Genomic DNA, 72089 nt, shown 5'->3' on the forward strand with positions numbered 1-72089 from the left:
AGAAATTCACTCATTAATTTAGATCTTCTTAGTATCTTTACAGTTTTATATTTTCTCCATATTTCACATGATGTTATATTTATTTTTATTTTAATAATTTTGTAGATTATCAATATTTTAAACATAATCTATGTTTTGTTGATAGTGTGAAAACACAATTTCTTTTTGGTATGTTGTTCTTTATACAGCAAACTTGCTGAAGCATCTTAGTCATCTAATAATTGGTCAGTGTAATCTTTTTAGCTTTCCAATGATAGCATCTTCCAATGATAAAATTTTATTTTTTCATTCCAATTATATGCATTATGATTTGTTTTCTTATCTTATTTTAGCACCAGAGACCTTTCACTATTTTAAATATAAGCAGCAGTTAGTATATATCTTTATCCTGACTTTATAGAGGATTATCTAAAGGATTATCATTAGGTTCATTATAGATTCTGATAGATAAGCTTAATAAGTTTAAATTACATTAAAATATTCCTTTCTACTCCTAATTTGTTAGGTATTTTTATAAAATACTGTCAGATTTTATTGACTTTTTTCAGCTGTCATGGTAGTTATATGGTTTTATTCCATGAAGATATTAATGGAAAAATTTACATTAATAAGGATTTTTTTTTGCTTTTAAACAAAACTTTCATTCCAGAAATAAAGTAACTTAGTTTTAATATGTTTCATCATTTACATTTTATAAATTCTGTTCGACAATATTTTATTTTATTTTTTGCATTTGTATTTATTGAGATTGGCCTGTATGTATTTTTTCTCAGATTGTCATTATCTGGTTTTGATACTAAGCTTGTATCAGCTCCACAGAATAAACTTGGATGTACTCTCTGTTTCCTTCTTCTCTGAAAGCGTTTATAAAAAATGGAAATATTTTTAAAAGTTGTCAAACTTTTGAACAGCAACAAAAACATTTAAAAAAAATTTTTTAATCATAATTTTTGCCTTAAACCACATAGGTTTGGCGATTTCCTTTTGGGATGAATTTTCATCTCAAATGTAATTCCCTTAATGATTAAAGTACATTTTTCTATTTCTTCTTGAATCAGTTATTAGGCATAATTTTTCTTTTGATTTATTCATTTCTATTATTTTTTATGTTTATTGGCATGAAATTGTCTATAAATTTCTCTCATCTGTGTTTAAACTTCTGTAATTTGTGACAGTCTCTTCTATTCCTAATATTGTTTTTCTCTTCTATTTGTTTTACAGCCAAGCTTTCCAGAGATATTTATAATCTATTAAACTACTCCAAGTAAAAACTTTTATTTCTCTGATCCTATCTAGTGAATACGTCTTGTTTGTTTTATTTAATTCTCATCTATTTAGTAACTCCTTTTTTTCTACTTGGTTTTGGTTATTTCTTGTTGGTTTTATTGGGACTTCACTCATCATCTTTTGAATATTATTTATTTATTTTTTTTTATACTTTAAGTTTTAGGGTACATGTGCACAATGTGCAGGTTTGTTACATATGTATTCATGTGCTATGTTGGTGTGCTGCACCCATTAACTCGTCATTTAACATTAGCTATATCTCCTAATGCTATCCCTCCCCGCTCCCCCATCCCCACAACAGGCCCCGGTGTGTGATGTTCCCCTTCCTGTGTCCGTGTGTTCTCATTGTACAATTCCCACCTATGAGTGAGAACATGCGGTGTTTGTTTTTTTGTCCTTGCAATAGTTTGCTGAGAATGATGGTTTCCAGCTTCATCCATGTCCCTACAAAGGACATGAACTCATCATTTTTTATGGCTGCAGAGTATTCCATGGTGGATATGTGCCACATTTTCTTAATCCAGTCTGTCATTGTTGGACATTTGGGTTGGTTCCAAGTCTTTGCTATTGTGAATAGTGCCGCATTTTATTTCTAATGTAAATATATAAGGCCATACATTTTGCTTCATGTGCTACTTAGTACTGCTTTAGCTGATTTCTACAAATTTGATATGTAGTTACTTTCATTATTTTTGAGTAATAATTGCATTTTTACCTCCACTGTTTCTTTTTTGTATCACACATGACATAAAAATGGGATTTTTATTTTTCAAATGCTGATATTTTATGTTAACTTTTTGTTTGAAACATTACCGCACTGTAGTCAGAAAATTAGACCTATGTGATTTCAACTTTTTAAAACGTGTAATGGCTTTATGCAAACCTAAGAGAATATATGATCTTGATTGCTTGGATTTAGGGTTCTGTGTTATTCCATCTAAGTCTTCCATAGCCTTATATATTTTGTTCTTCTTAGTCTCTTAACAACTCAGAAATGTATATTGCATCCTCCAAAGATATGATGGTTTATGAAATTTCTCTGGGATGGTTAGTGTTTCTTAACATTTCAAGAAAAATTTTTAATAGCTTACAATTTTTAATAGACTAGTTTTTAGAGCTCTTTCAGGTTTACAGCAAAATTGAAAGGAAGGTACAGAGGTTTCACATATATGCTCTTCCCCTACACATACATAGCATCCCCTATTATCAACATACCCCACCAGACTTATACATTGGTTACAATTGATAAACTTACATGGACACATCATTATCATCCAAAGACCATGGTTTACATTAGAGTTCACTCTTGGTATTACACATTGTATTTGATTGAGCAAATTTATAATGATGTATCTACAACTATAGTATCATATGGCGTGGTTTTATTGCCCAAAAAATCCTCTGTGTTCTGCCCCTTCATCCCTCCCTTCCCCTTAGCCCTTGGCAATCACTGACCTTTTTACCATCTCCATAGTTTTGCCTTTTCCACAATATTATATAGTTGGAATCATAGAGTATATAGCGTTTTCAGATTGGCTTCTTTTACTTAGTAATATACATTTAAGTTTTCTACATTTTTAATGGCTTGTTAGTTGATTTTTTTTAAGCATTGAATAATACTCCATTGTCTGGGTGTACCACAATTTATTAATTCACCTACTGAAGGACATGTTGTTTGCCTGCAAGTTTCAGCAATTACCAAGAAAGTCGCAATAAATACCTGTGTACAGGTTTTTGAGTGGACATATTTTCAACTACTTTGCGTAAATAAAGAGCTAGATTTCTGGATCATGTGGTAAGTGTATTTCTAGTTTTATAAGGAATTGTCTTCCAAAATGTCTGTATAATTTTGCATTTCCACCAGCAATGAACTCAAGTTCTTACTGCTTTTCATCCTCTTAAGCATTAGGTGTTGCCATTCTAATAGCTGTGTAGTGGTATATGCATTTCCATGATGACTAATATCTTTTCCTATGCCTGTTTCCCATCTGTATATCCTATTTGGTGAGGTGTATGTTAAGGTCTTTGGCCCATTTTTCATCAAGTTATTTGTTTTCTTATTCTTGAGCTTTAGGAATTCTTTGTGTATTTTGCATAATAGTCCTTTATCAGCTATATATTTTTTGAAAATATATTTTTCCCATTCCATAGTTTGTCTTTTCATCTCTTGATAGTATTTTTAATAGGACAGAAACTTTTAATTCTAAAGAAGTTTAGCTTATTAATTATTTCTTTCAGGGATCATGCCTTTGGTGTCATATCCAAAAAATGTCACCATACTCAAGGTCATTTATATTTTCTCCTATGTTATCTCCTAGGAGTTTTATAGTTTTACCTTTTACATTTAGATCTGTGATTCATTTTTGTTAAGTTTGGTGAAAGGTGTAGTAATGTCTGTGTCTAGTAGCCTACAATTTTAGAATGATCATAGCTTTCTAGTGAGTTGAAATATATATATATATGTGTATATATATATATATATATATAAGTGTATATATATATATATATGTGTATATATATATATATATATAAGTGTATATATATATATATATATATATAATCACTATTCAATGACCTGCTTTTCCATAGAAATTGTGGGTGTTCTTATTTTACCTGATATTAATATGGCTAACATAATTTTTCTTTGATTAGTATTTTGCAAGTATAATAACATTCTTTAACTTTTAGTCTGTTTTTATGTTACAGGTATTTTACTCTAAAATACTTTTATTGTATTTTTTGATGTAATATTCTATATTTTAGGTGGTAAAATTAAATCCTTTTAAATATTTTTCAAATACATGTACATTTGAATTTATTTCTACCATTTTATTTTATACTTTCTATTTGTTCTTATTTTATTCAACTTGTCTCCATCCTCCTCCTCTTTCTCCTTTATTTCTTTTTTGTTTCTTAATTCTTTTGAATTATTTTTTCTCTACTCTTGTGTCTACCTCTACTTGTTTGGAAGTTATATGGTTTCTTATTTTAATTTTTTTTGTTTCAGTAGCTTCTCTCAAAATTATCCATGTACAATTAACAAAGTTAAAAAACAATCATGGCATACGTTTACCTGTGTAACAAACCTGCACATCCTGCGCATGTACCCCGGAAATTAAAATACAAGTTGAAGAAAAATAAACAAATAAAAATAATCAAACTCTTTAAATTTTGCTTCTGAATAATAGAATAAAATTAGAATTTGTCTTAACAGGCTACATATCCCTTCAATTAACATTTTGGTGCACACAATTTGAATTTCACAGATATTTTCTCACAGTCCTGGAAATATGTTACTCTATTACCTTCTGGCCTCTATTGTTCAATAGACAGCACTATGTTCTGAATGACTGCTGTGGTCTGAATATTTGTGATGATTTCTATTGCAAGCAACACTCCCAAAAGTGTACCCATGAGACCAGACCCCATTAGTGTTCAGCCAGAGCAATATTGGAAAAAAAAAAAGATACAGCTTCATATTAAGGAAGTTCTAGTAATTATGAAGCGATATGTTTGACTTCACTCTCAACTCATAAACACTCCTCATTTTCAGACAGTGTCAGAGAAGGATAACATCTGTTCCTGCATGTTTCTGACAATCAGTTTGCATGATATCTGTGCCCTATTCACATCCCCTTGTTAGATAGCCGCTAAAGATTATAACATGAAGCCTAACAAATCAAAACTATAGCTTAACTCAGAAATTCATGGTATAGTTTTCTTTGAAAAGCAAATACATTTTTAATAAAATATAGGCCAGAATTTCTAAAGGATATACAGGGTCCACAGTAAGAGCTTCTACATCTGAGGCACTGTGATGGCTTCAAAATTCCTGAGAGTAAATTTAGTAAGAACAAATATGAACAGTGTAGGGAATAACAGAGGCTGTGGATGTTTATGGTATGCGAGTTTTTGAGTTGAGGTGTTATGAGAAAAGTGGAAGAATAGTAAGAAAACCGGAGAAAGTGAAGGAAGTGCACATACGCTGAAATTTTATCTGTACATGTAGGTATATAGCAGTAGCATGAATGGAGTTTTCTAGCACAATGCAATGAAAAAACCAAATGTGTTCTAAGAATGGACCTCTAAAGAAGAGTAGCTGTAGCATAGTTGAGGAGGAAGCCAGTCACAATGACATTCCCATAGAGATACAGTCCCTACTGTCATGAACAATGTTCTTTGTGAGCATAACTATATCTGGGTCATTAAAAGTTCTACTAAATAGCCTATTTTGCCCCATAACCCACTGCTCAGAAGCCATCTTCATTGTTCTAGCTTCTCCTGTTACTTAATGAGAAAGTGAATGCAAAAATAATAATTACAAAATCCCATACTTGCATAATACTGACCATCAGTGATAGTACTAAGTGTTTCACAAGCATTATCTTTGAAAATGTGCATACCATCTCTGTGGATTAGGTACAGTATTATCCCCGTTAATATATAATAAAATTGAAAGAGATATTAGGTAACTTCCTCAATGTCTGACAGAACTGGGATTTGAAACTGGACATTTCTACTTTGCTATAAAAATCCTACCTTATCCGGACCCCAAATCTATACTTTACAAATTAGAAAGTTGACACTAGAGTTGTTAAAAGGTATTTCATGAGCTATACTGATAACAAAGTAGCAGAGACCAGGTTAGAAAGTATCTTGAATTCTGACTTTCAACCCTAAATCTGTAATGTAATTGACTAAAAGGTGGTATAAACCAGAAAGTTAAGGATAATTAAAAATAAACTTGTGACAAAATAAAACATAGGCATATCCTGGAAAGAAAGACACAAAAACATTGTGCATCAGGTAGTGGGTGAGTTGCAATCCAGCAGCCTATGCTTTCTCTACTTTACCCCTTACGGATTTTCAGTATATTCAACCTGTCCATGAAGTTATAGCTCTTCAGGAAAGATTAAAAATGGGCCAGCTATGCTTGAAGTCTGAATCACTATTCTGTGTTTATTTACTGGTTAAAGTTTATTATTTTATGAGTACACTATGATAGGTACAGGGTATATATTAAACCATCTATGTCAGTTAAACATTGTATAGCCAAGTGACACAAAATTAACTCTAGACCCACCTCTTTATTTCTTTAAAAATATACAAACACCTAAAAGGTCTCATGTATCTTAAGTTATTTAATGTAAACTTGGAAAGCTCAACAGCTGTAATACATAATATCACCTTAATTTTACTAAAACTGAAATAAATCATTATTATACCTTTCAAAATAAAAAGATACATTTTATTTCCTGTGGGTAAACAAAAGTAGTCATTTATTTTGTTTTTTAAATAATCATAAAACAACCATTTTAGACTAGTCACTCTTTGGTAAGTTTACCTTACCTAGCTAGGAAAGTCAAAATTCTCAAAAGATTTAATACAACTTCTTTTTTTTTTTCTTAATAAAGTACAACAAAATGTTTAATAAGCAAATTCATCTCAGCAAATATGAAACTGCCACAGAGAGTAGGAGAAGGGTAGGGGCCACGGGGCTGGGCGCAGGTCGGGGGAGACTAAAGAGGAAAAATAAACTACGTAAGAAACCCAGGAGGGGACCAGAGAGGACCAGAGCTGAAGGAACAGAGCTGTGGTCCTGGTAAGGGAGAGGGCAGGGCACTGAGGGCCAGACAACAAAATTCAAAATAGTTTGGCCATAAAGTACAAACATGCTATGTTCCTACCATGGGGAAGGGGAGGAAAAAGAGGGTCTAAGGGAGAAGGAGAGGCTGTTTTGGGAGGGGCTGGGGTTCTACCCCGCCCTGCTATGCACAACTTTTAAATAAGTAAATGATGCTAATCATCTGCAAAGGCAATCTGAGGAAAGCCTAGAAAGCAGATGGATAAAAGGCAGCAGGAATCTCTTCTAAAGACTTATTCAGCTGTAAAATATTAATTTCTAAATATATTTTTAAAAATTGATTTGGTGGTATTTTGATTCATTTGATGTATGTACAAAGAACTACATTCAATCTAATACATAAAACATTCTTCATTTGTTAAAAATTACATGAAGCAATGTATTCAATAGGGACACTTGCCCAGCTGCACACTTTGATATAGTTTGGCTATTTCCCCATAATCTCATCTCGAACTGTAGTTCCCATAATCCCCACGTATTGTGGGAGGGACCTGGTGGGAAGTGATCATGTCATGGGGGTGGTTTCTTCCATCCCCAAAAATGTCGAAGTGACTTTAGAACTGGGTAACAGGCAAAGATTGGAATAACTTTATCAAGCTGAGAATGGATGAAGATCAGAGATGTGGCCAGTATCTCCAAAGGTGAAGAGTTAACAGAGGGAGGAATAATGGGGTAAAGGTTGGAGATATCAAAGTGCAAATATAATTTTTATGTTTTACTGAAGCCACCTAAGAGATCTCAGGGTAAAAACATACTCTTTTAAGAGAGTTTTTTTTGTTTCTTTTTCATGAAATAGAAACCACAGGCAGATATATGGGCAATAGAGGCAGCTGCTCACCTTTCTTAAGGCTACGAAAAGAATAAAAGGGCCATCTGTGTCTCCCCTTGCTTCTTCCCAACCTTGGCATAAAAAGGAGAGGTAGTCCTGCAACTCAATCCCTTTTATGGTAAACAAGAAGCAGGTGAGCCTCCCTGTATTTTTGTGAGTTAGGGTGTGCATGTTGGTCTGATTCCCAAGGAAGTAGTAACTCTCTTATCCTCTTTTTTTTCTGCCGAGAAAAGGATTGTGAGTGTATGTGTGCTGTAGGTAGAACTGAGTGTGTATAAGTGGGGGAAAAAAACCTATGTATAAATGGGCATAAGGTAATAAGCTTTGTTATTTCCTTCTCCAGGGGCAAGAAATAGGCCGGAAGTAAATAGAAAAATTATAGCCTTCAAACAGGTCTTCTTTCTTTGGCAGCTAAGAAAGTAAGCACTCATGTAATTCCCAAGATTACTACAATTTTGTTACTGAGACATTCATTGTCTAGTGTTCTATAGACTCATTTTTATTAACAACGAGAAAGAAAAAAAAAATACCCATCTGCTTAGCCCCAAGAACCTTGTCTGGCCTAACCACATATATCTCCCTTTCTTGAGAAAGAAGTGAACATATTGGTTGGTGGCAGTTGTGTATGAGAATTTACTTTTGTGCTCATTTTGGTTTCAATTGTGTTTACACAACAAGCAACAAGTAGGTTGGAGAATCTTGATCTGAACTCAAGTCTATCTTTCTGATACTGGAGTTCATGATCTCACTACTGTACTATGTTTTCATTGAAGGTTGATTAGTTGGTTTGGGGTCAAATAAATAATTAGAGATAAAACAATTGTGATAACAATTACATGATTGTATTTACCAGGTACAATTGGCTCAATAAAATTAATCTGTTTTCTATACCTAGGACTAAAAACTCCTATTATATGTCACATAACTCTATGATTGTTAACGTATTCCTAACAGCTTTTCATTCAGAAATACTTTACTGAGTACATTCTAAAGGCTAGGATCAGTCTTAGTCTACAGTACCAGTGTTACAGAAAAGGGGTCCCAATCCAGATCCCAAGAGAGGGTTCTTGGCTCTCACACAAGAAAGAATTCAGGGCTAGTCCACAGCACAAAGCAAAAGCAAGTTTATTAATAAAGTAAAGGAGGCTGGCCTTTGGTGGCTCACACCTCTAATCCCAGCACTTTGAGAGGCTGAGGAGGGTGGCTCACTTGAGATCAGGAGTTTGAGACCAGCCTGGTCAACATAGTGAAATCCCATCTCTACTAGAAACACAAAAAATTATCTGAGGTTGGTGGCGCTTGCTTGTAATCCCTGTTACTTGGGAGGGTGAGGCAGGAGAATCGCTTGAACCCAGAAGGCAACGTTTGCCATGAGCTGAGATCATACCACTACACTCCAACCTGGATGACAAAAAAAAAAAAAAAAAGAAAAGTTTTTTTAAAAAAAGAAAGTGAAGGAATAAAAGAATGGCTACTCCACAGCCAGAGCAGCCCTGGGGGCTGCTGGTTGCCCATTTTTCATTTTTATATTATTTTTTGATGATATGCTAAACAAGGGGTGGATTATTCATGCCTCACATTTTTAGACCATATAGGGTAACATCCTGACATTGCCACGGCATTTGTAAACTGTCATGGCACTGGTAGGAGCACAGCAGTGAGGATAACCAGAGGTCACTCTCATCACCATCTTGGCTTTGGTGAGTTTTAGCCAGCTTCTTTACTGCAACCTGTTTATCAGCAAGGTCTTTATGAACTGTATCTTGTGCCAACTTCCTATCTCATCCTATAAGTTAGAATGCCTTAACTGTCTGGGAATGCAGCCTGGTAGGTATCAGTCTCATTTCACCTAGCTCTTATTTAAGATGGAGTTGCTCCAATTCACATGCCTCTGACATTTGCCCCCTCCTCTTTATAGGAGAACCCTTTATCCTAAGAGAGCAGAGGGATGAAGATCCATCTTCTGTAACTTTTTCTGTTGAATAAAGGTGATGTTATTCCTGCCTAACCATGAGGGTCTCTTGTGTTTAGAATAGAGTGGAGCTCAGTCAGAAAGTGTTGGTATGGCTAGTGCCATATATAACTCCGAGTTCTGACAAAAGATGATTACTGGAAGATTAATAAGTTTTCAATATAATAAAACATTCAGCAAGCTTGTCCTGAATACCTATGCAAAGACTAAAACAGCAATATATTCCACAACAGTAAGGCAAAATAAGTAAAATTATCCCAAGTAAATTAATTAGGGGGCTTTCCATGAACTGGGCAACTGTTGGAACCAAGCTGATATGGGGTTGCTAAGTGACTCCAGTATATGCCCAGTATAAGAATATTGATCCAGATTTTTACATAACCGATTCCTCTTTTTTTCCTGAGCAGCAGTTAGAGATCACTGGTTTGTTCACAGGAATATGCAGGATTACCATAAGTTGCAGAAACATATTTAAAAACAACTGAGACTAGAATCTAAGAGCAAATGTACCATAGTTCTTGAAACATAATATTTCTCTCTCCAGTTTCCTATTTTTACTAAAGACAAATCATGGTGAGACTGATTTGCCTTATTATATTTTGCCTGATTATTTGTATAAAGTGCAGCAAGAATAATTATTTTTCACATAGGCTTCTCAAAATTGGTTTTGATGAAACCTTGTTCTATAGAAAGAATCTCAGATAAGACATTTTTGAAGTTGAGCCCTGCTATTTGTACCTCAAATACCTAAGAGTTGGGTAAATTCCTCTCCCCTTGGGGCCTCAAGATAACTTGGGGCTCCTGGACCTGTTCAAAAGTGAGATTCTTGGTTAGGCATGGTGGCTCAGGCCTGTAATCCCAGCATTTTGGGAGGCCAAAGTGGGCGGATCACCTGAGGTCAGGAGTTCGAGACCAGCCTGCCCAACATGACGAAACCCCGTCTCTACTAAAAATACAAAAAAATTAGCTGGGCATGATGGTGTATGCTTATAATCCCAGCTACTCGGGAGGCAGGAGAATTGTTTGAATCTGGGAGGCAGAGGTTGCAGTGAGCTGAGATTGTGCCACTGCACTCCAGCCTGGGCAACAAGAGTGAAAATCCATCTCAAAAAAAAAAAAAAAAAAAGTGACATCCTTTAATTACCACAGGTCAGAAACCCTGTACAGGGACTGCATAGGGAAGGTATGAGGCCAGTTCCCTAAAGGGATTTTATTGACTTTACAACTCAAGTTTGATTCCTTTAAGGAAAGCACACCATTCCAGTCGAAGCCTTGATAAAATAATTTCTCTGTGTCTTGCTGAAAAAAAAAAAAAAAACAGATTCTTATTGCACTTATGCAAATAATTATAGTGCCATAAATTAAGATACTCACAAATAGTTTCCAAATTCTGGAGAAATCAGGTAGAGAGAAACAAATATATACCAAATTTTGTTTACAGAAGTACACTTTACTCAATTTCTACAAGCTGTAAATAGCTCAAAGGTTTCCCTGACTCTGAAGAAACAAAACAAAGGATCAGCAATATTTTAAGCAAAAAGAGTTAAAAAGTTTACTTCAGTTTTCTATTGGTTCAGTTAATTCAGTTTACTCTTATTCTGCTTGATATTCATAAACATTTCAGCTTTCCTTGAGTATTGAAAGTTTTCCCCTCTATTCTAATGTCATAATCACCAAAGTTATCAGAAACCTGCATTCAAGAACACCTGCTAGAGTTCTATAGCTGATTATAAACCCACCTTCTAAAAAGGGTTAAAACAACAATTGTTTGTAGATGACAAAATGTCTTAGGACAGCCACTATTAAAGTCACAATGGATAAGGAAATTTGGTTACTTCTGTGGCATATAACAATTTTACATAACAATTATAACTATTAATAATGTACCCTAAGTCATATTAGAATTATAGGAGTTTCCCAATATTATGGAACATATACCAATAATGTATTTATACAAATATAGCCCAAAGAAAGCCAAACATCATTTCATATTTGACAATGCTTCTTGTATGATTTTTACACCAAATAAGCCAAATTTCACCATTCTATTAGTGCATTATTTATGTCAAACTCAATTCTTAATAAAATTTTATAGATAAATCTGTCCAGTCTTAATCAGCTTGACCATAAGGTAAGATTCTCATAAACATTTTACAACCCTTTACAATTTTGTTAAAGAGCAGATCATAAGCAGGTTTTTGCTCTCAGAAAAACCTGTTATGCTCTTATTTCAATGTTCAGTTTACAGAAAAACTGAATAATATCCCTTTAACTTTAGCCAGTATGTTCACAGTTTCTTTTACAGTTAATTTTTTTCATAAACCTTCCACAACTTGTAGAAACGTTTAGCTTTATTCTATTTAACCTAAAACCATCCTTTAACCCTTGAATTTAGGTAGGAAATCCACATTCTCATGCCTTCTTATAATCTTTTACCAAAAATACACTTCACTTTCCTTACATGCCTTGCATGCAGAACTGTTTCTTCAGTAGTCTTAATTACATGTTACACTGTTAACTCTTAGGGACTTTTACTTTTAGTGAAAAGTTGTTAAGTCCAGGATTTTAATTATGTAGTAGGTATGGAGCCTAGGACAGCATACAGAAGTACAGATAAGGCCTACTTTTTCTAGCATTTAACTCCATGTGTCCCAGGCCTTACCTAGCTGTAAAGCAGGCAGGTCGTACAATTAAGAGTCATAGTGGCATTTAATTAAACATTTAGGAGGTTTAATCACCTTTAAATTGTACAACATTTCTTGCATAAATTCCCTTCTTTTAAACAAACAGTTACTTTAAGACAAGAATGTGCCACACAAGATCTTTTCTTATATAAAATCTCTTTACAAACTTCTGAGGCATGGCTAATTCCATATGTTCCCAAGCCTTATCTAGAATATAATGGTCTGAAATAAACTGAACAATTTTCAAGAGTCAAAGAAGCAGTTTATGACTTTAAAGCATTTAGCAAACTTAAGATCTAAACTACCTAACTTAAATCAAAAGTTTATATTTTTGAAGATACTTCTATTTTACCAATAATGTTTAAAGGTATAGTTTTTTCCCAAATATTAATTAAGGCACATGAACTAAATAAAAGGCATTACACTTTTTATTTTTCTGACAAAATATTTGATTTAAGCTTTTATTATTATTAAACCAATTAAAGCTTGTTCATATATAAACATCACACACATAATACATATAAATACATAGACAGAAGCAAAGGATCCTCCCCTAAGCTGAGAATTAAACCCTGAACCAGAGGGAAACCACATCCAGTTGGCACACACACACACACACAAGCACACACACACACAAGCACACACACACACACGCCAGAAGTCTGTCTGGTAAGAAATTCTTACCCTTTGGCCAGCATGCCAGGCTTCAGTGTTCCCCTTCTCTGACCCTTCTGGGGTATTACTGACCCTACTGACCCTTCTGGCTGCACCACAGCCCTGGGGGCCGAGCCGCAACCTAAAGGAAAATTCTCTCTTTCCTTTCTAGCTGGAGTAAGATATCTGTGACAAAACATATACATAAGCCACTCTTCTTAGCACCCAATATCAAGCTGGCAAGGCTCGAATTTACCCCTAGTTGGGCCCCATCATTATTAATCCAACCTCAGACCAGGAGCTTCAACATGTGATCTCTGGGAAAGAAGGTTACCCCGAGTAGTAGAAAAGAAAAGAAAGGGAAAGGAGAGAGAGTAAAGCTTTGCCTGTGGCAGGGTGGGGTAGGCGAAGCACTCAGGGAGGCCAGAGAAAGACCTAGTCATTGCAGTGACACTTTAATTTCAGCCGGCTGCTTCTTGGTCACAGAGGGATCTTTTCCAGCATTCCCATCAGCTCTCAAGTTTTCCCTTTTAGGGAGGCAAAAATTCCCCATGTCCCAAGATCCTGTACATGCCTAATCCTGTCACTCACAGCCATCAGCAAAGAGTGCAAGGCAGATCAATCCAGAGAACAGCAGTTAACATCCCAGAGTGCCAAACCCATTCTTAGCTGAAAGAGACTTTACAGAGAGGGAGTTTACCGAGAGGGGCCTCTAACCCCCGAAATTTTTGAAAGGACTCTAACCCTCCTAAGTTGGGCCTCTAACCCAAGGTTGGTCAAGCTTCCTTGCCTTTTATTGAAAAGAGCCTTTAACCCACTCTGTCTTAGGAGACACTCTAACTCCCTTAAGTTGGGCCTTTAACCAAATCCCATCCTTTACCCGGGTATATGCACCCCACTTACCCAAAGTCGTTTAATCAGTTCTGCAGTCGGTGGGTTTTAGTCAGCTTCTTTACTTCAACCTGTTTTGTCAGCAAGGTCTTTATGACCTGTATCTTGTGCCAACCTCGTATCTTATCCTGTAAGTTAGAATGCCTTAACTGTCTGGGAATGCAGCCCAGTAGATCTCAGCCTTATTTTACCTAGCTCCTATTTAAGATGGAGTAGTTCTGCTTCACAAGCCTCTGACATCAGCACTTATGATTGTGCATGTTGTGCACTTCACAGTTCCAGGAAGTAAATTTCATATCACAGCACATAACATGGTGTCCCAAAGTGGGATCTTGAAAACAGTGAGTTTATGAAGAGGAAAAAGTCAGAGGTGTTGCCATGAAAGGACACTGAGCTAGTGTTGAGTAAATAGATTCCTTTTCTTCTGATCGTATCTAAAGAAGGAAGATCCAAATTCTATGAGCCTACTTTTGAATATTTCACTTATTTTCTAATGTCAAAATTTTGTTTATTCTGGATATTACTTTATCTAATAATGTCCCTTTACTGTTACCATCCTTCTTCCTCATTAAAGATAAGTCAGGCATACAGGGAGATCAATATTCAGATGAGAGAATTCAATTGTGCAAAAGGAAGTGAGAAAAAGCATTCTAGTGACAACTGTCAGTGGAACACACCTTCAGAGAGACAAGTAGATTCATCTTCATTCTAATCCCTGACTTCTCAAGTGGATGAGCTATTATGAAACAAGGGAGGTCAAGGATGTGAATCTTACCACTGTTTCTATCACAAGAGAAAAATGATAACCCTGTGTACAGGAATTTATATAGGTGCAAATAACTGCAAAAATTTGGCTGCTTCTTTGAACTCACACTTTCAGAAGAAGGGTAACTGAAAAAACTGCTGGTAAGTAAACCAATAAATTTGGAAAATTTACACATTCTAATATTAAAATGCATGTCTCTAGATGAGAAAAGTAAAACAAATGTCCTCAAATTATAACATAAACTAGGAAAAACGTACTTTCTCATTTTTAGCTGACTCTAAATAGATTTTTAAAAAATTCTTAGAAATTTAGTGATGTTGAAAGAATCCAAACTTCTTAAATACTTCTGTGTAGCCTGGATGATATGCATTCAGGACCAATTGTAGTGGAAAAAAAATGCATTCCCTATGAGTCTTTAAGTCTTTTAAAAATCTCTCTTCTATCTCTATTATTTTATTTGTTAAGGTTACATGACTTAGAAGTCGCAAGTAGTTTTCTGACCCTGACTTTTTACCTAATACTTATAAGATCGTAACCAAATCACTTAGAATCTCTGAATATGTTTCCTCATAGGTAAAATTTGAGCTAGTAACAGATTGAGGATGCCATCAATAAATTATTATTTATGAGTTGAGGGACAAATCCAATGCCTTTTTTTCCTAGTGTAGTATCTCGGAGCTGGTAAATTTGGTAACTGAATGAACAAATACATGAAAGAATGATTCATGAATGAATTAACCATAGAAATCTTTAAAGCAAGAGTGATTTTTTTATTTGTGGTTCTAAGTATGGTCCTCAAACTGGTAGCTCACCATCATTTAGGAGTGTGTTTGAATTGCAGATTTTCAGACTCCTCCCTAGACCAACTGAATCAAAAACACTGAGTGTCGCTGGGGCGGGAGCAGAATTTGTATTTTATCAAGCCCTTCAAGGTCATTCTGAAGCATTCTAAAATTTAAGAATCTCTTCTCTAGGTTGTTTTTCAATGCTGATTTGGAGTTTAATTAGTTAATTAATAACGTGGTTTCCAGGTAACCTATGTGCATTTAAGTAGAATTTTTATGTAACTAATACCTTATGTCAAAGTTTGCAAATTGCATCTCGTCATGTGCCATACAAAAGTGTTTGTCTGGTGCATGTGTTTGGTTATCAATACTTAAACACTTACTGTATGCACACTTCTCATGAAGAATCTAAATCTTTAAAATGTTGCCTTGTTGTTCTTCATAACAAGAATATGCTGGACCTTAGCCTCTCCAGTGTTATCACCATATTATTCTCCCAAAACAGAGACCATGTATCAGTTTATTGTTTTGCTGGAGCTATTACTTTTCTTAATCTCAAACTGTTTCATGAATGTTCCATGGACGTATGGGTAACCCATCCTCCAGGTTTGTCTGAGGCCCAGTTGACATCTTTTGTCACCACATAATTATTCATAGCCTCTCTTTTATTCCCCAGTTATATTGGTTTGGATGATAACTGATGGGTCACCCTATTCATAGGCATGTGTTTTTGCAACTCCAGACTTAATGTCAGCCCCGTTCAAAGTTAATATTGAAGATACTCTCTCTAATTAGATATGAAAGTAAATATGCCCGTAGGCACGAGGAAAGGAAAGAAGAAAAGTTAAGGGGCATAGCTCAAATGATTTGTTCAAGAATAATATTTTTTGAAATATTATATCTTTTCTTTAAATCTATGTAATATTTCCTTCTGTATTATTATATTTACTCTAAAATTAAAAGACCACCTTTAAAATGAGAAACACAAAAGGAAATATGTCTTTAAACTGTTTCAATCAGTTAAGGAAATGCCTTTGCACTAAGTATATTTTAGGAATTTGGCATGAATTGAAGAATAATAAACATCAGATTAAACTCCCAATCAATTTCACTTCTTTTCTTTGTCAGCACAATATCTTGAGAACTCTGGCTTTTATGAATATATGGATTAAAAATTCAATGTTGTTTTCACTGGTTTATTTGTCATAAGAAGCCCTAAATATAAATGTTTACAATTTTGACAATTTTGTCGAAGACTATGCATAGCTACCAGCTGGAGGCCTTTTGGGTAGTTTCCTGATGTTGCTGAAAGGTTGTACATAAATCAGTTTGTTAATTTTTTTAGATATATTTATAATATTTTTCCAGGGTGGGAACATTGTTGATAATAACATTGTTTAAGTGACACTGTAAATCTAATTTTGAGCTTCTTAAAGTTTCCACAGTCAACTCTCTTCTTTCAAATATCTTAATTTGTTCTGAGGTTATTTTCTTATATAAATAAAACCATGTAGGTTTGCATTGCAGTGGTTGATTGAAATTTTATTTTTTAATGAAAGCTCAATATGTATATTTTCTAAAGAGAAATTAATTTGTTTCCGAGAGTCTCTGATGGAAGATTATTTTTCTTCATGAATAGACGCGACAATTCCACACAAATAAAGAAACCTTATTAAGCTAACATCAGTGTAGTACAGTAAGTGTTCAATGTTATTCTCATTAAAAAGAAAACAACAACAACAACCAACATTTATATTCCTTTTTACAATGTGTTGCTTGATTTCAACACGTGTGCACATGTACAAACACACAGATACTACTTTTACATTTTAAATGAAAACAAATAAGTAAACAAGAATAAAAAAAGCCTAATTATTGTATGAGAAATTTCTTCACTGGGGCTTTGTTTTTGCTCTATATAGTTGAGATATGCAGTTGACCTAATTACTAGTGTCCTTGCATAACGACACATCTTCCTTTTCTGCCCGGACAGCATGGTCGATATCTGCAGCATGAAGCCTCACCATTTTCTTCCCTATGACTCTATGATGTAACAATTCATCTTCCAAGATGATTTTAAATTTCACACCAAGTAAGAATTAAGTAATTTAAATATATTTTTGTTAGAATTTGCTTTTCCTTAAATTCATTCTAAACTTGATTCTCTCTTCTGGGTTGCAAAAGATTATTACACATTGTATGTATGTATTAAAACATCATAGATACTCTATAAATATTAACATATAATCTAGTATAGACCCATGAAAATTAAATATACTTTTTAAAACTTCTGCTGTTTCCTTTAAGCTTTGTAGATTGTATCTCATATGCTGCTGCTAGAATAATCATATGTAAGATTTTCTCACAAGACAGATGCTAAGGTTTCAGCTCATTTGTATCTCTGTAACAATAAACACTACATTTTAAATAAATATTTTAATTATAATGACTAAATTTCTTTGAAAGAATGTGATGGATAGGATATGTTCTAAGCACAATATTTATATTAACTCATTTAAAAATCAAAACAAGTATGTAGACAAATGGGAACTGTTGTGCATTGTTGGTGGGAATGTAAAATGATATAGACAAGTAAAACAGCATGGTGGTTTCTTTAAAAAGTTAAAAACATAATTACCAGCAATCCCACTTCTTGGCACACATCCAAAGGAAATGAAATCAAGATCTCATAAAAAGAAATTTGCATGCTCTTGTTCACAGCAGCATTATTCACAATAACTAAAATGTAGAAGCTACCCAAGTATCCACTTTATTTTTATTACTTTTAAAAAAATTATGGTATCTGTAAAATATTTAGCCTTAAAAAGAAAAAAGCAATCTTACACAAGCTACAACAAGAATGTACCTTAAGAACATTATGTTACATGAAATAAGCCAGTTACAAAAGAACAAATATTGTCTGATTACACGTTTATGAGGTATTTTGAGGAATCATATTTATAGAAACAGAAGTACAGTGGTGGTTACCAAGGATCAGAGGGAGGATAAGTTGTTCTTTAATGGGTATGGAGTTTCAGTTTTGCAAGATGAAGAAGTTCTGGAGATTGATTGCACTACAGTGTGAATATACATAACATTACTGAACATACACTTAAAACTCATTAAGATGGTAAATTTTATGCTATATGTATTTTCCCACACTCAAAAAAAGGAGAAAACTGAAACAACTGTATAAAGAAGATGCTATTATTTCCAGTGGGGCAATGGAGGCACAGAGAGGCTAAATTTCCTGTGCCTCTCACAAGGCTGATTAATGATTGTGTTTGGGATTTAAAGCCCAGGACTTGTGCTATAGCTTACCCTCTTGCTGACTAGTCCTCTCCCACTGCCTTCAGTGTGTTTTCCTAGCTTCACAAGTTGTGGCTAGGTTAGAATAATCACCTTTTTCACTGATAAGTCTACTTAAGGAAGCCTGAGGTACAATTCCACAGGTTTCCAAAATTTGTCAGATTTCAGGCTGTCTGAATGTATTATATTATCTTGCCTATTGAATTGGTTTTAAATTTACACTATAAAATAATTTTCAATAGCAGATTTATATACTCAATTGAAAATATAATTTGTTCAGCTTTTGTTTTTGGTAGTTCACTACTGCAGAAAGTTGACCTATACAGACTCTATGTCTGTGGAATGTGTCAGTTGACTGCATGAAGGTTGGTAGGAAGGGGAGGTGGTCTGTGGGAGCCAATGGTTTTACGTGTCATCAAAAGCAGAAAAGAAAATCCTAGTTTATAAGATCACAAAATTGTATTTAGAAAATAAACAAGTTAGCCTAGAAAGCTAACTTTCTAAGCTAGGGAATCTCAGAAAATTCAAACATTTCAGGTTCTCAATCAAAGAGAGACAGATGACATATGACAGTCTCAATGCCCTCCATGTGCCTGTTCCTGATTCATTTGGAGGCCTAATGCTTCCCCATAAGTGCAACAAAATACAACTATAATAGGTGCACATAAACTCCTTTTCTCTGTATTCTCTCTTTAATACTCTTCCACCCTCTTTACAAAATGAAAATAAAACAACCCTGACTGGCAAAGATTAGGAATCTGTTGGCAGCATCTTTTAAGAAGAAAATATGCTTTACATTTCTTTAATAAATTTATAAGTTAAACTGATGGTCTAAAGGAATGTGCTGGCTTCCCTCTGGTCTTCCTGACTTTCCCAGGCCTTCATAGGTATAACTCAGGGGCAAGAGCTTGGTGATTGTAGTTGTGTGCAAGTTTGAGACGAGTGCTCTTAACAAATGGATTGATTTCCACTCATTTCTTGTCAATGTGATTCTGCCTACCAAAAGAAGAAAAAGCCAAGAGTTGTAAAAATGATTAGAGTATTTGTGTTTCTGATGCCAAAGTAATTAATCATTTCATCTTTAATATGTTTGATATTTAATGATATTAGAAACTCACGTTTATTCCAGATGGAAACATATACTGACACATGCACAAACACACACAAAACCAATTTTTATTTCTGTTATGGCCAAAATTGTTAGAAGACATTCTTATAAGATACAGAGAAGCAACAAGTTTGATCCATTGACCCTTCATGTTCTTTCCCTTTGCATTTCTCAGACCCTTTGAAGCTTGCAGAGAGCTTAGAATCTAAACAACCTGTGCCCCTGCTGACATGGCCACCACCCTGAACCACTTCCTGGTTTCCTGGCTTTGCTAGCTGTTGAAACAGTGGAACTTGCCTCATGTGTGTGTATGTATGTGTGTGTGATTGTGGGTGTGGGTAGTTTAACCTTTTTATATCTTAGCTGCCTGTAAACTCAGTGATTGCTACGTTCAGATCAAACCTTGAACTTGTTTTTTTCTGGTGCCAGGAGCCTTCCTGGGCTCCCCATTCCCTGCCAGAATCACCACCGTTTCCCATGGTTACTCTACAGCAGCTTCACTGGCTGAAAATGGAAACTGAACAAAGGGATTAAATTGCGAGGTAAAATTTGCTTTTCAATTTCTTTCCTTGAAGTTTTGTCCCACCCCTGCAGAATACTGTGTGCCTTAGAACAATTTCTGTTTTGAACATACTCTATAATTAGAAAGTCTTTTGCATAATTCCAATTTTCTTATAGGAAACTCTTGTTGTTTATGCTGTCTAAAATCTCTCAAGCTTTCAATGTTCAATTTTATTTTTCTACATTTAATGGAACTGAAGCATACAAGGAATGGAGGTCTTCTCATGAAACTGTAAGCCACTTAAGGAAAAAGAAATCTTTTTCAAGTTTTCGTTTCTCTGCTCCCGTCTTTCATCCAGTCCCACTCACATGCATGCATGCACACATATGCACATATGCACACCTTTAAGGTGCATTCCAGAATATAAAATATGTCATTTACCACATTTATTTAAGTAGCTGGATTTGATGTGTATCAGATAGAGCTAAACTTTGTCAGAGCATGACAAATGAAAGAAATTGTTTTTTCTAATTGACAGAAAAATATAGTTTTAATGTTAAATGACTCAGTTTCTTCTAAAATAGGCATTGTTTTTTATTTTTCTCTTTTGTTCCATTAATATTTCTTAAAGTCAATTTTAGACATTTTAATTTTCAGCCTATGGCTCATCTTAAATAGGAAGTCTTGAGATCCCATATATAATTTACAACTACTTTAAATTGCCTGTTCCTTTCCAATAGGGTTTAAAATATTTTATGAACTAATTTTTAGATTTTAAAGTAAATGTCATTCATAAATCATCTTTCAGCATATGTAGTTTAATTATATTAATTATTTGACATCTTCCAGTCCTCCCCTCTGTACTCTTCTCCCCATATTATTCAGAACTCATCATGTATCCACTGGTCATGACAAGGTAATGCTATTTCATGCCTAATACCCTGTAGCTTCCTGAATTGGACACACCCACTTCCCAGAGGTGACTAGCATATATTCACAATCAGCTGCCTTATTTTCATCTTCTTACTCATTCCATCCTTCTCTGGCAACAATTTTACAGCATGACGAGCCTGACCTTTTTGTCACAGGGGATTTTCATTGTCAAAGCAAAAATCCCTTCCAATCTGTAAATACTCTTGTTTGAATGAGATAAATCACGGACATTTTTGACTCTGGGTTGGGCCTACGGTAAATTTTCAGTATGATCACATGAACAGAGCTGGGCAAACTAAAGTCCATTCCTGGGTTGCCACTCCTTTTCTGTGTTTCTTTGGGCAGACGCTCTGAAGATCTGTTTCCTAATCTTATCCACAAAATGAAAGTAAGACTTATCATTTCAGGATAGGCAATGATTAGAGATCATATACACGAAGCACAATCAATACAATTTGTTTTAAAAGACCCTGAATTCATTTTGATAAATCATTTACTTACACCCTGTATCATTAGATAATTAAAGGTAGTTTAAAGTCATTTTCTCAAGTTTTAAGTGCAAACAAATTAGTTGAGGATTTTACTGAAATGTAGATTCTGATTCTGGGTTGAAGCCTGAGATTCCACACTTCTAACAAGCTCTCTGATAAGGCCAATAACACATGGGGCTTGTACATGGACTGTAATTTGAATAGAAATTGTAAATCAATTTTATGCATCTAAAAGAATAGTACAAATTAAATTAAGATGAATAAATAAAGAAAAGGCAAAGGATGAACCAAGACATGAAATGGAACCAGAAATTATGCTATAAATATATAATATAAGCTACTTGCTACATGGGGAATCAATTTGTCTATATAATTTTAGCAGACAGTATGAAAAGGGTATTGGCTCCCTCAATATTCATTCACTTTTGCATAATATGTATGCAATTAGGTAGAAGGAATACTTCTAGGAGCATCACCCTTTTTGTTCTACTCAGACTTCAACTAATTGGATGAAGATCACCCACTTAGGTAGGACAATCACTCAGTCTACCAATTTAAATATTAATCTAGTCCTAAAACACCAATACAGAAACACTCTGAATAGTGTTTGGCCAAATGTCTGGGGACTCCTTGGCACAGTCAGGTTGACACAAAAAATTATCAATGACAGCTTCTAATCAAGAAGAAGTAACAGGAACACCAAGCATCCAATAAAAAATTATCAGACATGTAAACAAGGAGAAAAAGCCTTCCATAATGAGAAAAAAATCAATCAATTGAAAACAACATAGAATTATACAGATGTTACTGTTAACAAAGAAAAAAATTCATTATAACCGTATTTAGTATGCTTAAAAAGTTGAGAACAAAAAATATAAACATATTGAAATTGAACAGCCAGGGATTAAAAATACAAAGCCCGAGATAAAAATACACTGGATAGGAGTAAAGACAGATTAAACATTGCAGAGGAAAAGGTTAGTAATTACAAAGACATAGCAATAGAGAATATCCCAAATGAAATACACACAGAGAAAAGCTTTTTAAAAAACTAAATAGATAATCTCTCAGCTGTGGGCAACTTCATATGGCCTAATATAAACGTAATTATAGTCTCATAAAGAGAGAGAGAGAAAAAAAATATTTGAAGAAATAATGGCTGAAAATTATCCTAATTTGATGGAAACTGTAAACTCACAATTTCAAGAAGCTCAGTAAAGCTAAAATGTATACGTGCACGCACACACACACGAAAATAACGACACCTAGGAATATTATAATCCACTTGCTCAAAATGAGTGATAAAGAAAGAAATCTTAGAAGCACACAAAGAAAAAAGATGAATTACCAACTGAAAATCAAAGGTCAGAATGACAGCAAATTTTCTGTAAGGAAAAATGAAGTATAGCTGAAGTCGCAATAATGAGAAGTGGATTTATTTTGCCTTAAGTCAGATTGTTCAGACTGTTTTTGCCATATTTCTGTGAAACATACTTTTTTTTTCTTTTTTCTTTTTTTTTGAGACGGAGTCTCGCTCTGTCGCCCAGGCTGGAGTGCAGTGGCGCGATCTCGGCTCACCGCAAGCTCCGCCTCCCGGGTTCACGCCATTCTCCTGCCTCAGCCTCTCCGAGTAGCTGGGACTACAGGCGCCCGCCACCACTCCCGGCAAATTTTTTGTATTTTTAGTAGAGACGGGGTTTCACCATGTTAGCCAGGATGGTCTCCATCTCCTGACCTCGTTATCCGCCCGCCTCGGCCTCCCAAAGTGCTGGGATTACAAGCGTGAGCCACCGTGCCCGGCCAAAACATGCTTTTTAATTCAAAGAGAGATACGCAGTTTCATTTCTTTGCAAAACTTCCACTAGAGACCTTTGTCCTGCTTGTCACGGAGCCAGTTATTGCTCTTGCAATCTACTGCACCTAATGCCCACAAAATATGCCCTTTGTACTTAGATCTCCATGTGCCCAGAATGTTAAAGGTCAATTTTACTTTGTGACAAATTGCAGTGTCTTAAGACCAACATTACTTACTCAGATTCTGATTTTTATTCTCTATATTTCTCCAGAACGACTGTCAATCTATTATATATTTGTACAATCTGGTATTAAAATGCTTTCCCCAAAAGATATTCTGCGAAAAGATCTGAAGTTGGTCCGTGGTTATCCCATTACCTGTGCTTTTGCGAGCAACTGGGAAAAAATTGAACAGTTCCATAGCAGACCAGATGACATTGTGATAGCCACTTATCCTAAATCAGGTGAGTTCTGTGGCCTGACAAATTCAAGTCCGACCTCAATTTTTGTTTCCTGGAAATCAACTTGTCCATAAAATCATTATCATTCTAAATAAAGTTAATATTCATTTTGTGCAGCCATCTATTTTAGTATATTAAAATTGGCATTTGGGGCATAGAAAGGGGAATTAAGTTTGTAATAGAATGTGTTAAGATGGTAGTGTTTCCAATAAATTCTTCTCCCTCTCCCGTGCAATTTGGGTAATTATTTTGAAAATGTTGCCTTTCGTCACAGGTACTACTTGGGTTAGTGAAATTATAGACATGATTCTAAATGATGGAGATATTGAAAAATGTAAGCGAGGTTTTATTACTGAAAAAGTTCCAATGTTGGAAATGACTCTCCCTGGATTAAAAACATCAGGTAAATTTAACCCACTTGGAATTATTATTTTGTAATATTATTTAGACAGCATATGCATTATTGTATGTGTGACTCACTGAAACTGGAGTAGATTTGGTGACATAAAATGGAAGCTGGCAAACAATATAAAACTGAAGAATATGAAGAAACTTTATTTTTGTCTGTTGTATATCCAGGTATGATATCAAAGATGAAAGAGTCTTACTGTACAAAACAATTACAAATTTGATTGATAAAATAAACAATATTTTTATGTCTTAACTGACTTTTATTTGGTAGAATTTGTCTGATTAGATCAGTAAGTTCCTAATTTAGGACATTGTTGTAATTAATAAATAAGAAGCAAATTTTCTTAAAACATAGAATTCACTAATACTATTAATTTTTCTTCCACAAAATATTTATGGAATGCTTGTAAAGAATTATTCACTGTGCTATGGTATAGAGATATAATGATTAGAAATTGTATATTGTATCACAAGGAGCTTACAGCAATATTTTGATGTTAAAAAGTAAATAACAATATGTCAACGTTAGTAGTCTTACATAGCCAAGTAATAGGGTTCTGTGGAAGCAAACAATAGGAAAGCTTACTTTAAGTGGGTAATAAAGGAAAAAAACTTAGACAAATCAAATTAAATGAGTTTAATTGAGCAAAGGACAATTCACAAATCAGGCAGCCTCTTGAGCCAAAATAGCCTCAGAGATTCCAAAACAGCTACATGGTTTGTGGAAGGAAGGAATGTGACATACAGAAAACAGAATTGACATATAGAAACAGCTGGCTTAGTTAAAGTTTAGTGTTTGACTTATTTGAACAGTCTGAAGAGTTGGCCACCTTTGATTGGCCAAAACTTGGTGATTAGCACAACAGTAGAATGTAATATGTTTACACATCCAGTTAGGTTACAATTCACTATGTATAGAGAAACCTTTAAGCCAAACTTAAAATATGTAAGATGACAGCTTTAGTCTAAACTTAATTTAACAAGGGGTATCTACTCCAAATTGAGATTAAAAAGTTGTACATACTTGGGGAAAGAATATCCCAGGATACAATCCTGGAAAGCATATTCCAGGAAGATCTTGATATAGACTAAAATGATCCATGAAAGAAGGAAAAAGTGGGATGCAAAACAATTGGAAATTAGGCTAGGATAGATCATGTAGGACTTGTAATTCTTAACATATTTTCTCATTTTATTCCAAGAACATTGAGGAAGATATTGAAGGGTTTTATGCAAGAAAAATTGTAGAGTTTTTGTTTTTTGTTGTTGTTTTAAATACAAAGACTCCACAGTTTGCTTGGTAGAGGTGGAATTGAAGATGCTAGATAAGACATATTTTTGACTTGTTGATAGACTGTAAAAGAAATATGAAGAAAATGAAAAAAATGAGTTTTATTTTTCATCAAGCAAGTGGACTATGGAACCATTTGCTTGCAAGGAAAAGTACTTGGAGAGGAACACATCTGGGTGTAGGGTTATTAATAATTCAGTTGTGAAATGTTAGCTTTGAGATGACATTGGATATTTAAATCAGTTAAAATTATAATTAATTAAAAAGATGGTATTCGGAGCTTGTAAAAATATATTCATTAGGCAATGCTCAGCATAATTGGACACTGGAATCAATGTGATTGCCCAGGGAAAGCCTGTGGAGCAATACGAGAAGAGAAGCACTGAGCTGTGAAAAACATCAATATGCAGAAATTAGGTAGAGAAAGAGAGGCTAGCAAAGGAAACAAAAAAAATGAGCTAAGAGGGAATGCAAGAGTATGGTGTTCTGTAAGTAAATGAGAGGGGTATTCAAGAAGTGAAGCTTGACACTCAAATGCTGCTGGAATCCTGGGAAACAAATAAGTAGTAGGATGGTGATAGACCTGTATGCCAATGTGAAGAGAAATATCCAAATCCTCTTCTACAATGGAGGTGCCCCTCAGCAGGCTGACTGAACTAGCTACTTTCATAGGCAGAGACGGATCAACTGGCAGGATGTCAGTCCTTCTATGTCATTGCCAGAATTCACAGAGCAAATGCCAATTTTTGTTTTGTTTTGTTTTAAAACTATATTCAATTTTTCAAAGTTACAAATATAAAATCCCAGTTGTTTCCTAAGCCATTAAGTTCAGCTTAATTTGTCAAGGACTTAAAATGCAAACTGCAAAGATTCTTAAAACAAATATTTATGACAAGATGTTCTTAAACATGACTATGTTATGGCTTGATGTTCTTAAACATGCCTATCCTTGGAAAGCTTGGAACTGAGGGATTATGCTGGGGTGAGGAACCCAAATGAGTTCAAGAGGGAGGCAAGACTTCAGAATCATAGAAAGTATGAAATGAAAAAGTGACAGAACCAAAGTAATCAGAGACATGGGAGTCAGGGATAACAGATGGAAGGCAGGATTGGGGATAGAGAGGGAGGTTATGCAGCATTGCCTGACAGTGAATGGCTGAAGTTCATCAGGTAGATGAGGGTAAACTGCAGCATTTAAATCTACTCTCGGCCGGGCGCAGTGGCTCACGCCTGTAATCCCAGCACTTTGGGAGGTCGAGGTGGGTGGATCACGAGGTCAGGAGATCGAGACCGTCCTGGCTAACACGGTGAAACCCCGACTCTACTAAAATATACAAAAAATTAGCCAGCCGTGGTGGCGGGCGTCGGTAGTCTCAGCTACTCGGGAGGCTGAGACAGGAGAATGGCGTGAACCCAGGAGGCGGAGCTTGCAGTGAGCTGAGATAGCGCCACTGCACTCCAGCCTGGGTGACAGAGCGAGACTCCGTCTCAAACAAACAAACAAACAAACTCTAGAGCCTGAATGTGGATAATTTTATTGTCTTTATACATTGCTAACACTCATACTTGTGGATATAAAGGGTTCATTAAAAGACTTACTTGGCAAAATGATTGCAAAATAGGGGAAATTGAGAAATCTTTCAGGGAAGCTGAATGCGGAACAAGGAACAACAGATGTGAGAAAAACTTCTTAAAAGAAACAGACATAAGTTCATGTAATGGGCATTAAGTAATAACGAGTTGTGGAAGATTACAATTTCTCATTTTTATATGCTGGGTAAAGTGACTGTAGCTGCTAGATCAGTAGAGGCATAGTAAAATCCCTGGTGGAGTTGTATAGTAATTTATGCTTACAGTCATTTATATTGGCAAATAAAATACAGGACAATTAATTAATTTCAAATTCAGATAAATAACCATTTTATTAAGTATATAAGTACTTTCCAAATGTTGTAAGGGAAATATTCTTGCTAAAAACAACCTGCTATTTATCTGATAATTCAAATTTAACTTGGATTTTCACATTTTTTAATTTCCTGTCTGCCAAACCTGTGTCTACTGACATTAAATAGTCTTCTTCATACTAACCATGTGCTAGTCACTTTTCTCTATGGACATTTATTTATGAACAAAACAAGTTACATCTCTGTTCTTATGAAATCTCCATTTTAGTATAAGTTTAGGAGTGAGGTTGGGGAAGGGACATGGGGACATGCAGTAAACAAACAAGTAAATAAACTATGAAGTCAAAATGTGTTTTATAGAACATTAAAAGAAAAATGTAAGAGGCTGAATGACTTCTTAGCATATGCAGTGAATTACTGTGAACATTTAAAACAAAGTATTGTTTTCAATGAGTGAGTCAGATGCACTTTTGTGTGGGTTTGCCTTTCTATTCAGAGATAGCAAGATTATGTAAGATTATCAGGTATTCTAGAGTTTAGACTGTATATAAGTAATACTGTGGAACAAAAAAGATTGCATAAGAAGTTTATGTATCATCTATCTTAAGACCTTAATTTGAAACCAAGTTCTACCACATATTTGTTGTATGACTTTAGAGACTTAAGCTAATATCTAAAGATTACACATTTTTACTGTCCATACATACATGGACAGACATATGACACATATAGGATATAATGAAAATATAGATACAACAGCTGATATTATATACAAAGTTAACATCATCTATGCTACAGTACCTGATATACAACACAATAGCCAGTTTTAGACTTACTAGTTGTTGATATCTCTTTGGCATGAAGAAAACATTTAAATAGTCATTTACAGCAATGCACAGGTACAATAAAACTCCAAATTATTAGAGAGGGTATTATTATCTCTCATTTTGGAGATGGAGAAAGTGAAGTACAGAGATTCTGAGATACTTTCAAAGTGTCTCACAATGCTTAAGTGATAGAGTCAGCATTTGAACTCAGGGTGGCTAACCTCAGAATATGTATCCTTGAATGTTACACAATACTGACTCTAGTAATGTGGTGAAATGCCTGTGATTGGTTCAGAATTTATCTGCATTACATAATGCTCAAAAATGTCTTGAAAAACTGATTGGCAAAATAAGGAAATGTAGCCTTTCTGGAGACTCTAATATCTCCCTATACTTAACTAAATTTCTCAGGTATAGAACAATTAGAGAAGAATCCATCACCCCTGATTGTGAAAACACATCTACCGACTGATCTTCTTCCTAAGTCTTTCTGGGAAAACAATTGCAAGGTATACTCCAGACTCCAAGTCAGTTTTTTGGTATGGCCCTATCCCTTTACCCACTCACATTGTTTATTTTTTAAAATATTTTTGTTTCTTTAACCATATACTTGCAACAATCTATACTATATCCACTCATATTGTATGTAAATCTTCAAAAGTCATTTACTTGTGACCATGAAAACTGAGCTACATTGAAATATTTCAGTTAAAAATTAAGTTTTAGTCTGAGTTTATATACTCAAGTTTTCCAAACTTGAGCAGCAACAGAATCCAAACCTCAGCACAATATTGCTACTTTTTTTCCCAACTCTCCCTAGATCTTCACGCCTTCTGTAAAAACTGAACTTGAGGACGTCAGTCCTTATTTGAAGATTTGGTATAATTCTTTGGTGTAACATTTGTTCTTGCTTATCTGCTTTTGGGGAAATTTTATATTTCAAATTCTATTTCTTTAATAGCTATGTAGATTATGTGTTTTTTTCTTATCTGACTTTTGACAATTTGCGATGTGTGAGAAACTTTTCTAAGTTGTTGATTTTACAAATGAAAAGTTGTTCATATTATGCTCATTATTATTTTAATGGCTGCTGGATTTGTTCTGATACCCTGTTTTGTTCCTGATCTCAGTTATTTGTGCCTTCTCCTTCTTTTCTTTGTCACTCTCAAGTATATTAATTTTATTGATATTGTTAAAGCTAGTTTTTTGTTTTATCAATTATTTCTGTTGTTTATCTGTTTTTAGTATCATAGATTTCTGCTTTTTTTCTCTATTGTTTCTCTCCATCTACTTGCTTTGGGTTTATTTTACTCTCCTTTTTCTAATCTCTTTAAGTAGGAACTGAGATTATTGATTTGTTTCTTTCCTATATTCTAAAATAAGCATTTAGTGTTGTAAATATTTTTCCTCAGTAAAGCTTTAGTTGCATCCCACAAATTTTGATATGTCATGCTTTCAATTGCACTCAAATGCAAAATTGTCATGCTTTCAATTGCACTCAATGCTATGCACATTTTTATTTTATCTGAAATTTCCTCATTTACTGCAAGATTTTGAAGTGTGTGATTTAATTTCTAAGTGTTTGAGGATTTTCATGTTTTCATTCTGTTATTGATTTCTAATTTTATTCCATTTTAGTCAAAGATCATACTCTACATAACTGCAATTCTTTTAAATTTCTTATGATTCATCTTGTTCTATCTTGTTAAATGTTTTCTGAGCTCTTGAGCAGGTTGTGTATTCTTCTTTGTAGGTGGATGTATTCTCTATATTTTTATTACATCCTCTTGACCAATAATGTTGTTCAGTTCTTTTATATCCTTCCTTGTTTCCTGTCTAGCAGTTCTATCAATTGCCTGAGAGTGGATTGTAAACATGCTCAACTATAACTACTGATTTGTCTATTCTTACTTCAGCTTTACTGGTTTTCATTTCATGTATTTGGAAGTTCTGCTGTTTGCTGTTTGGAATTCAGAATTGCTTTATCTTCTTAACAGATTAGTCCTTTTATCATTATGTAATGTCCCTTGAAATTGTTTTTCCACTGAACTCTATCTTGTCTTGTATTGATATAGCCACTCCTAGTTTTTACTGATTAATGTTTGCATTACATATTTTTTTTTGCTACCCTTTTACTCTCAACGTATCACTGTCATTTTGTTTGAAGTGTGTCTTTTGAACAGCATACAGCTAAGTTCTGTTTTTGTACACTCTGCCAATTTTTGTCTTTAGATTCATGTGTGTATATTATACACATTTAAAGTAGTTATGGGATAGAGCCAAGATGGTTGACTAGATGAATTCTGGAAGAGCTTCTCCCACTGAAAAAGACCAGAATATCAAGCAGACTGGCATACTCCAAAAAGATCTTTGGATAAAAGGCATTAAGAATGAATAGAGGGAGAATGCAGACCCTGCAGCTAAAAGGGGAGGAAGCTAGGAATCCTGCATAGGTTTGCTGAGCACCATGACTCATTCCTCGCCTTGCACAGCTCCTAGAGAAGGAGTGAGTGAAACAGACATGGAACAGCCCACTCTTACCATGGACCTCCAGGATCCTAGCTGCAGGAGACTCCAGGACGCCCAGAGACATTTTAGTTGGCAGGGAGAACTTCCCAGAGAATTGGCAGAGACAGTACTCTACTCTGTGTGGAGTCCAGAGGGTTTGGTGCAGGAATAGCTGCAGCGGAACATGGCCATAGATGCCCATCCCCCAAGGCTCTCCATATTTCTTCAGGTGGCTTTAGCTTTTGTTAGCTCCCAGGTCTGCAGAAAGCAGTCCTGTCTTGCACATGGGCCAGGGCCAGTCTGATCTGACCACTCCTCTCTGTGCTGGCTTCTACTAGGGCCCCTGCATAGCCACACTTGCTTAGGGCACAGCCTCAGCTGCCCTGCTGAAGCACTTGCCAGCAGCTGCTGTCATAGTTCTGCAGCCAGCAGCCCTTAACTTCCAGTTTTTCACCCAGTTTTTTGCTTTTGCATATGGATCCCTACTGGTGCAGATTCAGTTTCAGTCTTCTCCCACCAGTGTACAGTAACCTGCAGCCTACCCCTGCTACCCTGTGATCAAGTGTTTGCCCGTGACTGCTCCATCACTACATAAGTGCCTCTGGCTCCCTGCTTCCCTGTTGAATTACACTCTCTCATGTCATCTCCAATGCTCCACTGAGGCACTTTTGCCAGCATCCCTGATTGGAATGCTGTTGCCAGTAGACTGGGAACACATCAGTACCTCTGGTAGAGCAGGTGCTTGACCTCAAGGGGCGAGAGAACAAAACAAAGGTTCTCGTTCTATCCCCCTAGAGACAGAGCACATAGCCCTGGAGTGCTGAATTAAGCCTTGGTCCCCTAAAACCATCCAAAAAGGAAAACAATCTAATAAACCCAAATTTACACTATAGTCAAAACCTCAAGGGCAACAAAGAATATAAAAGCAAGAAGCACCATCCAAAGAAAAGGAATTTCAAAGATTAAAGAAACATTAGCTGTCACAGATGAGAAAGAAACAGCTCAAGAATTCTGGCAACTCTAAAAGCCACAGTGTCTTTTTGCCTGCAAATGACCTAACTAGCTTTCCAGCAATGGTTCTTAACCAGATTGAAATTGTTGAAATGACAGACATATAATTCAGAACCTAGATGTCAAGGAAACTCAATGAAATACAGAAAAAGGTTGAAACCCAATCCAAGGAAAACAGTAAAACTGATAACGAGCAGAAAGAAAACATAGACACGTTGAGAAAGAACAAAACTACACTTCTGGAAATAAAAAATGCACTAAAGGAATTTCATAATACAATGGGAAACATTAATAATAGAATAGACCAAGCTGAGAAAAGAATATCAGAGATGGAAGACTGTTCCTTTGAATCAACATAGGCAGACAAAAATTTTAAAAAGGATATAAAAAATGAACAAAACCTCCAAGAAATATGGGATTATATAGACACCAAACTTGTGACTCACTGGAATTTCTAAAAGAGATAGAGAGAGGCAATTAACTTGGAAATCATATCTGAGGATATTGTCAATAAAAATTTTCTCAACCTTGATGGAGAAGTCAACACGCAAATTCAGAAAATTCAGAGAACCCCAAAAAGATATTACATTAGACAGCAATTCCCAAAATATAGAGTGAAAGAGGATCGCCAAGGTCAATGTGAAATAAGAAATCTTAAAGACAGCTAGCGAAAGGGGCAGGTCAGGTACAAAGGAAACCTCACCAGGCTAGCAGTGGACTATTCAGCAGAAATCTTACAAGTCAGAAGAGATTGAGGGCCCATATTCTGTATTCCTAAAGAAAGGAAATTCCAACCAAGAATGTCATATCCAGTCAAATTGCTTCATAAGTGATGAAGAAATAAAATCCTTTCCAGAAAAGGAAATACTAAAGGAATTCATTCTCATCAGACTTGCCTTCCTAGAGGTCCTTAAGGGAGTGCTAAACATGGAAACAAAAGACATACCAGCTACCACAAAAACATACCTAAATACACGGAACATTAACACTACAAATCAATTACATAATCAAGTCCACATAATAACCATCTAACAGCACAATTACAGGATCAAATCTTCACATATGAATTTTGATCTGGAATACAAATCGGCTAAATGAGCAACCTAAAAGGCACAGACTGGTAAGTTGGATAAAGAAGCAAGACCCAACTCTGCTGCCTTCAAACTTCAAGAGACTCATCTCACATGCAACAACACCCATAGTCTCAAAGTAAAGGGATGGAGAAATATATATCAAGCAAATAGAGAACAGCAACAACAACAAAGCAGGAGTTGCTATTTTTTTCAGACAAAAGAGACTTTAAACCAACAATCAAAAGGACAAAGAATAATATTATGCAATGATAAAAGGTTCAATTCAACAAGAAGTAACTATTCTAAATACATATGCACCCAACTTTAGAGCATCTAAATTCATAAAACAAGTTCTTATAGACCTACAAAGATACTTACATAACCACATAATATTAGTGAAAGACTTCAACACTGACACTGACAGTGTCAGATCATCAAGGCAAGACACTCAGGACTTAAACATGACACTTGACTAAATGTACCTAACAGGCATCTACCCAGCAACAGAATATACATTCTTCTCATCTGCAGATGGCACATATTGTATGATTGACCACATGCTTTACTCAGCCATAAAGCAATTCTCAATAAATACAAGAAAACCAAAATCATACCAACCATACTCTCGGGCCACAGCATAACAGAAATATAAATTAACGCCCAAAAGCCCTATCGAAACCCTACAATTACACGGAAGTTAAATGACCTGCCCCTGAAACAGTGTAAATAATGAAATTAAGGCAGAAAGTTTTTAAAAAGTCTTTGAAACAAATGAAAACAGAGATACAAAGACACAACATATCAGAATCTTTGAGACACAGCTAAAGCAGTACTAAGAAAGTTTACAGTGCTAAATACCTACACCAAGAAGTTAGAAAGGTCGGGGGTGGAGCCAAGATGGCCGAATAGGAACAGCTCCGGTCTCCAGCTCCCAGCCCCAGCGACACAGAAGACGGGTGATTTCTGCATTTCTGCTTGAGGTACCGGTTTCATCTCACTAGGGAGTGCCTAACAGTGGGTGCAGGACAGTCGGTGAAGCGCACTGTGCGCGAGCCGAAACAGGGCGAGGCATTGCCTCACTCGGGAAGCGCAAGGGGTCAGGGAGTTCCCTTTCCTAGTCAAAGAAAGGGAAAACAGACGGCACCTGGAATATCGGGTCAGTCCCGTCCTAATACTGCGCTTTTCCAACGGGCCTGGAAAACGGCACACTAGGAGATTGTGTCCCGCACCTGGCTCGGAGGGTCCTATGCCCACAGAGTCTTGCTGATTGCTAGCACAGCAGTCTGAGATCACGCTGCAAGGCGGCAACGAGGCTGGGGGAGGGGCGCCCGCCATTGCCCAGGCTTGCTTAGGTAAACAAAGCAGCCAGGAAGCTCGAACTGGGTGGAGCCCACCACAGCTCAAGGAGGCCCGCCTGCCTCTGTAGGCTCCACCTCTGGGGGCAGGGCACAGACAACCAAAAACTCAGCGAGAACCTCCACAGCCTTAAATGTCCCTGTCTGACTGACAGCTTTGAAGAGAGTAGTGGTTCTCCCAGCACGCAGCTGGAGATCTGAGAACGGACAGACTGCCTCCTAAAGTGGGTCCCTCACCCCTGAGCCGCCTAACTGGGAGGCACCCCCCCAGTGGGACAGACTGACACCTCATTCAACCGGGTACTCCTCTGAGACAAAACTTTCAGAGGAACTATCAGACAGCTGAATTTGTGGTCTCACGAAAATCCGCTGTTCTGCAGCCACCGGTGCTGACACCCAGCCAAACAGGGTCTGGAGTGGACCTCTAGTAAACTCCAACAGACCTGCAGCTGAGGGTCTTGTCTGGTAGAAGGAAAATTAACAAACAGAAAGGACATCCACACCAAAAACCCATCTGTACATCACCATCATCGAAGACAAAAAGTAGACAAAACCACAAAGATGGGGAAAAAACAGACCAAAAAAACTGGAAACTCTAAAAAGCAGAGCACCTCTCCTCCTCCAAAGGAACGCAGTTCCTCACCAGCAACGGAACAAAGCTGGATGGAGGATGACTTTGATGAGTTGGGAGAAGAAGGCTTCAGACGATCAAACTACTCTGAGCTACGAGAGGAAATTCAAAACAATAGCAAAGAAGTTAAAAACTTTGAAAAAAAATTAGAAGAATGGATAACTAGAATAACCAATGGAGAGAAGGGCTTAAAGGAGATGATGGAGCTGAAAGCCAAGTTTCGAGAACTACGCGAAGAATGCAGAAGCCTCAGTAGCAGATGCGATCAACTGGAAGAAAGGGTATCGCTGATAGAAGATGAAATGAATGAAATGAAGAGAGAAGGGAAGTTTAGAGAAAAAAGAATAAAAAGAAATGAACAAAGCCTCCAAGAAATTTGGGACTATGTGAAAAGACCAAACCTACGTCTGATTGGTGTACCTGAAAATGATGGGGAGAATGGAACCAAGTTGGAAAACACTCTGCAAGATATTATCCAGGAGAACTTCCCCAATCTAGCAAGGCAGGCCAGCATTCAGATTCAGGAAATACAGAGAACGCCACAAAGATACTCCTCGAGAAGGGCAACTCCAAGACACATAATTGTCAGATTCACCAAAGTGGAAATGAAGGAAAAAATGTTAAGGGCAGCCAGAGAGAAAGGTCGGGTTACCCACAAAGGGAAGCCCATCAGACTAACAGCTGATCTCTCAGCAGAAACTCTACAAGCCAGAAGAGAGTGGGGGCCGATATTCAACATTCTTAAAGAAAAGAATTTTCAACCCAGAATTTCCTATCCCGCCAAACTAAGCTTCATAAGTCAAGGAGAAATAAAATACTTTACAGACAAGCAAACGCTGAGTGATTTTGTCACCACCAGGCCTGCCCTAAAAGAGCTCCTGAAGGAAGCACTAAACATGGAAAGGAACAACCGGTACCAGCCCCTGCAAAAACATGCCAAATTGTAAAGACCATCGAGGCTAGGAAGAAACTATAGCAACTAACGAGCAAAATAACCAACTAACATCATAATGACAGGATCAGATTCACACATAACAATATTCACATTAAATGTAAATGGGCTAAATGCTCCAATCAAAAGACACAGACTGGCAAACTGGATAAGGAGTCAGGACCCATCAGTGTGCTGTATTCAGGAAACCCATCTCATGTGCAGAGACACACATAGACTCAAAATAAAGGGATGGAGGAAGATCTATCAAGCAACTGGAAAACAAAAAAAGGCAGGGGTTGCAATCCTAGTCTCTGATAAAATAGACTTTAAACCAACAAAGATCAAAAGAGACAAAGAAGGCCATTACATAATGGTAAAGGGATCAATTCAACAAGAAGAGCTAACTATCCTAAATATATATGCACCCAACACAGGAGCACCCAGATTCATAAAGCAAGTCCTCAGTGACCTACAAAGGGACTTAAACTCCCACACAATAATAATGGGAGATTTTAACACCCCACTGTCAGCATTAGACAGATCAACGAGACAGAAAGTTAACAAGGATATCCAGGAATTGAACTCAGCTCTACATAAAGTGGACCTAATAGACATCTACAGAACTCTGCACCCCAAATCAACAGAATATACATTTTTTTCAGCACCACACCACACCTATTCCAAAATTGACCACATAGTTGGAAGTAAAGCTCTTCTCAGCAAATGTAAAAGAACAGAGATTATAACAAACTGTCTCTCAGACCACAGTGCAATCAAACTAGAACTCAGGATTAAGAAACTCAGTCAAAACCGCTCAACTACATGGAAACTGAACAACCTGCTCCTGAATGACTATTGGGTACATAATGAAATGAAGGCAGAAATAAAGATGTTCTTTGAAACCAACGAGAACAAAGACACAACATACCAGAATCTCTGGGACACGTTCAAAGCAGTGTGTAGAGGGAAATTTATAGCACTAAATGCCCACAAGAGAAAGCAGGAAAGATCCAAAATTGACACCCTAACATCACAATTAAAAGAACTAGAAAAGCAAGAGCAAACACATTCAAAAGCTAGCAGAAGGCTAGAAATAACTAAAATCAGAGCAGAACTGAAGGAAATAGAGACACAAAAAACCCTTCAAAAAATTAATGAATCCAGGAGCTGGTTTTTTGAAAAGATCAACAAAATTGATGGACCGCTAGCAAGACTAATAAAGAAGAAAAGAGAGAAGAATCAAATAGATGCAATAAAAAACGAAAAAGGGGATATCACCACCGATCCCACAGAAATACAATCTACCATCAGAGAATACTACAAACACCTCTATGCAAATAAACTAGAAAATCTGGAAGAAATGGATAAATTCCTCGACAAATACACCCTCCCAAGACTAAACCAGGAAGAAGTTGAATCTCTGAATAGACCAATAACAGGTTCTGAAATTGTGGCAATAATCAATAGCTTACCAACCAAAAAGAGTCCAGGACCTGATGGATTCACAGCTGAATTCTACCAGAGGTACAAGGAGGAACTGGTACCATTCCTTCTGAAACTATTCCAATCGATAGAAAAAGAGGGAATCCTCCCTAACACATTTTACGAAGCCAGCATCGTCCTGATACCAAAACCTGGCAGAGACATAACCAAAAAAGAGAATTTCAGACCAATATCCTTGATGAACATTGATGCAAAAATCCTCAATAAAATACTGGCAAACCGAATCCAGCAGCACATCAAAAAGCTTATCCACCATGATCAAGTGGGCTTCATCCCTGGGATGCAAGGCTGGTTCAACATACGCAAATCAATAAATGTAATCCAGCATATAAACAGAACCAAAGACAAAAACCACATGATTATCTCAATAGATGCAGAAAAGGCCTTTGACAAAATTCAACAACCCTTCATGCTAAAAACTCTCAATAAATTAGGTATTGATGGGACGTATCTCAAAATAATAAGAGCTATCTACAACAAACCCACAGCCAATATCATACTGAATGGGCAAAAACTGGAAGCATTCCCTCTGAAAACTGGCACAAGACAGGGATGCCCTCTCTCACCGCTACTATTCAACATAGTGCTGGAAGTTCTGGCCAGAGCAATCAGGCAGGAGAAGGAAATAAAGGGTATTCAATTAGGAAAAGAGGAAGTCAAATTGTCCCTGTTTGCAGATGACATGATTGTATATCTAGAAAACCCCATTGTCTCAGCCCAAAATCTCCTTAAGCTGATTAGCAACTTCAGCAAAGTCTCAGGATACAAAATTAATGTACAAAAATCACAAGCATTCTTGTACACCAATAACAGACAAACAGAGAGCCAAATCATGAGTGAACTCCCATTCACAATTGCTTCAAAGAGAATAAAATACCTAGGAATCCAACTTACAAGGGATGTGAAGGACCTCTTCAAGGAGAACTACAAACCACTGCTCAATGAAATAAAAGAGGATACAAACAAATGGAAGAACATTCCATGCTCATGGGTTGGAAGAATCAATATCGTGAAAATGGCCATACTGCCCAAGGTAATTTATAGATTCAATGCCATCCCCATCAAGCTACCAATGACTTTCTTCACAGAATTGGAAAAAACTACTTTAAAGTTCATATGGAACCAAAAAAGAGCCCATATCGCCAAGTCAATCCTAAGCCAAAAGAACAAAGCTGGAGGCATCACGCTACCTGACTTTAAACTCTACTACAAGGCTACAGTAACCAAAACAGCATGGTACTGGTACCACAACAGAGACATAGATCAATGGAACAGAACAGAGCCCTCAGAAATGATGCCGCATAGCTACAACTATCTGATCTTTGACAAACCTGACAAAAACAAGAAATGGGGAAAGGATTCCCTATTTAATAAATGGTGCTGGGAAAACTGGCTAGCCATATGTAGAAAGCTGCAACTGGATCCCTTCCTTACACCTTATACAAAAATTAATTCAAGATGGATTAAAGACTTATATGTTAGACCTAAAACCATTAAAATCCTACAAGAAAACCTAGGCAATACCATTCAGGACATAGGCGTGGGCAAGGACTTCATGTCTAAAACACCAAAAGCAATGGCAACAAAAGCCAAAATCGACAAATGGGATCTCATTAAACTAAAGAGCTTCTGCACAGCAAAAGAAACTATCATCAGAGTGAACAGGCAACCTACACAATGGGAGAAAATTTTTGCCACCTACTCATCTGACAAAGGGCTAATATCCAGAATCTACAATGAACTCAAACAAATTTACAAGAAAAAAACAAACAACCCCATCAAAAAGTGGGCAGAGGACATGAACAGACACTTCTCAAAAGAAGACATTTATGCAGCCAAAAAACACATGAAGAAATGCTCCTCATCACTGGCCATCAGAGAAATGCAAATCAAAACCACAATGAGATACCATCTCACACCAGTTAGAATGGCCATCATTAAAAAATCAGGAAACAACAGGTGCTGGAGAGGATGTGGAGAAATAGGAACACTTTTACACTGTTGGTGGGACTGTAAACTAGTTCAACCATTGTGGAAGTCAGTGTGGCGATTCCTCAGGGATCTCGAACTAGAAATACCATTTGACCCAGCCATCCCATTACTGGGTATATACCCAAAGGACTATAAATCATGCTGCTATAAAGACACATGCACACGTATGTTTATTGCGGCACTATTCACAATAGCAAAGAGTTGGAACCAACCCAAATGTCCAACAACGATAGACTGGATTAAGAAAATGTGGCACATATACACCATGGAATACTATGCAGCCATAAAAAATGATGAGTTCGCGTCCTTTGTAGGGACATGGATGAAACTGGAAAACATCATTCTCAGTAAACTATCGCAAGGACAAAAAACCAAACACCGCATGTTCTCACTCATAGGTGGGAATTGAACAATGAGAACTCACGGACACAGGAAGGGGAACATCACGCTCCGGGGACTGTTGTGGGGTGGGGGGAGGGGGGAGGGACAGCATTAGGAGATACACCTAATGCTAAATGACGAATTAATGGGTGCAGGAAATCAACATGGCACATGGATACATATGTAACAAACCTGCACATTGTGCACATGTACCCTAAAACCCTAAAGTATAATAAAAAAAGAAATAAAGATTTAAAAAAAAAAAAAAAAAAAAAAGAAGTTAGAAAGGTCTCACATTAACAACCTAACATTGCACCTAGAGGAACCAGGAAAATAAGAGCAAACCAATACCAAAAGTAGCAGAAGAAAAGAAATAACCAAAATCAGAGCAGAACTGAATGAAATTGAGATGTGAAAATCCAGACAAAAAAATCAACAAAAACAAAAGTTTGTTTTCTGAAAGAATAAATAAGATATACCACTAGCTAGATTCACAAAGAAAAAAGGAGAGAAAATCCAAATAAACACAAGGAAGAATAACCACCAACACCACAAAAATACAAGGGACCTGCAGAGACTGCTAGGAACACCTTTATGCATGCTGTCTAGAACACCTAGAAGGAAAGGGATACATTTTTGGAAAAACACAACCTTCTAATGATGGCAGCGGCAGGTAATCTAGAGTGGCTGCTGCCATCACATCGGCTGCAGTGGGGAGACATGGGTGGTGGTGGCAGGAGCGGCTGCAGGAACAGCAAAGGCTGCAGTGGGACCCCAGTGCCCCATGACCCCACAGCAGCCTACTGCACCACCCTTACCTTTGCATGGCCGGGCAGGACCCACTTCCAAGCCCAGAGCCTCCGCTGTGTCGGGTTCGTTTGTACGAGGTTGGCCAGGGCCGCTGCGCCTCCGCTGCGGGGAAACACAGAGAGGAGGCAGTCAGTCCCTACAGTCCACCCGTGGGACTCCCCCGAGAGCCTGCTGCCCTGGTATCACCCTGCTACCACTATGAGGCCGCGCCCAGTCACCCGCCGATACCCGCAGCATAGTTAGACATGGAGGGAAGGGCATAGAGGGGTTCCAAGGCAGAGCTGGGCCAAGGGTGGTGCCCTGCTCACGAAGCCAGCGGGAGCAGGGAGCAGGCAGGTGCCCCACCCTTCTGGGCACAGCTGCAGCAGCCCGAGTAATGGCTGTGGACCCAGGGCTCCCTGTGCTTTTGGGGACCAGGAGCAGGCAGGAGCACTGCCTTCCTGGGAGCATCTGCAGCCACCCATGCGCAGCTGTTGACCCAAGCATTTCTGCAATCTAGGAGGCCAAGGAAGGCCCCCACTTTGTTCCCACAGGCTCAGAGGTGTCTGCTCCCACTATCTGGCCACTGCCTGCTCGTGGAACATACTCCAATCTTGGAGCATGGTTGACACCAAGCCCGGGTGCGGTCATAGCCCAGTTGGATGTATGTACACTTGGGACAGCTCTGACACACCAGCCCCCTGCCACCTCGGTGCCCTCTGGACTTTGGGTACACAGGACACAGGAGGAAAGCCGAGGGGCTGCTGAGGGCAGGTCGAAGCTGGCCTGCTGGCAACCCTTGGCAGTAACAGCCTTGGTGCTATGAAGTGTGGCAGGTGGTAGACAGGCTCCTAGGCAGAAGGGGGTGAGTCCCGGGTGAAGCCCCACCTTCAAGCTGGAGAGGGCCTGAAGCCTGGAAGCTGGGCTGCTGGTCCTGTGGACTGGAATGGGAACTTGGGTGCTTTTTCTGGGCCCACCCATGGCTGCCCATGTACCAGTGGGACTGCACTTCTTCCCCTCTGAGGCCCATAATATGTCCTAGACTGCAACCAAAAGAGACGACGGGAGGTCCAGCTACAGAGAGAAGCTACTCACCCCAGGGTACCCTCTTTGCTGAGGACCGAACACTCATCCGGAAACCCTGACTACCGTGCTCAATAAAGCTCCTCTTCATCTTGCTCACCTTCCATTTGTTTGTACACCTCAGTCTTCCTGGTTGCAGGACAGGAACTTGAGACCTGCCGAATGGCAGGGCTGAAAGAGCTGTAACACAAACAGGCTCACCACTTTGTGTGCGACAAGAAAGACAGAAGAGAGAAAGAGAGAAGAGCTGTGGTCCTTCAAGGAGCCCAGACTTAGGAGCTCCCTGAGCCAGGGCTGTGACACCCTCTTTAGGGCTCTGTGGTTCCTGGTGTCTCCAAGCTTCTGGGTGCCACTGCTTTCCCCGGTATCAGCTGTGGAAGTTGTTTACGGTGTGCCTGGTCCAGCTGCAGCTTTGCAGAGGGCTGGGGCCATGAGGCTGGGGCCATGCTGATGCCTGGAGCTGCCCCCCACACAGCAGCTGGCAGGCAGGGCTCTGCACAATGGCCAGACTACAGGCTTGCTCACACACCCATTGCTGCTCCACACCTGGCTCGCCCTCGGCATGCATGAGATCCAGGCTGGTAGCATGAGCCAAGTGCAGCCTGCAAGGCTGAGTGATCGGAATGAGCCCAGAGGGCCAGAGCAAACCTGGACAAAGGCCCCACTGGCCACAGAGGTTTCTGGCTGGTGAAGCAAAACCCCAAGGATCTCATAACACTAGGATTGAAACCCCCATTAATTTAAATCATGAACAGACCAGTTGCCAGTCCTGAAAATGAATTAGTAATAACAAACCTACTAATCTATCAACCCCCTGGGCCAGATAGATTCACAGCTGAATTCTATCAGATGTACAAAAAAGAGCTAATACCAATCCTACTAAAATTATTTTAAAAAGTCAAGGAAGAAGGACTCCTCACAACTCATTCTATGAGGACATCATCATTCTCATACCAAAACCTGGAAGAGACACAACAAAAAAGAAAACTTCAGGCCAATATTCCTCATCGACATAGATGCTAAAATCCTCAACAAAATACTAGCAAACTGAATCCAGGAGCACATCAAAAATCTAATCCATCATAATCAAGTATGCTTTATTCCTGGAATGCAAAGTTGGCTCAATACATGCAAATTAATAGGTGTGATTCACACAGAAAGTACTAAAAACAAAAACCACAAAATCTTTTCAATAAATTTAAAAAAAGGCTTTTGATAAAATTTAACATCCTTTCATATTAAAACCTTCAGTAAACGAGGTATTGAAGGACCATACCTCAAAATAATAAGAGCAGTCCATGACAAACCAACATGCTGAACAGGAAAAAGCTAAAAGCATTCCCCATGAGAACTGGAACAAAACAAGGATGCCCACTTTCACCACTCTTTCTCAAGATAGTACAGGAAGATTTAACTGAAGCAATCAGACAAAAAAAGAGAAATAAAAGGCATGCAAATAGAAAAAGAGGAAGTCACATTATTTCTTTTCATAGTCAATATGATTCTTTAGCTAGAAAACTCCACAGTTTCTTCCCAAAAGCTGCTAAAATGATTAAACAATTTCAGCAAACTTTCAGGATACAAAATCAGTGTATAAAAATCAGTAGCATTTCTATACACCAATAATTTCCAAGCTGAGAGCCAAATCAAAACATAATCTCATTCACAATAGTCACAAAAAACATACTAGGAATATAGCTAATCAAAGAGGTAAAAGATCTCTACAATTAGAATTACAAAACATGGCTAAAACAAACCAGAGATGACAAAAATTAATGGAAGAAAAATCCATGCCCATGTATAGGAAGAATCAATATTATTAAGATGACCATACTTCCCAAAGGAATTTACAGATTCAATGTTATTCCTATCAAATTACTAATTACATTCTTCACATAAATAGAAAAAAAGCTATTTTAAAATTCATTTGGAACAAAAAAAGAACACAAATAGCTAAGGAAACCATAAGCAAAAAGAACAAAGCCAGCAGCATCACAATATCCAACTTTATACAGCATGGTACTGGTACAAAAACATACACATATACCAATGGGACAGGATACAGAGCCTAGAAATAAAGATGCACACCTACCTACAACCTGCTGATCTTCAACAAAGTTGACAATAATAAGCAATGAAGAAGTAACTCTATTCAATCAATGATGCTGTGATAAATGACTAGTAGTATGAAGAAAATTGAAACTGGAGCCCTTATTACCATATACAAAAAATAAACTGAAGATTGATTAAAGACTTGAATGTATTACCAAAAACTATAAAAACCCAGAAGAAAATTTAGAAAATATCATTCTGGATATAGGCTTTGAGAAAGGTTTCATGATTAAGTCTCTAAAGGCAATTGCAACAAAAACCAAAATGTTGAAGTGGGATCTAATTAAATTAAATAGTTTCTGCATAGAAAATGGGAAAAAATATTTACAAACTACACATCTGACAAAAATCTAATATACAGAATTATAAGGAACTTAAATCAATGAGCAGAAAGCAACCCAATTAAAAACTGGCAAAAGACATGAACAGCGCTTTTCAAAATAAGACAATTAAAACAGAATTACCATGAATCCCAGCAATCCCGTTACTGACTAGTTACCTGAAGGAATATAAATTGTTCTACCAAGAAGACACATGTACTTGTATGTTCATCATAGCACTATTCACAATAGCAAAGGAATCAACCTAGATGCCTAATATGGTTTTGTTCTGTGTCTCAACCCAAATCTCACTTTGAATTGTAATAATCCTCATGTGTCAAGGACAGGACCAGGTGGAGGTAACTGAATCATTGGGTTGGTTTCCCTGTGCTGTTATCATGATAGTGAGTGAGTTCTCGCAAGACCTAATAGTTTCATAAGTGCCTCGAATTTCCCTTGCTAAAACCCCCTCTGTCCTGCCACCCTATAAAGAAGATACCTGCTTCTCCTTTGCCTTCCACCAAAATTGTAAGTTTCCTGGGGCCTCACAAGCAATGGGAAACTGTGAGTCAACTAAACTTCTTTGCTTTATAAATTATCCATTCTCAGGCAGTTCTTTATAGCAGAGTGAGAACAAACTAATACAGTAAATTGGTACTGAGGTCGTGGGGCACTACTATTAAACATACCAGAAAATCTGGAAGTGACTTTGGAACTGGGTAATGGGCTGAGGTTGGAACAGTTTGAAGGACTCAGAAGACGACAGGAAAATGTGGGAAAGTTTGGAACTTCCTAGAGACGTGGAGGGCTCAAAACACTGGAAGATGTGGAAAAGTTTGGAACTTCCTAGAAAATTATAGAATGGTTTTGACCAAAACGCTGATAGTGATATGTACAATGAAGTCTAGGCTGAGGTGGTCTCAGATGGAGAAGAGGAACTTGTTGGGAACTGGAATAAAGGTCACTCTTGCTATGCTTTATCAAAGAGACTGGCAGCGTTTTGCCTCTGCCCTAGAGATCAGTGGAACTTTGAAATTTCTAAGTGGCAAAGCATTCAACAGAAAGCAGAACATAAAAGTTTGAAAATTTGCAGCCTGATGATGCAGTAGAAAAGAAAAACCTATTTTCTGGGGAGAAATTCCAGCCAGTTGACTGCAGAAATTTGCATAAGTAACAAGAAGCCAAATGCTAATCACCTAGACAATGTGGTAAAGGTCTCCAAGGCATGTCAGAGACCTTTGCAGTAGCCCTGCCCATCACAGGCCCAGAGGCCTAGGAAGAAAAAATGGTTTCATAAGCCAGACCCAGGGCCTTCCTGCTATGTGCAGCCTAGGGACTTGGTGACCTGTGTCCCAGACCTTCCAACTGTGGCTAAAAGGGGCCAACGTACAGCTTGGGCCATGGATTCTGAGGGTGCAAGCCCCAAGCTTTGGTGGCTTCCACATGGTGTTGAGCTTGCGGGTGCACTGAAGTCAAGAATTGAGGTTTTGGAACCTCTGCCTAGATTTCAAAGCATAGTGGAAACACCTGGATGTCCAGACAGAGGTATGTTTCATGGGTAGAGCTCTCATGGAGAACCTCTGGTAGGGCAGTGCAGAAGGGAAATGTGGGATTGGAACCCCCACACAGAGTCCCTACTGGGGCATCACCTAGTGGAGCTGTGAGAAGAGGGCCACCATCCCCCAGACCCCAGAATAGTGGATCTACTGAGAGTTGCATTGTGCACTTGGAAAAGTGTTGCAGGAAGTCAGGGACCCCAAACAGAGGGACCAGTTGAAGCCATGGCAGAAGAACATGGATTGTGAAGATTTCATGGACGTGTATTAGTTCCCCAAATTAATACTTTTATAATTTCTTATGCCTGTCTTTACTGCAGTCTCTAAACATAAATTGTGAAGATTTCATGGACACTTATCACTTCCCCAATCAATACTCTTGTGATTTCCTCTGCCTGTCTTTACTTTAATCTCTTAATTCTGTCAGCTGAGGAAGATGTATGTCACCTCAGGACCATGTGATAATTGCATTAACTGCACAAATTGTAGAGCATGTGTGTTTGAACCAATATGAAATCTGTGCACCTTGAAAGAAGAACAGGATAACAGCAATTGTTCAGGGAATAAGAGAGATAACCTTAAACTCTGACTGCTGGTGAGCCGAGCAGAACAGAGCCATATTTCTCTTCTTTCAAAAGCAAATGGGAGAAATATTGCTGAATTCTTTTTCTCAGCAAGGAACATCCCTGGGAAAGAGATGCCTGGGGGTATAGGTCTATAAATGGCCCCCCTAGGTGTGGCCATCTTTTATGGTCTGTAGACTGCAGGGGTGAAAGAGACCCCAGTCTCCCATAGCGCTCCCAGGCTTATTAGGAACAGGAAATTCCAGCCTAATAAATTTTTGGTCAGACCAGTTGCTCTCAAAACTCTGTCTCCTGATAAGATGTTATCAATGACAATGGTGCCCAAAACTTCATTAGCAATTTTAATTTTGCCCCGGTCCTGTGGTCCTGTGATCTTGCCCTGCCTCCACTTGCCTTGTGATATTCTATTACCTTGTGAAGTACTTGATGTCTGTGACCCACACCTATTTGCACACTCCCTCCCCTTTTGAAAATCCTTAATAAAAACTTGCTGGTTTTGGGGGCTTGTGGGGCATCACGGAACCTACCAACATGTGATGTCTCCTCCAGACGCCCAGCTTTAAAATTTCTCTCTTTTGTGCTCTGTCCCTTTATTTCTCAAGGCAGCTGATGCTTAAGGAAAATAGAAAAGCACCTACGTGACTATCAGGGCAGGTTCCCTGATAGAAAAGCTGTAGACACTCAACCCCAGCTGTGAAAGCAGCCAGGAGAGGGGCTGTACCTTGCAAAGCCATAGGGGTGGAGCTGACCAAGGTCTTGGGAGCCTACCTTTTACATCAGCATAATCTGGATGTGAGACATGGAGTCAAAGGAGATCATTTTGGAACTTTAAGGTTTAATGACTACCCCATTGGATTTCGTCTTGAATGGAGCCTCTAGCCCCTTTTGTTTTGACAATTTTTTCCCATTTGGAATGAGTTTCTATACCCAATGCCCGTACTCCCATTGTATCTAGTAAGTAATAAATGACTCAATTTTACATGCTCATAGGCAGAAGGGACTTGCCTTATTTCAGATGAGACTTTGGACTTGGACTTTTGGGTTAATGCTGGATTAAGTTAAGACTTTGGGGGACTGTTAGAAGTGCATAATTGTGTTTTGAAATCTGAGGACATGAGATATGGGAGGGACCGGGGCAGGATGATATGGTTTGGCTCTGTGTTCCCACCCAAATCTCATCTTGAATTGTAATAATCCCCATGTGTCATGGGAGGGAATAGGTGGAGGTAATTGGATCATGAGGGCAGTTTCCCCCATGATGTTCTCATGATAGTGAGTGAGTTCTCAGAAGACCTGATGGTTTTATAAGTGTCTGGTGTTTCCCCTGCTTGGACTCACTCCACCCTGTCGCCCTGTGAAGAAGGTGCCTGCCTCTCTTTTGCTTCTGCCATGATTGTAAGTTTCCTGAGGCTTCTCCAGCAATGCAGAACTGTGAGTCAATTAAACCTCTTTCCTTTATAAATTATCTAGTCTCACACAGTTCTTTACAGCAGAGTGAGAACTTATTAATACAATCCCCATTAATGGTGAAGCACATAAAGAAGATGTGGTGTGTATATACCATGGAATACTACACAGCCATAAAGAAAAGGAAATCATGTTTTCTGCAGCAACATGGATGCAGCTGGAGGCCATTATTCTAAGCAAATTAATTTAGGAGCAGAAAATCAAATAACGTATATTCCCACTTATGCATGGAAGGTAAACCTTGAGTATACTTGGACACAAAGATGGGAGCAACAGACACCAGTGCATAATTGAGGGTGAAGGGTGGTAGGAGGGTACAAGTCAAAAAACTGCCTATCAGGTAATATGCTCACTACCTGGGTGACAAAATCATTTGTACACAAAACCCCAGTGACACACAAATATGCAATAAATCTGCACATGTACCCACTGGACCTAAAAGTTAAAAATAGTAAATAAATAAATGAAGACATTTTTGGCATTTTAGGATTTATATCTACCACATTATTGGCATTTTAGGACTTATATCTACCACATTATTGGTTTGTTCTTTCTATATCTCATTTCTTTTCTTTTTCTTCCTTTCCTTTGTTGTACCTAAACATTTTGGAGTTCATTTTTATTTATTTATAATATTTTTAAATATATTTTTGTATAGTTTTCTTAGTGACTGCTTTAGGTATTGCCATAAATATACATAACTCATCACAGTCTAATGGTGTCAACATTTTCTCACTTTAAGTGTGGATATCTTACTTCCACTTAGGCTCCTTTACTCTCTCCGTATTTTCAACATAATGGTCCCAAGTGATCCTGTACATAAACTGAAAACTGCATCAGATAATGTAACTTTTGCCTCAACTGTAAAATATGACTTAAGAAATTCAGTGGGTGAGTGATTAGTTATTATGTTTACTTCTATTTTTACCCATTCTCTTTTTCTTTTCCCTTTCTAAAGTTTTCATCTTTCTACTGTCATTTTCTTTCTGTTTGGAGAACTTCCATTAGCTATTCCATCAGATAGTCTGCTAGCAATGGATTCTCTTAGTTTTCCTTTTTCTGAGAATGTCTTTTTCCCCTTCTTGACTGAGAACAGTTTTACTGGATACAGGATTTGGAATTGACAATATATTACTTTCTGCACTTGAAAAACTATTGTGCTATTTCTCTTTGGCCTTCATGGTTTTAGATGAGAAACTTGTCATTTGAATTGGTGATCTTTATTATGCAATATGCTGTCTATCTGGCTTTTTTTCTAAGAGTTTTACTCATCTTTAATTTTTAGAAGTATTTTTATGATGTTTCTTGACATAGTTTTTTTTTTTTTTCCTTTTTTTGGAGTTCACACAACTTCTTAGATATATTGATTTATTTATTTCAACACTTAAGGGAAGTTTTGGGTCACCAATTCTCCAAATACTGTTTCACTTCTTTACTCTTCCACCTATCATTGTGTAACTCTAAATATACAAATGTTAGGCCTTTGGTTATTGTCCCATAGGTTCCTAAGGTTCTCTTTATTGTCTTTATTCTATTTCCTCTGTGTTGTTAACATTGAGTAAATTCTATTGATATACCTTTATGTTCGCTGATTCTGTCCTCAAACATTGCCATTATACTATTTGGTCCATCGAGTGATTTATTTATTTATTTCAGTTATTATACATTGCAGAGCTATAATTTCCATATATTTAACTTTACAAATATAGATCGAATTTCTTTTCTATTTTTTCATTTGTTTTAAATATTTTTTCAATTTTTAATTTTTCTGGGTACACTATATGTGTATATATTTGTGTGAATAGGAGCCTCATAACTCAGACAGGTACCTTATCCTACTGTGGCTGAGCTGGTATCCAAGATGTAAGACAAAGTCCTCTTTGCTCTTCCCTCTTCCCACTGCTGAAGTGGAAAGAAGGGATCTTTTTTGAATCCACCAACTGTGCAGCCTGGAGTTTGGGGAAGGGTGGCACAAACAGTCCCTTAGTCTTGTATGTCTCAGTATGCCTTGTAACCTCCAAGTCCACTGGCTCTGAGGCCATCTCAGCACTGGAACATGCCTAGAAGCATGTGGTCTAGACCGTCTTTCAAGTTTATTTACAGGTGCAGAGCACTTTAGCCTGTGGTGGTGAGACTTGCTGGAACTCATATTTCTACCACTGGGATGTGTGATTCCCCTCTAGATAGGACTGGTTTATATGCTTCCTTCATGGAAGGCTGTCAGCTGAGTTTGGTCTGGTTTTGCTTTCCACTGTGACAGGGCAGCACTGAGTTCAATGCAATGTCTCATAATTGCTGTGCGCTCCTTCTCCCAAGCGCACAGATTCTCACCATGCCACACAGCTGCTACTAAGGGTTGGGGGAGGCGTGGCAATGGCAATTCTAAGACTGTCTTTCCTGTCATCTTCAGTTGCTGTTTTAGTGATATGAATTTAAAACTAGGTACTGTGAGTGCTCACCTGATTTTTGGTTCTTTTGAAGGTACTTTCTCTGTATAGGTAGTTGACAAATTTGATATTCCTTTTGAGGTGTGGGGGATGATTGGTCCACCCTCCAAGACAACTTTTAATGGAATGTTGATGCTGTTTTATGATAGCTACTTTAAATCTTTGTCAGATAATTTAACATTTGATTCATCTCAGTTTTGTTTTTCTTGCTTATTTGATTTCTGGCGCTGCTGGACATACTGTACCATCTCTGCTGATGACACATAAAAGGGGTATAAGGTACTTTCCTGGACTTCCTGCTCTTGTTGGCTGACTTTTTGAAAATTGGAGAGAAGCCTTGGGGCCTGGGAGAAACGGGGCTTCTCTGATGTCATCAATGTGAATGGGTGGGACTGCCCATGAAGCCCCATTTATATCGCAGTAGTTTGAATGGCCCAGTACTTCATTGCCACTACTGGCAGTGAGTTAGTTCACCTACAGAGACCCCGGGTGTGGAGCAGAGTTTGGAATTCTCCGCTATGTCTCTGTTGGGCTTCCTCTTTCCTAATCCTTTGACCAGGGAGAGCAGGTTTTTCTAGATATTTTTTTGTTTCGTGTATGCCTGTAAATGGTTCCAGGTCATAGTCTTTTTTGCTGCCCAATCCAAGAGTATATAGGAGATAAAAAGGACACCTAGGAGGAACTCACCACATTGGTATTACTCAGCTCTTTATCCAGTATGCTTTTAGAGTTCTTGTATCATTGTATCTTGAATAATTTCCAGGGCTTTAGTGACATTAAGAATAGAGAAGGCCGGGCACGGTGGCTCATGCCTGTAATCCCAGCACTTTGTGAGGCCAAGGAGGGTGGATCATGAGCTCAGGAGATCGAGACCATCCTGGTAACACGGTGAAACCCCGTCTCTACTAAAAATACAAAAAATTAGCTGGGCGTGGTGGCGGGCGCCTGTAGTCACAGCTACTCCAGAGGCTGAGGCAGGAGGATGGCCTGAACCTGGGAGGCAGAGCTTGCAGTGAGCCGAGATCGCACCACTGCACTCCAGCCTGGGCGACAGAGCAACGCTCCGTCTCAAAAAAAAAAAAAAAGAAAAGAAAAGAAAAGAGAAAGAAAAAAAAGAGTAGCGAAGTAGAAAATAGTGAGTCTACTTCTATACCTTCTAGTTTCTGAACTGGATGCCCCCAAACTTATTTTAATGCCTTTTAATATCTTTACCTTCTTTTCCTTTCTATATATTTTATCAGCACCTAATATTTTTCTAGGTATTTCACTGGTAGAAGTGAAAAGTGAAAACTTTTATTTTTTTCACACAATTTTGTTCTTTTCAATTTGCTGGTATTCTCTTTAGTCACGGTGTCATTTTCTTGACAATGTGTGTTCTAGGACCTTGCATATCTTCCAGAAGCCACAGTGGTCTATTTGTGCTTCACGGTTTCAAGCGGCCAGAAACTGAAATCTTTGTTTCAAAACCTCTACAGCTCAGTGGTTCTAATCTCAAAAATGCATTGCTGTATTGAAAACCACTTGAATTGATTCTATATTTTAGCTGTTAATAGAAGGGCCTCCCTGGCCCACAATTTCTATTTGAAAAAGTACTCTGCTATTTTACATGCGTATAGGTTAATTTTTTCCTAAACAAAATGTCTTTTATCTTATTTTTTTCTCCTACCCCCACCCCCCACTGAAGATGATTTATCTGGCTCGTAATGCCAAGGATGTTTCAGTCTCATATTACCATTTCGACTTAATGAATAATTTACAACCTTTTCCTGGTACCTGGGAAGAATATCTGGAGAAATTCTTAACTGGAAAAGGTATGTGGACTTTATCTTAAAATTGATAAGTATTTTTTATTTTAATAATACTATTAACAATAACTTTTATGACTTTCAAAATACTTATTTTTCCAACTCAGTGAAAAGTATGTTCAAATATTATCTAAAAAACTAAATCTAATGCATCTAATATTTTTACTATGACCTTCAATTTATAAAACTGGTATTAATCATTGGCATACAAAAGTATTCTATAATCTGTTCTTGGTTGCTAGAAATCCATTCTCAGTCTCTCCTCACAATGGACATTGTTTAACTTGCTTAAGCAATTAGTTAGATCTGTTAATGCATATGTCATATTTATAGTACTTAGGTAAATAGTTGCTATGAGTACTTTGTAAGATAATAGTTTTCTTCTTTATGAGACTATAACTTTTTGGAGGTCAGTGTATTTTTGTCTGAAATGCTTTCTTTGTTCTTGACATTAAAAAATATCTGATGTTTATATATCCATAAATAGCTAATTTTACTTTTTAAAATTGTCCTCATATTCTCAGTTCCTTTGGTTACTGAATCCCACAAAATGTTTTCACAATTTGATTTATTATTCAGACAGAAATATTTAATTTGATGAATGTTTATGAAAATAGACTTTTATCTGGTTTTAGTGGCCTATGGTTCCTGGTTTACTCATGTTAAAAACTGGTGGAAGAAAAAGGAAGAACACCCAATACTTTTTTTGTACTATGAAGATATGAAAGAGGTAAAATGGTAGATACGGATTCTGGATAACTTCCCCACTGCATCACGCTGTAAAAGGATTGATATTTGCATTCCAATTTAGTCTGTGGAGTCCAAAATGATGATTGCTTTGCCTATCCACCATGTGTTTTTACCCAAATCTTGCTATAATTAATGAGTTTCTAATTGTGAAAACAATTATTTATTTTTATTCCTCTTATTTCTTAGCCACTGCGTTATATCCAACCACTCTTTCTTCAGCAATTATTTCCTACGTTTACCAGGATATCACATGCTTAGGTTATCCTCTAGATATCTACTCATTAATACTTTAACATTGTTTTTAAAAATTGTTTGCTATATTTGAGTTACCCCTTCCACGCTTATTGTTTTCACAATTATTTATGTGCTAATCATACCTTATCTGTGTCTCCATTTTCACTTCTACCTCGATTTTCTAGCCCATGCTTGTATTACATTTAACATGCTCAAAACTAAACTTATTTTCTTTCTCTCCAACATGTAATATTTCTACTATTTTGTTCTCTCTCAACAATAAAAGTTATTCTTATTGTCCTTGTTTCCTATATTTTGCACATTCAATTGGTTCAGATAGTGTAATCTATTGTATCTTTCAAAGTATTCCCTCCTTTACTTCCTTACTACCTCACTCTTAGTGTAGAAACTTGTAATCATCTTTCTAGTATGAAGCAGTATTAATTAAATACAACTACAAATTTTCATGCCACCATTATGGAACTCTTCTACTTAAATTGGCCAAATACACACAGACATACACACAACAGGAAAACATGTTGAAATTAGTTCCTTACTTATAAAAGCCTGAACATACAAGTTAGAATACTTTCAGATCTACAATGAAAATTACAAAGTTTGTCTTCTTTGTAACTACATCCCAGTACTTAATACAGTGCATACGACATAAACAGGGGCTCAAGGTTATTTGTATGGATCATTGATTGCTTCAATAAATAAATGAGTGAGTGGTAAAATCCAAAACTTTAATGGCATTAATCTTACTTTGCATAACACACAAATTTGGCCCCATGTGAAATATTACTTGCTTTAGGTAGTTTTGAGAAACTCTCAGGGGTTTCTCGTATCTTAGCACAAAGAATCCTCTGAGATTTTATTCACTGCCCAAGCTTTCGTTCTCCATCACAGTTGTCCACATCCCATAAAGAATCTGTAATCTATGTCTTATCATTGTCCCTTTACACAGGGTTTGAGAGTATTAATGTTAATTTGCTCATACCACACAGCTGCAAAACCTTGCATGGTTTATGAAACTACTGTAACAAAGTGATATGTCTCTTGAGAGCTTGTTTAGCCAGAGATAAATTACAAATTCTTCATAAGAGAGAAAATTATTCCAGCTCTCTAACAAATATCTCTCTTCATGTTTTGGACAGCAGAGCAGCACTTAAAAGCTTTATGAGAAGAACAATTTTAGCTTCTGGCAATAGTCCCTTTTCTCTATAAGACTAAGAAATACATTCTGTCTGTCTGGCTGTTATTCAAATTCCAAATCAACAATTACACTGTTTCCCACATAACATTTGAGACCATTTCTGTCTTTATTTAGCTAAAATGCTTTATTCAAATAAACTTACTCATTTTTATTTATAGTCTAACCGGTTACCTTTGTAAGCATATCCATATATTTATAATTTTCTTCAAACTTGCAACATACATTGCATTAACAGACAATATTTTTCTTCTACCATACAATCATTTGTAGATAACATTATAGAGAAGTTTAATGCAGCAACAATAATGGAAGAAAATTATAGAATATACATCAATAATAAAATTTGAAAAAAAGTCCAGTAATTTACAACATGTTTATGAGTATCTACATAAATTCCTAATAAGTGAAGTAAAAGAATAACAGATCAGGGGAAGATTCAGTCAGAGCCAGGACTCTGCTTTAACTTCTACTGGTCTATAGACTAACAGAGGTTCCCAGCCTTTTTGGCACCAGGGACCGCGTTTGTGGAAGGCAATTTTTCCATGAACAGGGTGCAAGGGGGCTGTATATGGATGGTTTCCAGATGAAACTGTTTCATCAGATCATCGAGCATTAGTTAGATTCTCATAAGGAGTGTGCAACTTAGATCCCTCACATACTCAATTCACAATAAGGTTCAAGCTCCTATGAGAATCTAATGGCACCACTGATCTAACAGGAGTTGGAGCTCAGGCAGTAGTGCTTGCTCCTCTACCACTCACATGTTCCTGTGTAGCCCAGTTCCTAACAGGCCACTGATTGGTACTGATCTGCGGCCAGTGGGTTGGGGACCCCTGGACTAATATCACCATTAATATTTTAGGATTAGCTAAATTATTCTCTAAATATTTTTGACCCCAAAAAGAAAATGTTCTCTATTTGCCTGTCCATCTATGTGTTTTTCTAGCACAACTATTATCCTTTATTTTGGGCTTCTCTCTATTATCATCATGTCTGCTCTTTTACTCATTCTAACCACTGACACACCTTAAGTTCTGATCTTATTCTTCTGTCAGAGAAGATTGACACAGAAAATATAACAGATATTCTTGATTTTTAATATTTTATGATTAGTTTGTTTAAAAATTGAGAAAAATAAACCCAAACAAATATGGATTTCCTGTACTATTCAGAGTCAACATTTTAAAAAACAGATTATAAATGTTTTATAAATATTCACATTGTGTGAGTTACTTGTTTATTGTCTTGGGTTTTACCCACTGATAGAATCCAAAGGAGGAAATCAAGAAGATCGTTAGATTTCTAGAGAAGAACCTGAATGATGAAATCTTGGATAGGATCATCCATCACACCTCATTTGAAGTGATGAAGGACAATCCTTTGGTAAATTATACACATCTACCAACTACAGTGATGGATCATAGCAAATCCCCTTTTATGCGTAAAGGTAAATACTTTGCTGGGTTTAATTTCCCTTTTGTACTTTCTTATGAATTATCATGAGCTAAGGATTAGTTCTGTGATCTCTACTAAGTTTCTTAGCCTGTTTAAGCTTTATAGTAAATACCTACCACCAAAAATTGCTGAGATTCAAAATTATTAAATGAAACAATGCATTTAAAGCTATTACTAGAATACCTTGAATATACCATAAATATTTATTCTTCTATTTACTACTGTGCTAAATGAGAGTGGTTTTGGCAATTCTGATGTGAGCAATTCCAAATTTGTCATTCTAACTCCCTTAAATCTTTGCCTAAGGTGGCATAGACAAGCTTCCTTCCTTCCGCTCCTCAGTGAAATACTAATTTCACTTAGTATAGTACCATAGTCTTTAAAGTCCCCATATCACTTAGAAAACCATGGTAATTGCATTAAAAATAATTCACCAAAAGGAGAAACTGTTATTTGACCTTATAAGAAGTTTTAGCCCTCTGCAAATACTGTCTAAACTATTAGTAACATAGAGTCTAAATTTAACTTAGAAGAATATGGCATTTACTGTTGAAATACGTTAGTTCCATTTAAGCAGTCTGCTTATTGTGGCTTATTATACATAATATATGTCAAAAAGTGTTAATAATAACAATACATTTAACAAATTATTAACTTAAATAACTTTGAGAAGTTATCCACCTAATAATGCCACGATCTGTTTTCAATATCTTTGACTAAATTGGAGGGAGAGGGGTAGAATTTCAATTTGTATGCTAGGAAGTAAGCATAACCTTAGGAATGTATTGTGCATATTAACATATGAAACAAAACCACCGATTTTGAGTAATATGATTAATTTTTTGAAAAGTTGTTTGTTAATTTATTAAGGTAGCAAATAGTCCTAGTGTTTCCAAATTATGCTCTTTCTTTTCTAAAAACAATATATTTAACCTATTAAAAATAACTTCTAGAGTAACAAAGCAGGTATGTTTTTCATCAAAAATTGTATGCGTTATAAGTTTGAGCAAAGAAGACTGATGTATATATATCTCATCTCTATGCTTATACACGGATGTAAATGTATGTGTATGGACAGTCATCCCTTGTTATATGTGGGGGATTAGTTTCAGGAACTCTGCCTCTGAATATGCTAGAACCTGCCTATATGAAAAGTTGGCACTCCAAACATGTGGATGGGCTTCTCATCATGCAAATGCTGTATTTTTTATTGCTTTTAGTTGAAAAAAAACTGCATATAAGTGAACCTGGCCAGCGCAAGTCTGTATTGTTCAAAGGTCATTTGTGTACATGTACATATATATTCTTTTTCCTGGTAGAAGAATTAGAAAATAAATCTTTATTAAACATGGCAAATTATCACTGTGATAGATACCTGAATATAATTTCCCAGAAATTTTATCTCAAATCATATGAAAATTGATGCCATTTCATCACATTTAATTATGATGTAGACATAAAGAAGACAAGCTCAGTGTCTGGATTCTATGGCTTCTCCAACCTCAACAGAAAAAAAGCACGTGCTGTTCTAATATTGAAGGCAGTCTTTATGTCCCCTCTCTAGGGGGTTAAGAGCATACTTTTGTGGTCAGATTGATCTGAGGTTTATCCAGGCTACGCCATTCCCTGAACCTATTACCCTGAATAAATTAATTAACCTGCCAAAGCTCTGATTACATCACTGGCAAAATAGATAATATAATAACACCTGTGACCAAAGTTTCTGGGGAGGATTATGGTAAATAATATGTAAGCATTTAGGATATTTTCTCACAATAAATAATGCATACAGAAGTAAAAAGTATTATTAGTCTAAATAGTTTGTCCTTCCTTCCTTCCTTCCTTCCTTCCTTCCTTCCTTCCTTCCTTCCTTCCTTCCTTCCCTGATGTATCCAGTAAACATTTAGAGTACTCATTCATTAATTTGCATACAGAAAAACTTCTTCATGAATAACCATATACAACACATATTCTTTAAAAGATTCAAAGGTAAATGATACATATCTTTGACTCAAGAAGCTCACAATGTAGTGCAAAGGGCATGTACATAAATGAATGCTGAAAGAAGTGAAGTAGGAACAAATGTGCCAGGCACACTGAATCTTGAAAGATGCCATATTAGATAAATCAGTGTTATTATTATGAGGGTGGGATAGATTATGTCCAATGTTTATTCATATGTCCTAAATTATAACAAACAGAAAAACCTGGCCTTTGGCCAGCATTTATCAAAAGTTCGTTTGTGAAGTAAATGTGTTTGTGTATATTATAAAATTTATATGCAGATCAGATCACTGGAATGATTTATATATAACTTTTAATTGCTTAAATTTGTGTTCTCCTCTGTTTTTAATGACATCCTTACGGATGCATTAGCCCCAATATGTTTATGTTGAACCCTTATTCAACCCAATGTTGAATTCCAGAGCTATTGACATCTGGTGAACATAGAACAAAATGTAACAACTAGGGAAACAAGCATATCTATACGAATGTTTTTCTTTTAAAAGACTTGGAAGTTTTATCAAACCACTGTGGATTAATATATTTAATAATTTAATATGATGTATTACTATTTCATAAAATAGTGAGATGTTTTTCTCTAAAAATATTGGCAGTACATTAAAAGTTTATTCATTTTCCAAATACATATTTATAAATACCCAAGTATGAGAGATTAAATTTAAATTTTTATCCTCAAAGATTTACTTTAAAAAACATGGTTCCAGGATGTTATATATTTGATATTAATGTTATTATTCCCACTTAAATTGCAAATAAAGAACAAGCCTAGTGAATTTAGGAAAAACAACTATCATCTCCATATCAAAGCATCCTTGTTCATAAATTCTAGGAAATTATACTTATCAACTTTTTATTTCACAGTTTTGCTGTGCTGATGACTAATTTTTTGTCTAGTTTCCAAAAGTTACTTTATGAAATAAAATATGCCTGACTATTGATCCAAGTGCTCAGTGATAATCTCATGACCCACGACCATTAGAAACAGTAAAATTATCACTCTTGGGAAACTATTGTAAAGCCCAGGAATTTAAACAAGAAAATTAGTCTTTCTCAGAATGCCTCTTCAAATGTCAGACTCTATTTAGTTATAAACCACCTTTCCAGATGGAAAAAATTATTCAATTTTTAAAAGGCTTAAAAATTTAAAGGTTAGTACAATTTAAAGGCTGTTTGAATTCATTCAAATAAAAGGAAGGTCTTTCTTTAGGCCTTCTAACCTTTTCCTTTGGTATATACTGATTTCTTCTTATGGAAATATTTTATTCTTTCCTATTTTTTTTTATTTATCTTTAGGGACGGCTGGTGACTGGAAGAATTACTTCACCGTGGCCCAAAATGAGAAATTTGATGCTATTTATAAGACAGAAATGTCCAAAACTGCACTTCAATTCCGCACAGAGATTTAAAGTGTCTAAATCACAAATCTAAAGAAATAAGAGATTCTCTGTAGTTGATTGAAACGAGGGCAGTTATGAATTGATTTGGGCAATCAAATGAATTGATAAAGGATAATAATATGCTTTTAATATGTTGATTCTTTTCAATGTTATTAATCAGATCCCAGTTTTGTTCCTTTGATTCCGAGGTTCCAAATTCTCTAAGGCTAAAGTTCATTGTTAACTTTTTGTAACAAAGGAACAATGTAACCACAGACTCTTCCTGCCTTTTTCTACACTAGTACTGATAAGAAAGAAGGGATTTAGTTTACTTATCTCCCATATATTATGATTTAGAATTAAGTTCCCCTCCCTAGTATCATGGTCCAAGAAATGCTGTTTTCATAATGAGACTGTATTTCCTAACTCTGCCCCAATTTCCCTTTGCTGAAAATTTGACCCAGGACACTGTGTTCCACTGCTGTCTACAGAGTTTCAAGTTGTTCTCTGAGTCATAGATCATCTTCCTGCAGTGCCTGTATTTGGATAACATAGTTCATGTCGCTGATCATGTAGTTCAGATTTTGGAAATGTTTTTTCTATATCATACCTAATGTCTAAGTCTCCGAAAGGCAAACACCTACAATAGTCTCTGTAGGATTCTTACCTGGGAACTGGAGCTCTGTTCTGAAAACCAGCCCTGAGAGCTGTGATGTAGTTCTTATGGGGAGTCCTCTTTTTCCCAACAGATCTGTTTGAACTTCAGAGAAATCACCTACTGCTTTGTTCTGGTCACCATTTGGGAACTTCAGTTACTTAATCTCATGTTTGAATAGATTTGGATAACTTTAACATCCTAGACGTGATAATAACCTCTGCAGAATATTTCCCAATCTAGTGCCCAAGGAAGACTCTAGGCAAATCTCCGCTCTCTCCTCCTGACCCAATGTTCCTTCTACTTATTATTACATGCTTATGTCTATTTGTGTGGTCTCTGATCTATGTTTTCTTGGAACATTTATATATATATATATTTTCTTATACTTTAAGTTTTAGGGTACATGTGCACAACGTGCAGGTTAGGTACATATGTAATACGTGTGCCATGTGGTGTGCTGCACCCATTAACTCGTCATTTACATTAAGTATATCTCCTAATGCTATCCCTCCCCCATTCCCCCACCCCACAACAGGCCCCGGTGTGTGATGTTCCCCTTCCTGTGTCCATGTGTTCTCATTGTTGAATTCCTACCTATGAGTGAGAACATGCGGTGTTTGGTTTTCTGTCCTTGCGATAGTTTGCTGAGAATGATGGTTTCTAGCTTCATCCATGTCCCTACAAAGGACATGAACTCATCATTTCTTCTGGCAGCATATTATTCCATGGTGTGTATGTGCCACGTTTTCTTAATCCAGTCTATCATTTTTGGACATTTGGGTTGGTTCCAAGTCTTTACTATTGTGAATAGTGCTGCAATAAACATACGTGTGCATGTGTCTTTATAGCAGCATGATTTATAGTCCTTTGGGTATACACCCAGTAACAGGATGGCTGGATCAAATGGTATTTCCAGTTCTAGATCCCTGAGGAATCGCTACACTGACTTCCACAATGGTTGAACTAGTTTACAGTCCCACCAACAGTGTAAAAGTGTTCCTATTTCTCCACATCCTCTCCAGCACCTGTTGTTTCCTGACTTTCTAATGATCACCATTCTAACTGGTGTGAGATGGTATCTCATTGTGGTTTTGATTTGCATTTCTCTGATGGCCAGTGATGATGAGCATTTTTTCATGTGTCTGTTGGCTGCATAAATGTCTTCTTTTGAGAAGAGTCTGTTCATGTCCTTTGCCCACTTGTTGATGGGGTTGCTTGTTTTTTTCTTGTAAATTTGTTTGAGTTCTTTGTAGATTCTGGATATTAGCTCTTTGTCAGATGAGTAGATTGAAAACATTTTCTCCCATTCTGTAGGTGGCCTGTTCACTCTGATGGTAGTTTCTTTTGCTGTGCAGAAGCTCTTTAGTTTAATTAGATCCCATTTGTCAATTTTGGCTTTTGTTGCCATTGCTTTTGGTATTTTAGACATGAAGTCCTTGCCCATGCCTATGTCCTGAATGGTATTGCCTAGGTTTTCTTCTAGGGTTTTTATGGTTTTAGGTCTAACATGTAAGTCTTTAATCCATCTTAAATTAATTTTTGTATAAGGTGTAAGGAAGGGATCCAGTTTCAGCTTTCTACACATGGCTAGCCAGTTTTCCCAGCACCATTTGTTAAATAGGGAATCCTTTCCCCATTGCTTGTTTTCGTCAGGTTTGTGAAAGATCAAATAATTGTAGATGTGTGGTATCGTTTCTGAGGGCTCTGTTCTGTTCCATTTGTCTATATCTCTGTTTTGGTCCAGTACCGTGCTGTTTTGGTTACTGTAGCCTTGTAGTATAGTTTGAAGTCAGGTAGTGTGATGCCTCCAACTTTGTTCTTTTGGCTTAGGATTGACTTGGTAATGTGGGCTCTTTTTTGTTCCCATAGGAACTTTAAAAGAGTTTTTTTCCAATTCTGTGAAGAAAGTCATTGGTAGCTTAATGGGGATGGTATTGAACCTATAAATTACCTTGGGCAGTATGGCCATTTTCATGATATTGATTCTTCCTATCCATGAGCATGGAATATTCTTCCATTTGTTTGTGTCCTCCTTTATTTCATTGAGCAGCAGTTTGTAGTTCTCCTTGAAGAGGTCCTTCACATCCCTTGTAAGTTGGATTCCTAGGTATTTTATTCTCTTTGAAGCAATTGTGAATGGGCGTTCACTCATGATTTGGCTCTCTGTTTGTCTATTATTGGTGTATAAGAATGCTTGTGAGTTTTGCACACTGATTTTGTATCCCGAGACTTTGCTGAAGTTGCTTATCAGCTTAAGGAGATTTTGGGCTGAGACGATGGGGTTTTCTAGATATACAATCATGTTGTTTGCAAACAGGGAGAACTTGCCTTCCTCTTCTCCTAATTGAATACCCTTTATTTCTTTCTCCTGCCTGATTGCCCTGGCCAGAACTTCCAACAGTATGTTGAATAGGAGTGGTGAGAGAGAGCATCCCTGTCTTGTGCCAGTTTTCAAAGGGAATGCTTCCAGTTTTTGCCCATTCAGTATGATATTGGCTGTGGTTTTGTCATAAATAGCTCTCATTATTTTGAGATACGTCCAATCAATACCTAATTTATTGAGAGTTTTTAGCACGAAGGGCTGTTGAATTTTGTCAAAGGCCTTTTTGGTATCTATTGAGATAATCATGTGGTTTTTGTCTTTGGTTCTGTTTATATGCTGGATTACGTTTATTGATTTGTGTATGTTGAACCAGCCTTGCCTCCCAGGGATGAAGCCCATTTGATCATGGTGGATAAGCTTTTTGATGTGCTGCTGGATTTGGTTTGCCAATATTTTATTGAGGATTTTTGCATCGATGTTCATCAAGGATATTGGTCTAAAATTCTTTTTTTGTTGTGTCTCTGCCAGGCTTTGGTATCAGTATGATTCTGGCTTCGTAAAATGGGTTAGGGAGGATTCCCTCTTTTTCTATTGATTGGAATAGTTTCAGAAGGAATCCTGCCAACTCCTCCTTGTACCTCTGGTAGAATTCAGCTGTGAATCTGTCTGGTCCTGGACTTTTTTTGGTTGGTAAGCTATTAATTATTGCCTCAATTTCAGAGCCTGTTATTTTTCTATTCAGAGATTCAACTTCTTCCTGGTTTATTCTTGGGAGGGTGTATGTGTCAAGGAATTTATCCATTTCTTCTAGATTTTCTAGTTTATTTGCATAGAGGTGTTTATTCTCTGATGGTAGTTTGTACTTCTGTGGGATCGATGGTGATATCCCCTTTATCATTTTTTATTGTGTCTGATTCTTTTCTCTTTTCTTCTTTATTAGTCTTGCTGATGGTCTATCGGTTTTGTTGATCTTTTCAAAAAAACAGCTCCTGGATTCATTGATTTTTTGAAGGGTTTTTTCTGTCTCTATCTCCTTCAGTTCTGCTCTGATCTTAACTCCAGCTTTGCATTAGAAGTAGTTGTTTATGTCTCCATATGCAGCAAAGTCTTTTTCCTGAGATCAGATCACATGTGCCAAGTTATACACCATGCCATGGTTCTCAAGTTGAAGGTAGAGTACCCTGGGCCCTTACTTGTTCTGAAAGGGGTGGGGGTGGTGGTTTCGGACACATTGTTAGACTTTCTGAGCCACAACTAGGTAGCTATGGCTTATGGTATTTTGACTTCACAGGTGAATCTCTGCTATTAGCCAGGAATAGCTAAAATAACTCCTTAAGCTGTCACATTTCTCTTTTCCAAACCCAGCAAAGGATTGGTCTAATGGCAATCACAAACCTCATAGAAATAGTACACCTATTATTCTGGAGATTGTTGCTTCTATAGATTTATTACAATATGTGTTATGAAGTATTTTAGAGTATATAATTTGTGTTTATGTTCCACGGAAACATATTTTATAGGAGTTAATCTTGACTATCTAAAGGTATTGTGAACTAGTTCCAGCTTTCTCCAATACTGTTGTCCACAAGAAGTAAACTAAAATCATGTATCAATTTCCTCTATTATCTTTATTAAATAATAAGTTAATGTGGCCTGAATATATACAGATTTCTGATACTATGGTCTGTTACTGGGGGAAAAAAACACCACTAAACTATCCTCTAATCTGTGTAAATAGATTAGCTATACTTTCTTCACTAGCAAGATAAAATAATTTCCACTTTTTCTAGTTTTACTTTGTAGAAACAAGTCTGTAACTGGACTGTATTCAACAAAAACTTAGTAAGTTGTAATTATGCCTTAGGTATGTTTCTATGCACTGAGTGAAGAGTGGAGATAAAAATAGAATTTAGATTTTCCTTTACTTTTTTAATAGATTGTTGCCTCTTATATATTTATTCTATGATGCAAATGTCACTATCCTAATTCCTCAGTTTATGTTTAACACCACACAGTGGCACTTCTATGATTCAAATACATTTGATACCCTTTGAAATCAATCAGAACACTGCAAAATTAATTTTTCTAAAACAATGCTTTTATCATTATTTCTCCTATTGAATCATCAGTACAATTTCCAAATGAAAACACTTAAAATAATACCATATTACTATCTTTCTCTAACAGAACCATGCTGTAAGGACAGTGATAACAAATATCTGACAATGATATGATTATTTCCTCATCCATGGAAATTCTCCTTAATCAACTAAAGGGCTATTTTCTAAAAAGCCAAAGCATTGCTTTCAAGAACTTTTCATCATGACATGGATAGACACTCAGATTCATACACTCAAAGGGAAGTGTCATGTATTCCCTTTCACTCCACCCTATTCTACTGTGTTATCTTCCTAAATTATTTTCTATCTACATTCTTCATTCTCTTTCCCATTGACCCTATGTTCTGTGTGATAAAAATTGCATCATTGGAGGCTTTTGAAGGTTAAGTATTATGCCCCATTTCACCATTAATCAACATACAACTCTTCTTCATATTTTGTAATTCCTTTCATATACAGAAAAAAAGATACTATAATTTCTTCAAAATGCTTGATATTAATGATATATGGGAAAACAATTATTTTGTGCAGCGATCTTCAGATAACTGGGAAAGGCCAGGGGAAAGGGAGAGATACTGGTGGTTATCAATGACCCATGTATAAATTGTTTTTATTATGTAAGCTGTCTTCATAAATGTCTTCTTATGTATGATCATTAGAACTGTTTTATACATATATGTAAAATTTCCACATTATCGAGACATTACTTTCAGCAGTGAAGTAATCCTTTTTTAGCTGCCACTTAATGAATTCAATAAAATATAATTTATTGTATTTTGCTACAATAAACTATTGATGACTATTTGATGACTATTTGCATGCCATTATGACATTTAACTGGCTTATATTTTGAAATCTCATTTCTGTTTTTTGTGGCTATTTTAATTTTCCACCCTCAAAATATAGATGAGTATCTTTGTAGTAGGAAAATCATAAAAATTAATAGCTTCTTCCCTAGTTAATAACTCTGCATATTATTTTTGTGCATGGAGCAGGGGCTAAATCAGGAGGGGATCTGAGGCAACATTGAAGACCAAGCAGTATAGAACAAAAGATAAGAGCACAAAATCTGTAATTATAAAGCCTTTTAGAATTAGATCTTTGCCACTTTCTAACCATGAAAACTTGAGCAAGTCACAACTTTTCTGCGCTCAATTCCTTATCTGTACAATGTAGACAATGAGTATTTCTTGCAAAGATGAAATAATATATAAAACAAAACAGTGCCTAGCATACTTCAGTGTGCTCATTTAATATTAGCTGCCATGAAGGTAATCATTGTGAAAATCTTGAAATTTTATTTATCTAAATGGGACTGAGGCATCAGATTTCTTGTTCCACACTGCTAGCTGGCTTCAAAATGTACAAATATTTTGCAAATTACTGGGAGGCAAGGAGGTTTCTGGCTCCATTACTGTTACCATTGTTCTTTTGTTGTTTGCTACCAAGTTAAATTTTTCACGTGTGTCAAGTACTCCTGCTTAAGGCATTACTCTCAAGTACTTAATATTTTCAATGTGTGTCAATGATCATCATTCAATAGAAAAGCACAGCAAGGCTATAAAGATTGGAATAACACTGCAAATGATATATAAGTTGTAATAATCCAGCTATTGAAAAAATAAAGATAAGTTAGATACTGTGACATAGGTGGATTGAAATTTCTCAGTGGGAATTTGATTACATGGGGAAGTCTATTTTTTAAATTTTAAATTTTTATTTATGTATTTTTGTATAGCAGGTTCTTGCCGTGTCGCCCAGGCTGCTCTCAAACTCGTGGCCTCAAGTGATCCTCCAGTCTCGGCCTCCCAAAGCACTGGGATTATAGGCATGAGCCACCATGCCCAGCCATAAAGTCCACATTGGCAAACTTAGCATTTGGGTGTCATGTAAATTCACATATATATTCTCTCAGTAACGCTTTGTAATCATTTTGGTATAAATTGGGAAATGCCGTGTCTCAGCATTTTTTAGAAAATGCCAGTGGACACATAGAAAATGATTTTCAAATGTGCTTGAAAATCTTAAATGCAAATTTTCTTGGTCCTATTATAATCATAAATTTATTGGTCAGGAATTGGGAAATGGCTAAACACAAATGGGCTCTATCTCTTACTTTATCATCTTACCTAAGGCTGATCACAGCCTTTTCTCATTAGTCTTCAAGAAGAAATAATTTTCTTAATAATTATAGAATATGACAATAGAATTGGATATATGCAATTGTGTAACTTAATTCAACATTAATATGATATGTAGAATGATATATAATAGTATATTTTATATTTTATTACCATTTGATAATTTATTAGATATCAGACAATACTGTAGAAGTGTCAATATATTCCATTTTAAAGCAAGCAAATTGAGACTTAAAACTGGGATTCAAATATAAGTCTGTTTGTCTTCAAAATGTCATTCAACATTACATGATACTTTGTAGAATTATATGTAAATAATCACCTTCAGATATTAGATTACCTCTCAAATATGTCATGGAAATAATTAAGTAATGGTGCCTAAGCTGACAATGTTAAATTTACAAGTTCTATTCTCTCTTAGAGACCTCATATGGCAAGGATACTGCCTGAGAACTTATGAAAATTAGATTTATGAGTGCTTTTTCTCTATAAACTATGTCATAATTGGTGCTTGTTTATAGTCTTAAATAATGACGGCAATACCATAGTTCAAACTCATCTAGGTTAATTTGAGTTTCAAGTGTTGATTTTAAAACTTACTCATTAGAAAGGAATGTCTCTGGTAAAATGCATAGAGTCCCAACAAATGATTAATAAGATAATGCAGCCTATTCATAAGAAGGGCACTAACTGTACCCTGTCCTGTTCTCTTCTATTGAGAGAAAGAGAACAAGATGTCACAAATCTTATGAAAAGGCTTCTCCTGTAACTTTGAATATGGGAAAAAAGGAGAGGGAACAAACTATTTTTTCACAACTTGCATCCTCTATATCCCCTCCCTCCCTTCCTCTAGAACTGTTGGCAAAAGTATCAATAATTTTGTGCATATTAGAAGTTTTTGTAAAAGAAAGATTCTTGTAGCTCTTTCTGGAGATTCTGATTAAGAAAGCCTGGAGTGGGACTCTAATTTACACATTTTATAAAACACCAGAGGTGACTCAATAGCTGTATTATACATTGCAATTTCCAAGTGACGGAGATGAACTACTCATTTTGCAAGTAATAGATTTAACAGCTACAAAGTAGCTCTTTTTGTACAAATGAAATTCATATTTAGAAATGCAGAAAAATAAAATAATGAAAACATAAAACTTAAAGCCAATGGCTAAATATAATTTGAAGGGAAAGAGGAAGTTAACTGAATCACATAACTTAAAACTGGCCTTTAGCCAAATATGCGGTGTGTTTCAAAATAAAATAAATGTGTAACTTTCTCAGTACAGTTTGCTTAGTGTGTAAACTATTCATTCGCTTAAACAATGAGTACAAATTGGGTTTCATTGAGAACATTTTTTTTCTTAATCCCTGGGTAATTATTTCTTCAATTTTTTGAAAGCTAAGTTTCTGAATAGATTAGTATGTGATAAAACTATACTCTCTCATTGTTTTGCCTGAGTTGTTCTTATTGTCATATTTTGGGGTCTTGAGCTTGAACCACACCGGGCCTCTGCAACAAAGCCAAAATGCAAAGAAAGCAAACCAGAAAGGGATAGCAACATACAATAAAAATTAATAGATTTAAAGTCTGTTCAAAGCAGCCTAGTGGTCAAGGCATATTTTAGGGGTACCAAAATTGCATCTCAATATCTGAATTTTTCATGGTCGTTGAAGTTTTACCTTTTTTTTAAGTATAGCATACAGATAGAAAACTCCAAAAATCATAGATAGACAGAGAAACCTTCCAAATAAACACACCTGAGTAACCAAATTTCATGTCTGTGGTTAATTTGGTTAATGTTTAAGAAATAGAACATTACCAGCATACTGGAGCCTCACCCTTCCAGTCAATGTTACTCATAATAGAAATCACAAGTCTGATTTCTAACACCATGGATTACTTTTGCCTTTTATTTTGAAAGTTATATTAACGGGATGGTACAGATGGACTCTGTGGACTTTGCGACTTTTTTCACTCAACGTTGTATTTCGCTGATTTATCTATGTTGTTGCATGTGGTTGTAGTTTTTATTTTTATTATTATATAGCATTGCATTGTGAGACTATACCAATATTTATTTGCTTTTGATAAGCATTTCAAAATTTTCAGTTTGGTTTACTACAGATAGTGCTACAGTGAACATATTATTTACATTTTTGGTATATATATATTTTATGTGCATTTTCCTTGAGTGTAGCCTAGGTATTGATTTGCTAAATAATGTGATGTGCATTCATTTAAGATATACCACCATATACTTTTCCAAAGTGGTTATATTGATTTACAATTACACCAGCTGTACAAAAGCATTCCAGTCCCATATTTTATACTCATCACCTATTATTTTATGTAATTTTCATTTTAGCCATCTTGGTAAATGTGTATTATGTTCTGGTTATAATTGACATTTCACTGCTGATAAATTTTCAGTAAGTTTTCACATTAATTCATTATATTGATTATTTGTTATACCTCTTTTGTGAAGTACCCATTCAAATCTTTTGTCTACTTTTTTATGTGTTGCCCTATTTTCTCACTGATTTGAAGAATATGCATGTCTATTTATGAGTGTGCATGTGCATATGTTTGCTTACACATATGTATATATATACATATCTATCTTTCCTTAAGGCTTTTTATATCTTTGCTCTTTTCAAAATCTTTCTTATTTTCATCTTGTCTGTAGAAATATTAGTGAAATCCCTATTTCATCCTCAATATTGATGATTATTCTCTCTCTTTTTTAATATGTCTTGCCAGGTGGTTGTCAATTTTATTACTCTTAAGAAACACAAAACTGTTGGCTTTTTTGATATTACATCTGCTATTTCATCTGCTTATTCTACGACTTGAGTTGTTAGTCTCTTACCAGTGTCTTTTGGTATTATTGGTCTTAATATTGTTCAATTTATAATTTTTTCTGCAGAGTAAGCAGTTTGTATCCCACATAAGAAATATTTGCTTGCAACGAGGTAATAAATATGCTCATTTTTTCTACAGGATTTATTGTTTGCCTTTCACATGTAAATCTAAAATATAACTGGAATGAATATTTATATGGTAGGACTCCAGTGGTTTTCCCCACTTAGAGATATCCAGTTGACTTAGCACAATTTACTAAAAAGGTCATTCATTCCTCACTTTACTGCAGGCATGTTTGTCATACATCTGTTGTCCTTATAAATGTGGCTCTGTATCTGGACTACTTTATTCCACTGGTCTTTTATAAATGTTTACACTAACACCATATTGCTTTAATTAACATAGCTTTAATTAATATAGCTAATTAATATAGCTTTAATTAATGCAACTGAATGACTGATAGTAGAACTCAATTTCATTTTTCCTTAAGAATGCCTGGTCAGTTATTGGCCTTTCGCTTTTCCATGTACATTTTAGAAGAACCTTGTCAATTTCCCTCAAAAAAAAAACCTGCTATGATCTGTATTGGGATTGCATTTAATCTATTGATCAATTAGTCAAGTAATTACACGATTACAAAAAACTATGGTTTTATTTGGGAATTATTTGCTTACCTCTAGTAATTCATTGTTTCAGTGTAGAAATCATATACTTTTGTTAGATTCAGTTCTCTATATTTGACCTATCTTGATCATTTCAAATGATATTTTCTTTAAAGGCCATTTTATAATTTTTGTTGCTGATATGTAGAAATGCAATTGATTTTTAGTTTAACCTTTTATCCAGAGAACTTATTAATTTCATTTGTTAATTTTAATAGTCTACAGATTCTATCAAGTCTTTTTACATACAATATAATGTCAGTTATCAATGATAGTTGATAATTTTTCCTTTAAAAATTTTGTATATTTTTTTTAGTTCTTCTTGTGCTGCCTAGCACATTTAATAAAATATTTAAAAAAACAGTGAATTGAGCACTTAGGCTTTTGTTTTCAGTCTCAGAAGTAAAGCTTTTAATATTTTATCACTAATTCTATTTTTTGTATTTCTTAAATTGAAATTCTTCAATTTGTTAAGAAAATTTTCTTTAATTATGTGTTGTTAGAATTGTATCCTTCTGCATATATTGAGATTATTTAATTCCCTTTTATAATTTTTAGTAGCGGTGAATGACTATTTTTTTGTAAAATAACATAAAATAAATATTGCATTTTTGAAATGAACCCACCTGGTTGTTGTGGATTATCCTGTTTATCTATTCCTACATTCAATTTACAAATCTTTGAGATATTTTTATTTATCTTCATGAAGCTAATATATAATATTTTTTCTTATATTTCCCATGTTATATTTTATATCAATTTATGGGAGTCTCATAAAGAGAATTGGAAAGTGTTTACTCTACTCCTAGCCTATGAAATTTGTGAATAAGATTGATGATATTTCTCTTTTAAGCTTTGGTGAAGCCATTAGTGACTTTAGTGACTGGGATTTTCTTTGTGGAAAAGTTCTTACTAGTACTTTCAGCTCTTTAATGTATACAGAAATATTGTAGTTTTCTATTTCTCTGTCAGTTTTGACAACTTGTGCTTTTTGAGCATTTTTTCCATTTCTTTCAAAATTTCTATTTATTCTTTAATTATTTTATCTTTATATTTTCTATGGTAATATTAGTGATGTCCACTTTTTCATCCCTAATATTGATGATTGTTCTCTCTCTACTGTTTAATATGTCTTGTCAGGTAGTTGTCAATTTTATTACTCTTAAAAAATACCAAACTTACTTGGCTTTTTTGATATCACATCTAGGATTTCATTAAATTCCATCTATATTTTTCGTAATTGAGGCTTGTTTTGTGGTGTTTTCAAGTTTCTAGAGATAGAAGCTTTGATCATTAATTTTCAGCTTTTAAAGTTGATATATCAGGGTGCAGCGGCTCACACTGTAATCCCAACACTTTGGGAGGCCGAGGTGGGCAGATCACCTGAGGTCAGGAGTTTGAGAGTAACCTGGCCAATATGGTGAAACCCCATCTCTACCAAAAATACAAAAATTAGCCAGGCATGGTGGCGGGCGCCTGTAATCTCAGCTACTTGGGAGGCTGAGGCAGGAAAATTGCTTGAACCTGGGAGGCAGAGGTTGCAGTGAGCCAGGATTGTGGCACTGCACTCCAGCTTGGATGACAGAGCGAGACTCCACCTAAAAAAAAAAAAAGCTAATACATAAGAATTGTACATATGTATGGAGTACATGTGATATTTTGATACATGCATATAATGTGTAATGATTAAATTAGGGTAATTGAGATTTCCATCACCTCATTTATTATTTGTGTTCAGAACATTCTAAATTTTCTCTTCCAGCCATTTTAAATATATTGTCTCAGCCCAAAATCTCCTTAAGCTGATTAGCAACTTCAGCAAAGTCTCAGGATACAAAATTAATGTACAAAAATCACAAGCATTCTTGTACACCAATAACAGACAAACAGAGAGCCAAATCATGAGTGAACTCCCATTCACAATTGCTTCAAAGAGAATAAAATACCTAGGAATCCAACTTACAAGGGATGTGAAGGACCTCTTCAAGGAGAACTACAAACCACTGCTCAATGAAATAAAAGAGGATACAAACAAATGGAAGAACATTCCATGCTCATGGGTTGGAAGAATCAATATCGTGAAAATGGCCATACTGCCCAAGGTAATTTATAGATTCAATGCCATCCCCATCAAGCTACCGATGACTTTCTTCACAGAATTGGAAAAAACTACTT

At 36.4% G+C, this 72089-nt stretch overlaps 1 protein-coding gene across 1 annotated transcript; it reads left to right on the forward strand.

The window, feature by feature from the left end:
* Positions 1 to 20333: 20333 nt before the first annotated feature.
* Positions 20334 to 59577, forward strand: SULT1B1 (sulfotransferase family 1B member 1). Its single transcript, XM_055296242.2, has 8 exons — positions 20334 to 20471; positions 23922 to 24113; positions 24385 to 24513; positions 28955 to 29052; positions 51974 to 52100; positions 52730 to 52824; positions 55561 to 55741; positions 59068 to 59577. The coding sequence occupies exons 2-8, from the start codon at positions 23966 to 23968 to the stop codon at positions 59178 to 59180; spliced, it is 891 nt and encodes a 296-aa protein (XP_055152217.2). The 5' UTR covers positions 20334 to 20471; positions 23922 to 23965; the 3' UTR covers positions 59181 to 59577.
* The last annotated feature ends 12512 nt before the right edge of the window (positions 59578 to 72089 follow it).

Source organism: Symphalangus syndactylus, chromosome 10, assembly GCF_028878055.3.
Source record: "Symphalangus syndactylus isolate Jambi chromosome 10, NHGRI_mSymSyn1-v2.1_pri, whole genome shotgun sequence".
Classification (NCBI taxonomy): Eukaryota; Metazoa; Chordata; class Mammalia; order Primates; family Hylobatidae; genus Symphalangus; species Symphalangus syndactylus.

Coding starts and splice junctions, on each gene's coding strand:
- SULT1B1 (XM_055296242.2), top strand. CDS start 23,966: ATGCTTTCCCCAAAAGATATTCTGCGAAAAGATCTGAAGTTGGTCCGT. Junction 52,101..52,729: donor GAAATTCTTAACTGGAAAAG/GTATGTGGACTT, acceptor ATCTGGTTTTAG/TGGCCTATGGTTCCTGGTTT. Junction 52,825..55,560: donor ACTATGAAGATATGAAAGAG/GTAAAATGGTAG, acceptor ACCCACTGATAG/AATCCAAAGGAGGAAATCAA.